At 52.2% G+C, this 70,928-nt stretch overlaps 1 pseudogene; it reads right to left on the bottom strand.

Annotated features, from left to right (window-relative positions):
- Positions 1-19,602: 19,602 nt before the first annotated feature.
- On the bottom strand, positions 19,603-56,880 carry LOC148590952 (scavenger receptor cysteine-rich domain-containing protein SCART1-like; annotated as a pseudogene).
- Positions 56,881-70,928: the final 14,048 nt, after the last annotated feature.

Here is a 70,928-nt window from a genome sequence, read left to right as displayed (position 1 = left end):
AGCCCGGCCGGACCCCGTCGGGGGGATATCCCTGCGACAGAGCCTGCGTGGGGCAGGGGCAGCCCCAGCGCCCCTCGCAGCCCCTGCCCGCTGCAGGGCCAGCCCTGGACAGGCCCTGGGGGCGAGGGGCCCGGTCCCCTCTGTGACACGGGCTGCGGTCACAGGGGACGTCCCGTGTCACAGCCACAGCTGCCCTGTCCCGCGCAGCCCGGCCTCTCCCCACACGTCGCGGCGGAGCTGGGAGAGCGCAGGCGCTGGGGCTGCTCTTGGCTCTGCTCTGCTCCAAAGAGCTGCTGGTTCTGAGCGGGAGCCGGCGAGGGGCAGCGTGGGCAGCCTAGTGCTGTGCGACGTGTGCGGAGGAAGAGGAGGAGAGGAGCTCTGTCCTCATCACCTCCCTCTGCAGGGTGACCCAGAGCGAGGAGGAGAAGGATGGCGCTCAGGAAGGGTGGCCACGGGAAACAACGTGGCAAGGCGGTGCCAAAAGTACCCCCAGAAGGTGAGGCCTTCAGGAGATCTTTTCCAGGAGCTGTCACAGAGATGATGAACTGTGAACATGGCTGTGGAAACCCTGGGCTGGGGGGATTGGAGGGGTTGGGGGCAGCAGGCAGAGCCCAGGCTGATGGTCCCCTCTAACTGTGGTGCCAGTGCGACCGCCAGGACTCCTGGGTCCAGCCCTGATGCTGCCCCTGCTGTCCCGGGGTCCCTGGGCAGACGTCCCTTTCCCGAGGGTCCCTGCTGGCCTCACAGTGGGAATCACCCACCCAAGCTCCTGGTGAGGGAAGGAGCTGGAGCAGCTCTGGTGGCCATGTGTGTGCAGGGATCCTATTTAGGGAAACTGGCCATGCAGTGGAGTCCCCACACTGCCACGGGCATCTTCATCCCCTCTCTGGGTGAAAATCCACCACCACCATCCCTAGGGAGAGGCTCACCCTGCGAGAGCTGTGTCTGCCAAGCAAGGAGAGCTGGGTGAGGAAGGCCGAGGGCTCCCGCAGCTCCTGCTGGGCTCTGCAGAGGCTGCCGGCCCCGCATGCGCTGCAGAAGAATCCTCGCGCTGCTCCGCAGCCCTGCAGGGATCTCTGTGCAGCACCCCGGGCGCTGCCTCTGCTCCTTCCCTCCGCGCTGCCCGTGCCTCCAGGCTGGCAGTGCAGGCTGTGAGCTGGACACAGCGTGGCTGTCCCGGGCAGCATCGCCGCGTCCTCACGCCTGTGCCAGGTGCCGAGCGCTGCCCCGCTCAGGGCACAGGTTCCAGCCTGACGGCAGTGCCCACCTCAGCGCTGCGGCCCCTCGCAGCAGGGGGGTCATTTTGGGGAGGGGGTGCTGTTTGTTGGTGCCTGCTCCTGACATCTCCTTGGTGAGGTGTGTGCTGGATGGCTGTGAGCTGCCCAACCTGGAGCATGACAGGCATCCCTTTCCCTTGCTTTTCCAGCGGCTGTGCTCATCTGGGAAGGTGCTGCTGAATATGTCGTAGAGAAGCTGGTGCAGAACACGGTGGGTCTGCCCTGCTGTCCCTCCCCTCCAGCCCTGATGGTTTTATAAGTCCTAGCATCTCTGTGCCATTGGATGCAATCGTTATGCCCCTCCTTGAAAACAAAAGGAAATCCCTTGGAGAAGGACGCTGCAAACAGCAGCAGTGCCATGGATAATGTATCCCTAAAGAGAGGCAAATCTCCAGTCCAGTTTCATTCTGGAGAGCGGTTGGAGGCTTTCTGCGCCTTCTCTACACACCACTGGCAAAGTGAAATAAGAATGAGATTATTAATTTTGTCATTATTAATGTCTTTTTTGAGGAGGAAGGGGATTGGGGGTGGGTTCAATTTTAGGAACCTTTTCTAAGGATCTCCTGGATGTGAGAGATCATTTACTTGTACTTCTGAGATCTGGGGGAGGATGGGGAGGAAACCTTAGAATCATAGAATCGTTAAGGTTGGAAAGGACCTCTAGAGACAATCTAGTCAAACCCCTCTGCACATGCGGGGTCACCTAGAGCACGTAAACCTTCTGGAATGTTTTTCCAAAGGACCTCTCCAAGGCTTTCCGGAGGGCTCCATCTTGTCCCTTTGTATGCCAGGAGTGAGCAGAGCCCATCACACCATGGACATGTTCTCACAAGACCTGGGTCTCTTTGTTCCCCTCACCTGCTTAGAATTCTTCTCTTCTGTTTGCAGGATGTGAAAATTTGTCCACTTGGAGTCTTCAGGGTTGCTAGAGAAAAAGTCCCTGTTACTGGAAAAGGTGGCAAGATTGCTCTGGTGACAGGCTACAGACCCGTGTTTTGCATCGCAGAGGAACTTGCAGAGCGTCATGGTCTCAACCAAGAGAAGGACGATGATGCTGGTAAGAAGACAGGTTGAAACTTTTGCTCTGCCTTGCAACATCAGTGGGATGTGGATAACTGCTGTTCTGCAGGAGCTGTTTGAAATCTGTAATTCCTTCATTGGGTGCTGAGAAGAGCTTCAGGTCTTATTTATTTATTTATTTATATAGCGTTATGACATCATAATGCAGAACTGAAGGGCCCTCTCTCTTTCCCTCCTGGACTTGCTTTTACAGCTGTCTCCAATCAAGTGTTTTGGAGCAGCTGCTTCTAATCCTATGTGGTTAAAACTCCTGCTCTTTACTGCTGCCTCAGTAGGCCTTGCAAGGGTGAAGGTCAGCACTGCTGCTGGCTCTTCCAAGCTGCTTCTGCTCCAAAGCGGGTTCAAGACAGCCATAGTGTCTCCTGGCAGCGCAAAATAGTGATGAGAACACTAGTGTGCAGGAAAACCCCTCTGAGGCCAGCTGTGTGGTGATTGCTGGGCAGTGCTGGCAGCAGTGCAGCTGCAGTGTGACGGGGGTGATGGCCGTGGGCAGCAGGAGCTCTGGGCTGTGTTCCCAGTGGGCCTTTCCTTCTCAATGACTCCATCTTGTTGGTGCTATGAACATCAGTCTGGCATTCCTTGGGGATGGGCCTTGGTCACCCAAAACAGGGCTGTATAGAATCCTTAAGGTTGGAAGGGACCTTGTATACTGAGCAGTTCTTAGGGCCTGGGTGTGTCCAGGAGGAGTAAGGTAAAAATGACAATTCCTTAATGTTCTTTACTAGGGAAGATGAATGAGATTCAGCCTCTAAGGTGAAGGGCTGTTGTGCAGCGCATGTGTTCTCCTTCTTCACTGCAGCCACTGTGATGTGGCATCACTAAGTCTCTTCTAATCTGTCATGTCCTGAGGGCACAATGACCATCAGCGGTACCTTCTTCTGGGAACTGGCTCCCTTCTCTCCTTGTGCTGCCGTCCTGCCTCATGGTCATGCGAGTTAGCCAGGAGCCTTTCTTTAGTTTCAGCAGGAAGGAAGCATTGCTGTACATCCTTGCCCATGATGCTGTGGAGTGCCAGGAATTTCTCCCACAGGAGGAATGCATCGACCTCCTTTATGGGTTTCCAGAGGGTTAAAGAAGACAGCCCTGTAGCACTGTCTTGCTGGAAGACCTTCCAACTGCAGACACTCTCTTTTGTTTTTGCCTGCTGAAGAGCTCTGCTAGTGACTGTGTTGCTCTTCTGTTGCTGCCTAGGTCTTAAGGGATATGTGCTCCTGCGGTACGATCGCATAGCATATTACACCAGCTTCCCTTCCAAAGTAGCGCTGAAGTGCGTACTAGAGACCATGAACCAGCTCTTCTGTTGTCTTCAGAGTGGGACTAACGTTGCCCTTGTTCTGAGGGACATTGGCATCCTAGTCATTGAAGACAAAGTTGTAAAAATGAAATTTTACCGAAGTCTTCTGGAAAGGATGAATGAGTCCGACGAGGTGATAACAGCTCTTCTTGGGGTAAGTTGTGCATTTCTGCAGTGCTACCCCTTGCTTTTTGGTATCCCTAACCAAGCCCACGTGAATGAATTTCTCCTGGGCTGCCACAGCGTGTCTGGGCATGGGGTCACTCCTGATCTAGAGGAATGGCAGGTTCCTGCACAGTGACCCCTCCTGCCCTTCCCTGCACTGCTGGGGGTATCAGACATCTCTGCCAGCTCTCTGGTGATCTCAGCCCTCTCTGTCTGAGGATAGAAGTTGTCAGTGTTTTTCATCCCTCCTGTGTGGCAGGGGGTCATGGTACCTTTGATTGCCCTTGGTGCTGTTGGAAGGAGTGGTTTGCTGTAATTCCTTGTCCTTCTGCTGTGACACCAGGCAACTGCAGCTTGTGGATGAGCTGCCAGCATTCCTGAGGTTGCCTGAGCACATCCTCTTCAGTGGTGCTAGGGCCAGAGGAGCTGGCAGGACTTATCCCACTGTAAGCAGCCTGTAGCCCAGACCAGCTCCTCACTTTGTCTTTTTTTTTTCCCACCCCTAGTCCTTGCACCCTATCAGGCCATTCTCTAGGCCAGCGACTTTTCTTCTGCCCTTTCTTTGTGGGTTTTTGTTTTTGTTTGTTTGTTTGCTATTTTGTTTTGTTTTGTTTTGCTTTTTATTTTGCAGCGAGTACCACTCCAGGACCCTCAGCTACGATTCTGCTGAATGCAGGGTCTGCTGTCACCAGTGGGAGCATTGGCTGCCCTTGTGAGCAGCAAGACCATTTTCTTAGCAGAATCTCATGTGCCCCTCTTCTTTGCAGATGCCGCAGATGAAGGGTACAGTCATCTCGGAGAACACAAGAGCTGTTTCACTGACCCATTCAGGATCAGTAATGGTCTTTCCAAAGTGAGTGATGCTCCGCAGAGAGTCCTGCGCTATCGTGCCTATTCTGCATATTCCACTCTCGGAAAGGATGGCCTTCAGAGGGGCTCTGACATGTGTCTTTCTTTGTTCCCATAGTCAGCATATGCTGCAAAGGAAATGTGGAGTCCTTCCATCAGAACACTGTCCTTTTGCTGTTTGCAGGCAGGAGCTGGAGACTTTTCCCAGCCAGCCACTGGTGAGACCTCCACCTGGGAGACCTCCCACTGGGAGAGGTCCAGCTCTTCCACATCGAAGGGTGAGAGCTCTCACCGTGGAAGAAGAAAAGCCTGCTTTGGAAGAGGAGAAGGAAAAGGCTGTTGAGAAAGGTAATGGAGCAATTGAATCCTGGTGGGAGGCTGTGCCTTCTCCTTCTCTCCTCCTTGGTGCTGGCTGTTGAAGCCAAGGTTCCAATGGGATGTGTGAGATGTCATGAGGCACTACATGTGCTGCCTGTCAGCCCTGATGGCAAATGTCAAGTGACTCCTGAGGAACGAAGAGCTCAGGCCAGCCCAGCACTCCTACACGCAGTTTCTCCCTCTGAGTTAAGCTTTTCCCACCGGACTCCATGCACCAGTCAAAGTGCTCTTCCATTTGAGGAGGTCAGGAGGAAGAAAGACAGAGTTCAGGATAATTTCTGGGAATCGTCCATTCTGCTCCAGGCAGAATGGTAATGGGAAGAGTGCCCCATCTCCTGACCTATCCCATGGAACCCAAGTAAGCTGCTCAGGATGGTCAGGAGGGTGGTAATGGGCACCAAGACTTCACTGGATTTCCGAAACAAGCTGCTCTGCCCTTTCCATATGAGTTTCTTCTACAGATTCCCTAAGCACTGCCTTTGGGTTGACTGTGTCACCAGAGGCAACACAGGCCTCTGAGACCTGTAGAGGGATCCCAAGATCTGTTCCTCTCTTGTGGAGAAGTTATTGCCCCAAAGAGACTCTCTTAGGACAGCAACACATCCCCACAAGTCAGCCTTTTCATAACATGGCCATGACAGAGCAGGACCAAAGTCCCATGTCAAGAAATGACGTTGCAGAGAGAAAAAGCAAAGAGTTGAATAGGAGTCAATGTGAAGGACAGGTCACAAATTACGTAGGAGGCCTGGATTTAAAGATCTCCTATTGAGGCCTCACACTTCCATCCCAGCAGGGAGCAGATCTCCATGTCACTCCTGTCCCAATGCTTACTGTGGTTCAGTTCTGAAGTGTTTTTTTTTTTTTCCCCTCCTGCTTGCAGAAAAGCTTCCAGCCAGGAGCTACCTCTTACAGGAGCCCCAAGCACCCCTCAAAACGGTGCCTCAAAATGGTGTGAATGTGGGAGAAGCAAAGGAGGAGAAAGAGGAGGAGAAGAAGCATCCTGGAAGGTGAGTGTCTTGGGGCAATGGACATGGAGAAGTGTCCATAGGGCTGACGGCCTAAGGCCCTTTTGTGAAGTTGAGGAAAATTCTGTGTTCTTGCAAGGCTTCTGAAGGTGGAGAGGTGTGTGTTGGGCTTAGCCCACCATGAGAGCTCTTCCCATGAGGCCAGTGAGTCTGTAGTGAGGCAGGATTAAACACAGAGGAGCTCTTTCTTTGCCTTAGCAGCAGCTAATGCACTTTGCAGGACAGGGTCTAATGGTGTGTCTTGGAGTGTTTCCTTGTAGGTGACCCTGATCTCTCACATGCTGCATGGAGAGGAAGCCTCAAAGTGGGCACTTGGAGCTTTCCTCTGGGCATGTGGTGTACCCCTGGGTGTTTTGGAGAGGGGGGATTGTTTTCTCCATTGATGTCACTGCATCCAGGCAAGCCTGGATCTTCTCCTGCAGAGCTGCCTTCTGCTGCAGAAGCAGGTGCCCAGCATGTGAGCAAGGGCTGGAGATCCAGTTCCCCCTGTGTTCCTGCAACTCCTTGTTTTGTGTATTTGCAGTGTGCTCCCACGTATACCAAGGGTCTGCACACAGGCTGCAGCACAACGTGGGATGAGAACTTCCTTTGCAACCCGACCACGAGCTGCAGGGCCATGGAATGAAGTCCCTCAGGAGGTAGAAGAGGTAGGTGCTCCTGATGTGAGGTGCTTCTTGTGCCAGCCTGAATTATGAAAAAGCATCAGCCGATGGGCAGTAGCTGTACAAGGCCCCTCCAGTGCGTTCATTTGAGCTCACACTGCCTTTGTCATGAGCTTGCTTTCAAAGACATGGCTTGTGGTCTGCTTTCACAATGCATCTGTAGCTTCTGCATGCTGAGAGCAGCTGTGTGGGGAAGTGGAGCACAGACCTGATGGATGTTTTCTTACAGGTCCAGAAGAAAGTACCAGTTCTTCCGGCAGTGTCTGTACACTACTTGGGAAGAGACAAGGGTGTGTCCGTGACGTACTCCTTGTCCGGCCTAAAGGAGGAGGCCTGAGCAAAAGGGGACTGAATGGAAAGGGTACGTATGTGCCAGCTCCAGGAAAAGCCTGGGACTGCTGAGTATCAGAGGTCCTACAGAAGGTCAGACCTGCCAATCCCAGAGGCACCGGGTTGGACAGAGCACTCTGAGGGTTCTCACAACATGGGATCAATCTGGGTTCCACTTGTACATTAAGCACCTCTCTCTAGCCCCAAACAAATGCCAAGCACTCTTTTGCACGGTGCAAATGGGACCAGGGAGGAGAAGCTGGAGGAGGACAGAAGCAGAGGGATCTCTGACAGAGTGAGAGATGCCAGTGCTGCTGCAGCCTCATTTTACCATGAAAAGTCACACTGGCCTTGGTTGAGACTTCCCTTCCGCTCAAGTGGTAGCTCTTGACTGCTCAGCACAGGCTGCAGCTTTGGGACCTACAAGTCCTGAAGAGCTGAGCACAAAGGGGCCCCTCGGGGTTTGCCTGCACCTTTTCCAACTGCTCCCTGAAGGTGGTGCCCAGAGCCAGGACCACCCCCAGCAGGCTCAGCCCCAGGCTGATGTGCTACAGGGGGGTCTTGTTTGGACACAGGGGCCTGTGTGAAATGATAGTGAGCAGGGAGATGCCATCAGAAGCACATCCAAGCATACATGTCCTAAGCTAGTGTGCAGTATTTCTCTGCCTTTGTCCCTGTGCATCACGTGGCCTCTTTCTTTCTCTGTCCTGAGCGCTGGCAAGATGAGCAAGAAGAACAAACAGTGACTGTCCATGATGCCTGGACACAGGAAGCTTTATTCTCTTGAATTAAAACATATACCCCAACTGGTGTGTACCCTTTCTCAGTGGGGTTGGAGGGGAATAACCCCACTGAGTTAGTTCAAAGGGCCAGAAGAGAAATCTCATAAGCTGGAGAGTTGGGGTCAGGAGGGTACATGGCAACAAATCCTAGCTAAGTGCGGATGCGTCACCTCTGTGGTGATAAAGGTGACCTGGCAGTCTGTCTGGACCCGCCAAGCCTCTTCCAGGGCACCAGTGACGGCAGCGCTGCTGCCAAAGAGCCCGCGCAGCCGCCAAAGAGCCTCTGCTCCACGGGAGCCCCTGAGCCGCTCCTCGGCCCTGCTCACGCCTCCTTTTCCCTTGCAGGCCAAGCTCCCCTTCACCCTGGCTGCTGCCGGGAAGCGCTGAGCCCGAGGACTCTGGCCCTACAAGACTTGATGGATTTTTCTCTATTCAATCTTACAGTAGTCTTTTGTTGTTGTTGATAGTGTTGATATTGTTGTTGATATTCTTGTTTTACTGTTATTGATATTCTTTTTGTTAGTGTTATTCTCGTTATTGTTATTCTTTTTTGTTGTTGTTTAAATATATATTCCTGTATCATTGCTTAAGTGTTGCGTCTTGTTTCCAAGCGAGCTCAGGCACAAAAATCATCCCCACTGCAGGTCTGTGTGTGTAGCCCCAAGATTTCAGACCCTAGGGACAAGAGAGGGCCAGCAAAAAGCCCATCTAGGACTTCCCTTCACACGTGGCCCTGGGAGTGCCACAGTCCCTTTCCTAACTTCTTCTTTCACTTCTTCTTTTTTTTTCTCTTTTTTATCCTTTTATTTTCCTTCTTTTTTATTCCCTTCTGTTCTTTATCTTCTTTTTCTTCTTTGTTTATTCTTTCTGCTTTTTTTCCTGTTTCTGTTTCATTTCTTTCTTTTTCTTTTTTGTTTCTATTTCCTTTTCTCTTTTTCTTTTCCTGTGTCTGTTTCTGTTTGTGCTTCATTGTTATCTCTGTTTCTCTTTTCTTTTCCTTTTTCCTTTTTTTTGTATTTTCCCCTTCATTTTCTTATTTTTCCTTTCACTGTTTAGTTTCCTTTTTTCCCCCATCCTTTTCCTTTCCTTTTCCTTTTATTTATTCTTATTCTTTTTTCTCCTTCTTTATTTTTCCTTTATTTCCTCCAAAGTGTATCTGTGGGAGAAAATTGTGGCAGAGAAAAAGAGTGTGGGACATCACTGAGCCAAAGAGCATTGCTACACGGGCAGCAGGGACTGCAGCTCTGCTCAACACCCAGGCGCTCCCCTTCTAAATGCCTGCACTCAAGCAGTGCCAGGAGAGGACCAGCTCATCCTCAGGAGAGCAGGCATTGCTCTCTGGAAATGAAGGGAGCCTCCAAGGCCAGGTCTACAAAGGGACAATGGTTCTTTTCCAGCAATGTGTATCCATTCCAATGCCAGGCTGTGGGATTTCTTGATCCCTTCCGCAGTTGGGAGTGAGTGTATGGTGCTGGGCAAAACGGGACAAGTGAGGAGGAAGACAAGGAGGTTGTTGGCAGATGAGCTGGAAGGCAGCACTGCCAGGCCCAGTGGGAGTCGCGCGGCACACGGGGAGCAGCTGAGTGCGCCCAACAGCCTGGCTCATTGCGGCCAATGACCACCTGCAGGAACCAGCTCTCACGCACATGCTCGCCCCAGTCCTGCTTCACTGCTTTAGCCCTCTCTTCAGCTTCCCCCAAAGTAGATCCCCTGCTTCTGTTGCATCTCTGCATGGCTCTTGCTCAGGCAGACAGGCCAAGAGGGCATCCTCAGTTCCTGAAGGAACCACAAGTGTCCCACAGTCCTGATGTGCAGGCACCGCATGGGGCAGGGTACACTCCAGGATGGGGAAAGGTCTCCCTAGCATGGACCCAGCAACAACCCCTGGTGTCTCAGCCCACCACAGCCCTCCTGCTTGGGCAGCCACCCCCAGCAACCTGCCCCTGCTGAGTCCTGTAAATGTCCGATGTTGGACGAGTGCTGGAAATGGCCAAAGTGAGAGACCAATCCGTGACAAATGCCCTGCGGCCCTTTCACAGTCAGCCCATGCAACCAAGGACACCCAGCTCCCCAAACGTCCTTTTCCTCTCCGGACCCTCTCCAGCCCAGCCCAGCCCCTCTCCAGCTCTCCCCACCTGCCCTGCCCTCTCCCAGCCCACCCAGCAGAGCAGACCAGGCTGGGGGTGGCCCCACAGCAGTGCCCCCCGCAGGGCACTCACCCCACAGCCCCAGCCCCACTGTGGGCACAGCAGCTCCAGGGGACCGGGCTGTGTGTGTCAGGTGCCCCATCAGGCTCCAAGCTGGAACTGGCCCCATACGGACACAGAGGACAGTGACACTCTGTGCCTCTTGTTCCTGTATCCCAGAGCTTCCCTACCCCAGGCTGCCTGCAGCCCTCATGCCAGCCCCTCTCTCCAGCACAGCACAAGGCCCCTGTCCTGGGGCTCTGCTGGCACCTCCTGCTGCCAGGGACACAGCAGCCAGCCCCTAGCTGACATGCACAGAAACATATTTCTTTTCCCCATTTATTCCTCCTTCTAAGAGCACAATTGCTCCTTTTCCCCTTCCCCAGGGATATCCTTGCTCCCTGGAAAACCCTTCCCCAGCTTAATTCCTTAGTTATGGTCTGCCTGGAAGCTCCTGGAGCCTCCCCGGTGCTCCCTGCAGGACCCCGAGATGCTGGTGCTGCTCTGCAGAGTGAGTGGGCTGTGGTGCTCTGGGGTCACAGGGTGACTCTGCAGTTGTTGTGCTCATGGTTGGACACAGACCCAGCTGGACAGGCATCATTGTACCTGAGAACACCATATCAAGAGACTTCTATCTTTGAATGATGCTCTGAGCAATCACAGGGCATATAAAATGGCTCAGGCTGTGTTCATGTGTCCCTAGACCCAGACCATGACCTCAGGTATAAGCTACCATGGCGGCTCTTGAAGCTCCTTTCCCTGTGCCTGCAAGGTCACCAATGTGGTCATAGGCCACCATACAGGGGACAGTCCCAGGCAGATACTACTTGGCCATTCATCACTATCAGGAGCACCGAGCACTCACAAGTGAGAACTGAATCCAGTCCTTATTCCCTAACATATCCCCCCAGGAGCTCATTGCCTTGGGCCCATGAAGAGCCACAGAAAAGCAACAAGCATCTCTCAGGCTGAAAATTCAGCAAATTCTCAGCAGATTCTTGGCACCAGCTTTTGAAGAAGAGCCCAATTCACAAGATGCACTGAAAACATACCCTTTAATTAGGGGAATGACAGCTCTGACACAATGATAGACACATTTAAAGAAGACCTCTGGGTCAGAAAGACATGGTTACCACCTCTGGAGAAGTGGGATGAATTCAGAAACTTGTGCACAAACCTCATTATTAAAGCAAGAATGCCAAAATCACAGGAGTTGTCTAAGAGAAATTAGATATCACTTGCGAAGAAGGATGGGATTTCAGTTTATTGCTGCTGAAATATTATCAATTGAATCATTTTTTTCAGTGCATCCCTGAGTTCCTTGTTCCTCATGCTGTAGATGAGAGGGTTCAGTGCTGGAGGCAGAACCGCGTACAGAACAGCTACAACCAGATCCAGAGCTGGGGTGGAAATGGAGGGGGGCTTCAGGTAGGCAAACATTGCTGTGCTGACAACCACACAGACCACGACCTGGTGCGGGAGGCACATGGAAAAGGCTTTGTGCCGGCCCTGCTCAGAGGGGATCCTCAGCACAGCTCTGAAGATCTGCACGTAGGACACCACGATGAAAGTGAAACACCCAAAAGCTAAACAAAAACTAACCCCAAGAAGACCAACTTCTCTGAGGTAGGAATCTGAGCAGGAGAGCTTGAGGATCTGGGGGATCTCACAGAAGAACTGCTCCACCACATTGCCTTGGCACAGTGGCAGGGAAAATGTGTTCCCAGTGTGCAGGAGAGCATTGAGGAAACCACTGGCCCAGGCAGCTGCTGCCATTCTGACACAAGCTCTGCTGCCCAGCAGGGTCCTGTAGTGCAGGGGTCTGCAGATGGCAACGTAGCGGTCATAGGCCATGACAGTGAGGAGATAAAACTCTGCTGAAATGAAAAAGGTAAAAGTTAAGAGCTGTGCAGCACATCCCCAGTAGGAAATGGCCCTGGTGTCCCAGAAGGAATTGGCCATGGATTTGGGGACAGTGGTGGAGATGCAGCCAAAGTCGAGGAGGGAGAGGTTGAGGAGGAAGAAGTACATGGGGGTGTGGAGGCGGTGGTCACAGGCTACGGCTGTGATGATGAGGCCGTTGGCGAGGAGGGCAGCCAGGTAGATGGCCAGGAAGAGCGAGAAGTGCAAGAGCTGCAGCTCCCGCGTGTCTGAGAATGGCAGGAGGAGGAACTCACTGAGGGACCTGCTGTTGGACATTTGTTCCTTTGCAGCATAGGGGAAATATCTGACGAAGAAAAGGCATGGACAAGTTAGAGAAAATTCCTATGAGCAATCCTTTGTCATAATAATGCCAAACACACACTCATTGCCTCCCCACCCCATTTTAGCATGAGCTCTCTGGCTTCAGCTCTCTGGCTTCAGCTCTTGGCCTTGATGCTGGGGGAGCAGTGCTGGCCTCTCCATCTGCCTTGGTCCCAATTGCCCTGTGCTCTCACCTTGGAGCTGTAGGACACTTGCACTTATGTTACCCCTCAATTAAATGGCACCATGAAGAGCAGAGGATTCCTTTACATCATGTCCACCAGCACTCTTTTGGAGGGGGTGTCAAGCAGGTTTCCGCCCTCCCCTTGGAGCCAGCAACACCTTGGGCACCTGCCAGCTGCCCACATCCACCTCCCTGCAGCGATTCTGTGACCTCAGATTCCAGGAGGCTTCTCCCTGGGGCACCCAGACAGCACCTGCTGTAACGGGGGAGCTGAGCTCTTCCGGAGGGCAGCTTGCAGCCCAGACGGGCACCCAGGGAGACGGCAGGATGTCCTAAGGATGGGGTGTCCTGATGAGAGAGGTGGCTCATTCCAAGCTCCTCCAACTGCACTGCCCTGAGCCCCACAGCATAGAGGGCACTTGGGCACCTCACAGTCCAGGACCCCTCTGCATGGCAGGACCCACAGGGCCAGTTTCTGACCTGCATCAGAAATCCCCTGTCCACAGAGTCCAAGGGAAGGAGAAGGGCAGCGTGGGCAGGTGGGATCATGGAGTAACATCATGATAGCTGTGCCAAGGGAGGCAGGGCCTGGCAGGGACAGAGGGGCACTCAGATGTGTCTCCTCTCCTGGACATCTGGCTGCTCTGGGACAACTCGTGCCCTGGCCCCCATGGCCTAGAGTGCAGAGGGCTGTGCTGGTGGGAAGGGGCGCTGCAGGAGGCACTTTCCTCTCACCCTCTCACCATGATTCCATTTCCTGGAGCCGTCCCTGCAGGAGCTGCTTCTCTGTCCCCACATCTCTGCCCTGTCCATGTTCCAGACCCCATCGCACCCGCTGGGTGCTCAGCTCTGCCCTGTAGACACCTGCCAGGGGCAGGACCCTGCCCAGGGCACCTCTGTGTTTGCAGGTGCAAAAGAGCAGGTGAGACAAACCTTGCTGAGGCCAGGGAGGGGATGCTGGCTGTGTCTGCAGGCTGAGGGGTGGGCGAAGGCAGCCGTGATCCCTCTGAGTGTGTGGCTGGGAGTCCCTGCTCTAAAGCACGACCAGCTCCAAACAGGAGAAGCTGGGAGAGCCACCCTGACAAATCCAATCAGCTGCTGAAGGCGCCAGGTTCAGAAGTTCCCTCCAGGAACCGCAGCAGTGTAGCCCTGCAGCCAGAGACTTACCGTGTCAAGGGCTGGGGAGGTTTCTGCCTGCAGTGAGCTCAGTCGTCCTCCCATTCCCAACTGTCTTTCACTTAGGAGCAACTCCTCCCAGCCTGGTGCCCGCGGGCAGTGCCCTGAGTCTTGGTGCTCCTTTATGAGGAGCTGCTCCTGGGCAGAGCTGTCTCTCTGCAGCGCCTGCCAGGTTGCCATGGGCTCCCGCAGTCCCAGGAGCCAGGCCCAGCTCAGGAGCAGGGACCCAGCTGCAGATGGGACATTTTCTGTCCCCTGTGCAGCCTCCAGGCATTTCTGGGGCTCCAGGGCTGACAGTTCCTGCAAGGCAGCAAGGTCATCCCTGGCAAAGGTCCACTGATGTAAAGAGAGAGAGTCCGTGGAACAAATCCAGCATGCAGCTGGCCTCATCATAGGATGGTTGTCTAGGAGAGTGGACATGTCCCGCTGTTGAAGCCTCTGCTTCCATCCCATAAGAACTCAGAACACTTGCACAGGGGCAAGAAGGGAGTTAACACCCTCATGCTTCAGGAGGTGATTTAGAGCAGTTCAGCAGTACAGCTGAGAGGCTCCAGGAACGCAGGAGGATTCAGTTTGCTCTTGTGCACTCCACAAACTCAGAGGAGGATTCCCTTTGTCCAGCTGCTGGGGTGCACAAAACGGCTGCCTATATGGGAGCTGGTTTTCTGAGCTCCCACTGCAGTCACTGGGAGAAGTGAATCAGCTGTGCACGCACACTCGCCCCTTTGGACTTTTTCCAAGGGGGAGGCAGTCCACGTTGGACAGAGCTGGTCCAAGACAGGTGCAAATGTCCACTTGTTCTGACAGAGCAATGAGGAGATCCATGCCCATTGCAAAGAGCTTGCATGATTCTGTGCAGACACTTGATTTCATGCAAGGAAAACAGGTCTACTTGGCCGTGTCAGATGCCTGAGGTGTCCAGCAAAACCGCCACATTCCTAGCATACTTACGAGGGAACCAACAGGAAAATCGGGCCCTTCAAATTAGTTGGCAACCACCCGGGACACCTGGATTTCATACATGCTCCCCCAAAGTTGAGTGCCACCACTGCCTTCAGGAAAAGTCCCCCTTGGAGACAGATAACAGCTCCCCTCCTCTGGTTAGCCATGCTACTACTAATGCAGCCCCACAGGCATCTGGCATTATTCACATGACCCTGCACCACTGCCTCATGTGGCATCCCTCGTAGCACCAAGGCCCTTCCCCTCAGCCCTCTCCTCAGTTCCTCAAGTTTCTATCTGTCCTGACAGACAAGGTTATATTCTTCCCCACACTGTGGTACTGCCAGGAGCTTTACTTGGTAGTGGGAGGCAGTATGAATAGCCAAAACAACCCAAAAAATCCCCAGTTTAGAGAATTTCAGACTGGACATAAGGATGAAGAAATGACACCTGAAGGCTGGTGGTGTGGTGCAACAGGACACCCAGGAGGAGTCAAGGATCATTCCATGGCTTTGGGAAGGAACAGCCAGTGGGGATGCAGAGACAACAGTGAAGGGAAGGAGATCCCGTGTGAGAGCAAAGTGGGGAAGCAGGGTGGGTGTCTACAGGCTGCATGGACACGGCTGCAGGCATGAGACAGCACAGGACAGGCTCTGCTGGAGACAGACAAAGGCTCTGTCAAGGCTCAAAGACACCAGAGCAGGTCAGCATCTTCTTGGCTATGGCTGTTGTCTCTGCCACCAAGGCCTGTCAGGAGACACTGGGCCTCAGTGTCCCTCTTGCTGACACCCCGAAAGGTGTCATATCATTGTCCTGCACTGAGCACTGTACACCCCCACCCACATACTGTCCCCAAGAGGACCTGGAAAACATGTGGGGGAAAGGATCTCCTTTCCCAGAAGCTCAGTGGCCGAGCTTGGACATTTTGCCTGATAAAACACCTCAAGGGTTAATGTGGCATCAGAGCCACCTGCACATTTCCTCTGCCTACCTGTTATCAGTGATGACAATTTTCTGCTCTAATCAGCCCCTGGAGACACTTTACTGCTAACAACTATCAGTGGGACCCATTAAAACTCAACAAAATGTTGGGGGTTGATCTTGACGTTGAATTCTCCTCTCAGTAACTGAGGTTCATGGATTCAGCACCAAATACACCATGGAGCTTATTAAAATGCAAAAAGCTCTCACAAACCATGTCCCTCCCTGCCATTTTCATCAAGTCTTTCATGACTAATTGGAGAGGTTTGGGGAGCATAGCTGAAAGGTGGAGACATTAATAACATACAAGTATTTCTGATTTTAAAGACTTTTATTCTTACTATTAATATTCAGCTTTCCAAGTAATTGAGAGCAATATTCTGGAATTGGAATCAATCCAGAATGTCTCCCATTGAAGTCTGGACATCTAGAAGGACCGGTGTCCCAGAGCTCAAGCACTGTATGGACACTCTTCCTTCCCTCCCCAACCTGCCATTTCTCACATCAGCCACCTGGGACTTCCATCACTCTTGTTAGAAGCTTCTCTGTTCTGCTGAAATCAGCAACTGAAAGTTAGAGCTCATTTGTTGCAACTCCCAACTGCTTTCCTTAGAGAGTTCCTTAGAGAACTAGCTGCAAATGAACACAGGATTTTTCTTAATTGCAAAGAAACAGAAATAAAGCATGAAATAATTTCATAAATAATAATTGTGCTCTTCGAGTTTAGGCTAAGCCCAGCACGTCAACAATGAGGTTCCATTGCTACAAGGGACAGCCTTCCTGAAAGACAGAGCAACCTTTAAACCCCTGAAGTGCAAACCAGCAGCTGGGTCCCAGAGTGAACAAAGAGTAACAGAGGGAGTCACAATACTGCGGTTTTACAACGGCCTTTAAAGATGGTGTTAGAAACTGTCAGTTTAAGCAGGACATGTGGGAATGTGAGAGCCAAACAGCTCCTGGGTGTCCTGGGTCATGATGTGGGCCATGCTGCTTTTGGATATCCCAGACCTGCCTCAGCTTCTCTACAAAAGCAGGGAAAAGGCCCTGATGCAAGACCCTAGAGAAGAAGGATTTTCCTGGCTGCTCAGAGCAACCCGAAGAAGGGCTTGGGGATGTCAAAGGAAACCCAACCCACCAACACCAAAAGCACTGGGCCCTCCTGGACCCTTAAGATGGGAGCAGGAGCGGGCAGGGGAAACAGCCACATCCCAGACTTCCTCCATCAGGCCTTCAGCTCTGCAGCTTCTCATGGCTTCAGGGGAGCTCCCTAAACCAATACTTCCCATGACCCTAGTGCATCGAGCAGACTGAGCAGACACAGAGGGGACAGGAGAGAGAATGGGTAGAGACCCCGGGGTCCAGAATGGGCCTTCCTGTGCCAAAGACAGGATGCTAGAGGCTGAATAGGCAACCCAAAGAAAGGAGGAAAGGCGTGCTTTGCTTTTCAGTGTCTGGAATGCCACATATCTGGAAGCTTCAAGAGGGATGCCATCCCCCTTCTGCAAGATTTGCTCCAGGACTGTGAAAAAACTACAGGAAGAGGAATGTTGGTTGTTGGAAGCTTCAGTAGTAGGAGAGTGGGGAGATGGTCATCTCACTGACTTGTGAACAAGCCAAAATGCAGCTCCTGAGGCACGGCAGTGCCTTACAGGCTCCATACGGGAGCCTGGACAGAGGGATGCAGTGTGTGGGCCTGTCCTGAGACACCCAGGGTCAAAGTGTGGGAGATGCAGGATGCCAGGGCTCTACAGTTCCCAAAGAGAGGCAGGTGCCAGGAACTATACCCAGGGGAGAAACACTACTTGGAGGTGTAATGGAAAACCCCAAAGCATAAGTAAGTAAGGTGCAAAAGAGAAATGGCTTTCCTCAGGGTCAGATGAAAGAAAGCTGGGCAAAATTCACAGGATTTGGAGAAACTTTCTCAGATTTTCTACCTGTCCTGACCCATGGTTTTGGAGCCTAGTAGGAACCAATGTCCCATTTCAAGCCCTCTGGAGGGAAGACGTATTAAGGACATGTATGCTCTTTTCTCACCACAGACCAAGAAACCTTCCTGAGGGCTTTTAAAAGCAAAGAGCCTGTAGAGCCTTTCTCAGAAGAGTAGATTCCTTGAGGTTGCAGCAGGGGATCCAGTGCCCTGCTGAAGGCAGGTCCCAGCAGGCAGATCCTTCGGGCCTTTTCCAGTGAACTTTGGGTTATCTCTGAGGATGGAGAGCTGAGAATCTCTCTGGATCCCGTGCCAGAGTTTGGCCATGCTCATAGACAAAAAGATTGGTTCTTAACATCTAAGAAGCATTTCCCATTCTTCATTTCTTTTTCTCTCACTATTGCCTCACATGCCATTTGTGTGACGCTCCAAGAAAATCCAACTGCTCTGTGCCCTCCACAAGGGAGATTTGCACAGCATGAAGATCCCCCTTGGACTTCTCTGATCTACGCTGAACAAACCCTGCTCTCCCAGCATCTCCTTTTCTGCCGCACACTCCAGCCCCTGACCATCTTCTTGTCCCTGTGCTGGTCTCCCTCTCACTTGTTACTGCCTGTGCAGAACTGGAGAGACCAAATGGGATCTGGTGTACAGGCATGGTCCCCACTGTGCCAAAAACAGAGACAGAATGTGTCAGTGGCCCTCCTGGTTGTGTTCTTGCAAATACAAATCCAGGATCGTGGGCAAAATATGGCAGGGGGACCCGGAGAGGTTCTCAGATATCCTCCTATCCTCAGAGATAATGTAAATTTCACTGGAAAAGGCCTAAAGACAACACCTCTACTGGGAAGTGTCTTCAGCAGGGTGTTGGATCCCTACCTCCAGATGGCTCCCTAAAAGCAGGCTCAAGGAATCCGCTATTCGGAGACTCTTTCCAAAGGGACCTGTGGATTTCAAACTGCCGCCTCCACCACTGACCAAGAACAGGTATCGCAGAGCATCCATCACCCTGAGAGGCCTGATTCTTGTGAGGGGACATCTCCCTGTCTGCAAGTGTCTGCATATCCACAAAGTGCAGAAATGGTTCTGACTGCTTTGTTTAACTACCAGTTTGTATGAGGGATCACAACGGATTAGGGTCTGCGATGGGAAGATGTAATGAGGGTCCAGCTTCAACAGAAAGCCTTAAAAGGACTGAGAAGATAACTTATTCCATTAGAGTGACTCAAATCCCAAAGACTCAGGTAATCATCAAGACGATCAGAAACTGCAAGCCTGAACATCAGCTGACAGAAACCATGAAACTGTGAGAACCCCTGGGTCACACCAGGATGCTCCAAGGAGAGAACAGGGAAACCAACAGTCCTCCCTCTGCTCTCCCAGCAGGACCCTGGGGTGGCAGGCTGGGCTCTGGAGTAGAGCACTGCAGCACGCCACTACCTGCACACCTAAACAGAGGGTCCTCAGCCTACGCCTGCCTCTGCATCAAGGACACACTGGGCTAAGCACCACACTTCTGGCACCATCCTTGTTTTTCCCAGCACACAAGGCCCAGGTCTGGCCTCAGGCAAGCAGTGGCCATGCTCTGGAACTGCCCGGTGGGGAGCACCAGCATCTCGCTTGGCTTTTTGAAGGGCAGGCAAATCAAGATACATGGACTCTTCCAGTCTCTTCCCGCACTCCAGAGACATCACAGCACCCCCAGCAGCCCCCAAGGGTTCCCTGGCAGCAGCTTCCCTGCAAGTTATTGCCACTGTCTCTAGTCCCTCCATCACCAGTCCACCAGTCTCCTGGCCAGATCTTCCGTATCGATGGCCTTGGTCCTGCACCTGGCAGAGGCTCTGGATAAGGCAGCTTCTTTTTCCCTGTAGACCCTGGTGTTTTACATGCAGAAGCCTCCAGGCCTCCATGTGCCTGGCTGGCTGCCCTGGCAGTGCGCGGTGGTTTGGGAGGCAGATGTGGCATCTCCGCTCTTAGCCCAGCTCTGCTGGGCAGGGTCTCCCTGAGCCTCACAGGAGTCATCTTGAGAAGGGCAGCTGTCAGGCAGGGCCTTTGCCGACCTCACTGCTCAGCTCTGTACCTTTGCGAGGACCTGATCGGCATCTTCAAAGGCCTGGGGGTCAGACAGCAAAGGCCACCTGTCCATTTGTGGGGACGAAGTCGGGGTCCGCCTGCGTCGCCTCGCTGCGTGCGGCTCCTGCTTGCCCACCTGCAGGGAGAAGGAGGCACATGATGGAGAGGGTTGTGTTGCTACAAGCAGCCCCTGAGACACAGGAAGCCCCAGCCCCCTGTCGAAGGGAAGCTCATGGTCGAGCACAGCCCAGCTACACATGATTCAAAGAGGCTCTCTTATCCTTCACACAGGGCTCCCAGGATCCATATGGGCCTTGGAGCATCCCAGTTGTGCTTTGTGTTTGAGAAAATCCCCACAGCCAGCAAGAAGCAGCCCCTGGCCAAAGGAGGTGAGGTCTGGCTGGCTTGGCCCACCATGCTTGTGCTCTCCATGCAGCTCCCATCCCTGCTGTCAGCCTCCCCCTCCAGCCCCAGCACTCACCTTCCTTGTGCTCTTGCGCCTGGGAGGACACCCATTGCTGGGCTGGGAGGAGGCGTTCGTCTGCCTCTCCTTCTCCATCTCCAGGGCACTCGCTGCACCCGGGGACTTGCTGCTCTGGGGACCAACACGAGCTGCTCCTTCTGCTGGAGCTGCTCTCCTCAGAGTGCGACCCTGAGGGTGGTGTTCTGGTCCAACACAGCCTTGGTTGCCATGGGCACTGCCCCATCACAATGGCCTTGGGGACATGATGCCACCCCCATCACAAAGCCCTGGCCGTTGCCATAGGGACTCCCACGGGGTATATCCTGGTGGTGGCCAAACGCACCTACATCTCATCTCAGTGCCTTAGTGGTCAGCAAGGGGAGGCCTTTTGGGTCCCTGTGCCATAGTTTGGCCACCCTCATGGATCTGTATTTTGGAGAGCACAGCCAGCAGGGCCACATGCGTGTTCTATCGCTCTTTTTGGCACAGTGGACACCATGCCTCTATACCAGATCCCACTTGGGCTCTCCAGTTCTGCATGGAAATGAACAAATGGGAGGGAGTTCAGCACAAGGACAAGTTGGTCAGGGGCTGGAGCATGGGGCAGGTAAGGAGAGGCTGGAAGAGGGGGTTTTGCTCAGCCTAGAGCAGAGAAGGCCAGGAGAGATCTTCATGCTGTGCACAAATACCTTGTGGAGAGCACAGAGCAGCAGGTTTTTCTTGGAAGGACACGCTAATTGCATGGGAGGCAGCAAGGAAAAGATGGAAAATCGGCAGCGTATGAAGGATTCACAGCCTTCAGTGATGTGAAACCAAAAACCTTTATTTAAATGCAACTTATAGAGCTCCTGACCCCAGAGACAGCCCCCGCCCTGCCCAGCAGGACACGAAGCTCCCCACAGGATTGAGAGGGGAAGTTCTGTGTGGGAAGATGATCCTCTACCAAGACAGGCTCCTTCTCCTGCTGGGAGGGTGCTACAAGGCTCAGGTCTGCTCACGGGTCTAACTGTGAGCACATTTCAGAGGGCACTTTTCTAAAGGAAAGGCAGGGCAGGCATTTCCTGAAAGAGTAGTTTGACACATTCATTTACACCTGCAGCACAGCAGAAAAAACTGCTTTGGAGCCATGGGCAGGGGGCCCTGGTGCACATGACACATTCAACCAGGGCAGAGCAGAGTCGCAGAAAAGGGAGGTGAAATAAGGGAGAGAGAGGAAATATGGGTGTTTCCTTGAGAAACTGAAAGGATTTCTCTCCCCAAATCCATGGCCAATTGTGTGTGAAACAGCAGAGCTATTTCCTACTCAAGATGTGCCGCCCAGGTTTTCCTGGTAGCATTTTTGTTTTCAGCAGAGTTTTCTCTCCTCACAGTTGTGGCCTATGACCACTACGTTGCCATCTGCAGACCCCTTCACTACAGGACCCTCCTGGGAAGCAGAGCTTGTGTCAAAATGGCAGCAGCTGCCTGGGCCAGTGGCTTTCTCAATTCCCTCCTGCACAGCGGGAACACATTTTCCCTACCCCTCTGCCAAGGCAATGAGGTAGAGCAGTTCTGTGAGATCCCTCAGATGCTCAAACCCTGCTGCTCAGTCTCCTACCTCAGGGAAATTGGGCTCATTGGGGTTACTGTCTCTTTGGGCTTTGGGTGTTTCATTTTCATTGTTGTGCCCTACGTGCAGATCTTCACTGCTGTGCTGAGGATCCCCTCTGAGCAGGGCTGGCAGAAAACCTTTTCCATGTGTCTCCCGCACCTGGTTTCCCTCTTGATCAGCACCACAGTTTTTGCCTACCTGAAGCCCCCCTCCATCTCCTCCCCAGCTCTGGATCTGGTGCTCTCTGTTCTGTACTCAGTGGTGCCTCCAATGATCAACCCCCTCATCTATAGCATGAGGTACAAGAGTCTCAAGAATGCATTGAAGCAATTAGTACAGTCGGTGCTAGAAATAAGCTCCCCATCCTTCCTAACAAGGGGTTTCTAATGCGTTTCAGAGTGTTCTGTGCTTTGGGAATTCTCTCTGTGTTTATATATATATATTTTTTAACATAAGGTTTTAAATTCATGCTACTTTGCCAGAGGGGTGAACCCACTCAGTCTAATTGCCATATCTGCTGTAAATATGTCTGTCCTTGTGTCTCTGTGTCAGTCGTGGCTTCACTCAAATAAAAATGGATTTCCTCAGGACGATGCTTATAGGTTGGCCTCTCCTTCCAAAGCTGGAGTCCATAATGTGCTCAAGGACTTTAAGCTTCACAGGGTCTGTTGCTCTTCTGGGACTCTCCAGGGCCACCTGGCAATGGTGTGTTAGGTAATATGGGTTGGATTCAGTTTCCAGCTGTGGGTGCTCAGAGCTCCTGCAGGTGGTGAATGGTCAAGCCGTATCTGTCATATGACAGGGCTGGAGATGGATATGGTGCTTCCAGGAGAGCACAGGGCATCCTCAAGGGCACTGTGTTCCTGGGAGTGAATGGAACTTCAGGAACTCAAGGGGAGCCACCCAAATGGAAAGGGCAAAAGCAATGAATGTCCAGGCTAGGGAGAGCTCTGCAGTCCCACAAGAGGCAGTGGGGACCCAGGAGGCCCAGGGAAGGGAGCCTGGAGAGTCACTGAGGTCACCTTCAGTGTCAGTGTTTGGCTGCCTGGGCAGCTCCTTCCTGCTGGCCTTGGTGCCTGTAGCCAGAGGACCAGCCGGCCCTGCCCAGCCTCCCTCCCAGCTCAGAGGCCAAGGACGGCTCTGCACCAACCCCAACGTGGTACAAGGCTGGGCCCAGCAGGGTTTGTGGGGGGACAGGGCAGTGCGGGCTGTCATGGGGACCATGTCAGAGGGACATTTCCCCAGGGCTGAGCACCCTGCCCTGGGTGCTGTCTGCACAGTGGAGCCAGGGAGCCGTGTGCGGGTGCAGGGATGGGCACACATGGAAGCCCACGTGTTCCGCTTGGGAGAAGGAACCTGCCAGGAGCTCTCCCACCCCTGCCCCACCAGCACCAGTGATGACCAGCCCTGCTGCTGCACTCACAGTTTCTCGGTGCTGAACCCGATCACGTCCCCAAGCTGCTCCCTACAGCTGACTGAAGGGGTATCCATGGGGCCTGAGAAATTCCTGCTCCTCATAAGCTGCTTGTTCAAGGCAATGCTGGAAGAAAAGGCCTGGCACAATCCTGGCATGTCCCTTTGGAGTGGTGGCTGGCAAGAGGCCTACAGTGACTCATGTTTCTTACCAGTGTCCAATCAACAGGATGCCACCATTGCCTAAGGCCAAGTCCTCCTTATCTCCAGCCAAGCATGCTTCATAAACGGGAGAGTCACATCACATCAAGGTCTCTACTCTAGTTGCCGCACCCTTATAGCTCTCCCTCGGTGGAAACTCTTCCCACACTTAGATGAGGGAAATGGGCTAATGATGACCTCAGAGTGGCAAATCACAGGCTGCTCAGATCCAGGTACTTCTTCAGTGGCACCTTGTCCTTCCGGAGAGGGGTTCACCTCTGTCACAGGCCCAAGGTGCCATTAATTACCCCTAGGAGGCAAATCCCTCTCCTGTTTCTCCCTGGCCTTGGGCAATACAGATTTTGCTCTCTTTGTGGGAACCTCCTTTCAGCATAACCCTGACAAGTGCTCTCTACACAAGCGTGTCCCTGCTGCCAAGTTGGGCAATTGCACACAGAGTGTCCTTGACTCTTGGTAACAGGTTGCACCATTGCAGATCTCTTCTCTGTGCCACAGCTGAGGCTTTCCAACCCCAATATCCCACACAAGGGCATGCAGCCTGGGTCACAGAGGGGAGCAGATGGAGAGGCACGAGCTGTCACTGCATTGAAAGACGGTTGGAATAATGGAGATGCTTTGAGACCACTCACATGACTGGAGGACTGTGATGGCAGAGGACAAGCTCCGCAGGCAGGAAAGTTAGGGGGGAAGAGCAGGATGGGGTGGATGTCCTTGATGGGATGGGACAGCTCAGATGGAAGGAGCTCTTGCATGGCGTGGATCAAGGTTTGGGTGAGAGCTTGTGTAGGCTCCCTCCGGGTGAGGGAATCTGACAATCTGAAGGGCAATGGAGCTTAGGAAAACTAGAAGGTATTTAAGGACCACAGCCAAGGTATTTAAGGACCACAGCCACCCAGCACAAGGATGGTCCATCCCGAAGCGCATTAAAACTAGAAGACACCTTGGGAAAGAAGGACAAAAACCAGGTCCTGTCTTAGGATAAATGAACCCTCCCAGTGATATGGGCTGGGGAATGTCTAGCTGGGCAGCAGCTCTTTGGAGGACCTTTGTGGGCAGTGAGCCAGCAACATGCTTTGGAGGCCACAGTGTCCTGGACTGCATGAACAGGAGTCCCCCTACTCTGTACTCATTAGAGTACCTCTAGATACTGCATCCAACTGGGGCTCTCTGCTCATCACATGAAGTGAGTTCAGTCTCAGGCCTCCAAAAAGGTTGGGGGCTGCAGCATCACTTTCCCAGCCTGTGAGGAGAGGATTCGGGTTTATTCAGTGCAAAGAAGTTAAGGGTTCTGCTGAAAAAATCTTTTTTTTTTTCTTTTAGCCTGTGGGTCAGCACCTGACATGGCCTCCCCAGAGCCAGGCCCTTCTATTGTTGTGAGGCTGCTTTTCAGGCCTGGTAAGCACATGGCCTGCATAGAGAAGATAAGGGCCATGAGCTGCTTTAGCCTGCTCAAGTGCCACAGCTAATTGGAACAGAGCAGGAGCCTGTGACTGGCTGCAGGGTGGTTTCGGGGATGATGGAAGTTGTTCTGGTAGTGGAAAAGAGTTTGAGAAGGGGAAAGAACCACCAACTGCAGCTTGAGGTACCGACTTGACTTGAATAAAAGAGAAATGTCACTTAAGAGCAGTACTGTGGTGCAACAGGTCGCCTGGTTTGGACCTGAGATCAAGCCATGCCTTCAAAGAACAGTCACCAAGGACAGAGAGACATGGGAAAAGATAAAGAGATGCTGGGGTGAGAACAAGGTGGGGAAGCAGCTTGGGTGTCTACAGGCCGCAGGGAAACAGGCACAGGCATGGGAAAGTGTAGGAGAGCCCAAGGGAGAGACAGCTGAGAGCAGTGCCAAAAATCTCCTCAAGAACTAGGTCTACGTCCTCTTGGCCATGGCTGGTGTGTCTGCCATTGAGGCCTAGGAGAAGACACTTCTTTTTTCTGGCAACAGGGCCTCTGTGCCTGCTTTCCCCCAGGCACACAAGGTGTCCTGGATCAGTGCCCTGCCCTAGGCCTTGAACACTCCCACCCACACACTGCTCCAACCAAAAGCCTTGGGCAAAGCATGGTGGAAAGGATGTCTGTACTCAGGGACTGGGCACCTCTATTTGGTCATTCTGCTTGTTAACACACATGAAGGGTTGACCTGGCATCAGAGGAACCTGCACATTGCCTTTTCCTATCTGCAATCATGACTTCCAACTCTCTGCTCTAATCAGCCCCTGGGGAGGCTTTGCTTGGTAATGAACCACAGTGGGACCCGTTAACTCTCCAAGAAACTTGGGGATGTGCCTCTGACTTGAACTTCTTGAGAAGTTTCTTCAGTCTCCTCTCAGCATCAGAGGTTCATGAGTTCAGCACCAACTACTCCCAAAGGGTCAGTCAAATGCAAAACCCCCCAGGAGCCATGATTCTTGCCATAATTTTCTTCAATTTTCAAATCTTCTCTAGCTAATTGGAAAGGAGTGTCTTAACATTAGACTGATTACAATGAGCACCTGAAAAAGAAAGTTGTTGTTTTTTTTTTTTTTTTGAGCTTTCTTAATTGTTTCCATGTTCTGAATCAGGCATGCACTTTCTCCACTTCCTAGAGTGTCTCCCAATGAAGTCTGGACATGTGTGAAAAGCAGTGTTTTTGAGAGGAGACCTGTATGAAGAACCTTCTTGTTCGGCTCCCCAGCCCTGCCACTTCTCTCATCAGCCACTGGGACCTTGGATCACTCTGGCTAAAATCAAACTGTTTTTCTCACTCCCGTAGCTGAATGTTACAGCTCATGTGCACCAATTCCCACCTGAACTAGCTGCAAATACGTAAAAGTATGAAGTATGATAAAACAAAATAACCTGGATCCTATGTCAATAGGAAAGAAAATCCAAACTTCAGCTGTAGGTTGAATCCTGAGTTGCCTCCAAGGAGCTTCACAGCCTACAAGGAATAACCTTCCTTGAACCTCTTTTCACAACCAGGTAGTAAAGGCTGGATAGACACACGGTGAAGGAGCTGGTTAAGAGACAACAAGAGTCTCCTGAAAGACTCCCTGAAGCTCAAAGCAGCAAGGGAATAGTCGAGAGGTGCCTGAATGATAAAGAGCAAGGGCAAGAGGAAGACTAAAACCATGGAAAGTGCAGATGTGCAGATCATCTTAATCAAAGTTGACTTTCAAAAAGTCCAAGTTAATCAGACATGTGGAGATATGTGAGGAATTGGTCAAAGTGTGTCTGTGAGCGGGCGGATTCCACCCCATGACAGACCCCATCCATGCAAATGTCTCTGTCAAATGCAGTTGTCTGCAGTTGTCTGCATTTCCCTTTCTAGTCAATGGAGGGAAAATAAGAGGTCTTAGCCTTTTTTTTTTTTTTTCCAGATATTTTTCCTAATGACAAGCTAAGGGCCTGCAGGAGCCACCTCCAAAAATTTCAGCACCACAAGGGAACTAGCCCAGGGCATCTCCAGCAGCACCAGCCTCTCTACGTGATCAAATTGAATCCATCCCCTAAAGCAGATTATAGTCATAAGTAGGAACATTCTGAAAGAATAACAAAGATGGCCTATTCCAAAACTTCAGGCAGTCTTTAACAATTTGAAATACATTTTCATTCTTCTAATTTGGCAGCACCATGTTCTTGCACTACTTTCACCATGGCCATGAAGCAAGGCAGGAAGCAGAGGCCTAGATAAAGTTCTCAGGAGGATCTGTGCTAAGGCCACCTCTGCTCTTTTCTGGACTTTCATCTCTATCTTAATCAGCACAGTGCATGAAACCCTGCTGAGGAAGTGAAGAACTGCGAGCCTGCTTTGGTGCCTCCAGGAGGAAGACTGTCTTCTGCCACAGACTGTCCTCCATCCCACTTCTACCCAAAGAGCAGCCCGCAGCAGTTATCATGGAGCTGAGGCTCCCCCTCATCTCAGCCTGTGCTCAGACTTTGTGCTCTTTCATCCCACAGGAAATCCCACCCCCAAACCAAGCCCCAACCCCAGGCAACCCTATAGCTCTGCCCAGGGCACACACTTGCCAGGGCAATGACGGAGAATTGACCTCTTCAGTTGCGCCATTTAGACATTTCTTGGGCTTCACCTTCTTGGTGAAGGTTGACTGAAGCCAAGCAGGGCTGCACTTGCTAGAATGCCAGTCCCATTCAGCCATGAGCCCACATTTTCCTGCTTTATTCTTTTCCTGTCACTGGAGCAGGAGCAGGGAGATTTGGCTTTCCCCAAACCGTCCTTAATTTACCGGACAATATTTGTGACTTCCTCCTTTGCAGCCTCTCCCTTCTTCCCCTTTCCACATGCTGCCTTTCTGACTTGAAGGCCACATGCCAGTTCCCTCTTTAGGCTAGCTGAGCTCCAGCGATGTTTCCTAATTTTACCAACTGTTTGTACGGAGCATTCTTCTCCTTGACAGATACTTAATTAATGGCTGCCTTTCCTGAGGTCCTCTACCCTTCAGAGCTACTTGCCTTGGTCCATCCTATGGAAGAGCTCCATGTATCTCTCCATTCTAGCATTTCCCCCTCCTCATCTTCCCTGGTGGTCTCTCCTCCAGAATTCCATGCTGCCATTGAAGGAATGTAGCCATTCAAATGATCTTACTACGTCTCCCTTATTCTAATTACAGGGTATACCTGTTGCACATCACTCTTCAAAAGTGATTTCATAGCTGTTTTAGGTAACAGCAGTGTTTGGGCTGTTCTGTGTTTGAGAAGCATATTTCTACACAAATATCTAAATTCATCTCTCTTCTCAAAAGACACAAACCCATTTTGTCTAACCCAGTGCCCTTCTGTCAATCTGCCTCACACTGGGTCAGAACTGGCCTCCCCAGTAGTAAAACAGGATTGTCTCCTGTGTGGCTGATGACTGGGCTCTTCTTCCAAAGCTGGACATAAGAATGGGATCAGGGAATAGTCCTCAAAAATACCCTCTGGACATGTCTGGGTTTTGCATGGGCCAAAGGCCAACAGCTCCTGGAGTGATGTGTTGGGGAAAGAGGACTGGATTCAGCTGCCACTTGTGGGTGCACAGTGCCCTGGAGAGGGTGAGTGCTCAGGAGGGATCTGCTGAGGACAGTCCCACTCATTACAGAGCTGGGACAGATGCCCATGCTGCTGGAAGGGGCTATGGAGCCACCATGGAGACCTCCAGGGGCAGAACATGCCTGGAGTGGGGGTGAGTGCTGTGCTGGGAGAGGGTCTGCCCAGAGGGGCTGTGGAAATGATTCATGTAATCAAGACATAGAAAATACGGGGGCGATCACAGAGATTTCCTCTACAGCCCAATGGAGAGAGCAGTGGACACTAAAAGGCAAGGGCAGATAAACAGTTCTTCACAGCAGATTCAGCAAGTTCCTGAAGATTTCCACTCTTTCATCACTGGAAGACATTGAAAACAGTTCTTCATCTCTGCAGGCAGAGCTCAAGTGTCCGAGCACCAGCAGCCAGAGGGACTTGGAGATGTCCCAGTGTCTCTGAGTGACCTGCATGGGCCTGAGAGCTCTCGCAGGGACCTGCGGGAGAGCAGAGCCCCTCAGAGCGGCAGAGGGAGGACAGGGGACCACGGCACCTGGAATGGCACCAGCTGTGCAGGACTCTGGGACTGCAGCCCACCCACTTCTGAAAATCACTTCCCTTTTCAAGAAAAAATGATGATGCCGAAGTCTAGTGTACTAAAACACAACAATGAATAATGGCGGGAAGTATAACAAATCATTTTTTTTTCTTTAATCCCATTAATTCTTTCTCTTAATTTCTGTCTAGATTTTTTTTTATCAAATTTTCTAAACTTTTCTGTTACTATCAGGCCTATACCTGTAAGGTTTCTTTGTCCCACTCAGAGCCCTGTGCTCAGAAAAGCCCCCTGCCCAGAGCTCTCCCTGCCACCCCTCACTCTCTGCACAGAGAACATCGCACTCGGAGGTGTCATCCTCTCTTGACTGGTGCAGGAAGTTGGGGACCAGCTTCAAGGAAATGCTCTGTTTTGGCAGGGCCAACTTTGCACAAACTAAATCTACCCCTATTACATCAACGCCCAGGTCCAGGAATAAATGACCCTTCCCCAGAAGAGCTCTCAACTCTCCCCTCATCCCGGCTCCCCTTCGACACCATCCTTGTGCTCCTTGTGTTGGTGCCATCCCCACTGCCTGCCTCTCCCTTCAGCCCCACTGCTCACCTCGCTCCCGCTCTCCTGCAAGCCTGAGAGCCCGTCTGTGGGCTGGGAACAGGCGTTTGCCTCCTGCTCCTTGTCCATGTTCAGGATCCTCTCATGGGGACCTGACAGCGGCACCAAGGGGAGCTGCTCCCTCCTGATGGAGCTGCTGTCCCCAGAGTGGGGAGCCTGGGGTCTTTGTCCCCAACAAGGGCATGGTCACCATGGGGCCCGTCCCCTCACAGCAGCCTTATGGACATGATGCCACTGCCATCACAAAGCCCTGGTGGTTTCCATGGGGACGTTATTCCGATGCCCTGGTGGAGACCATTGAGACCCTATCATGATGCCTTTGTGGGGACTATGGAGATCCCATCATGATGCCTTGGTGGAGAACATGGAGAAAGACACCATCACAATATCTTGGTGAAGACCATGGGGACCTCATCATTATTGCTTTTTTCGAGATCTATAGCAGAGATCCTCACAAGGCCATAGCTGTTGCTCTGCCCACTAATCCTCATACCAACAATCCTGACTGGCTCTCTTTCCATCCCTAAGCCTCGTTCCCTGCATCCCACTGCTCTCTCACCTGCACCTTTCCCTCTCATTTCAGCCCATCACCTTCTCTCTCTTGCTGGAGTCTTCTTCTCCTCTGACTCACTCCCAATTTAAGGCTCTCCTCACCAGCTTGGCCAGCTGGTTAATGACCATCATGTTGGCAGATGGGAGGAGTCTCCTTCCAAATGAAATGTGACACCCGGTAGCTTTGCTGCCTTGCTGTGGGCTCAGCTCCAGGTCCTCCTCCAAATTCTGCTAAAAAAAAGAAAAAGTAAAGTAAAAAAAAAATCTTTGCTCATTGTCCTCTCCATTTTCAGCTTGAAATAAGCTGGTATGAGTGTACAATAAAGCAATATGAATTATGATATCTGAAATGCAGAATTAAACCATGAATCCTTAGGACATGTTTCCCCTTGTTGCATGAATGCATGCCCAGATGTGCAGAGATGCTGCTGCTGGAGGCATGTTCTGTGCATCACTGTGCCCGAGCAAAGGCCGCCCCAAGGGAACTGGTTGAAGACTCCAAAGCCCATGGAGAGATCAGCAGGTTATGAGGAAGCTCCAAAAGTGCCTTTGCCCACTCTGCCTGTTGACAGCACCAGTAGCTCCTTTGCTGGGCCTACCTGGCCAATAAGCACAAGAAAGGAGATACTCGAGGGGAGCCAGGCACCCAAAGACCATGCGAGTGCCATAGGCACCATGGGTGTATGTATGCAGGTGCTGTAGGTGAGCACATGGAGCACTTGTGACTGTCACACCTGCCTAGCCTGAGGGACAGAGCAGGATGGCAGATTTCTTGAAGCAATCTCTAGAAAAGTGAAGGTGCTACTGAAGAAATCTCTGTTCATACAATCTAGCAGGGTGAGCAGGAATTCAGGGGAGGGGAGCAAGAAGGGTTTGAGAGTTGGGAGACCAAAGCACAGAGCTCGGAGTGATGTGCCTCCTCTTTTTGCAGCATTCTGCATGTAGGTGGGACAGTTCTGCATGTAGGTGGGACAATTTTCCCTACAGCCAGTGTTGGAATGTCTTTGTGTGGGTACAGGACAGATGTTTAGACATTTCTTGGGCTTCACCTTGTTGGTGAAGGTTGACTGAAGCCAAGCAGGGTTGCACTTGCTAGAATCCCAGTCCCATTCAGCCATGAGCCCACATTTTCCTGTTGAAAGTTCCCTCTTTAGTCAAGCTGAGCTCCAGAGATGTTTCCTAATTTTACCAACTGTTTGTATGGAGCATTCTTCTGCTTGACAGATGCTTAATTAATGGCTGCCTTTCCTGAGGTCCTCCACCCTTCAGAGCTACTTGCCTTGGTCCATCCTATGGAAGAGCTCCCTGTATCCAGGCTGTCCATTCTGCTTGGCATCCTCAGCAAGTTTGCTGATGACACGAAACTGGGAGGAGTAGCTGATACCCCAGAGGGCTGCGCTGCCATCCAGAGGGACCTGGACAGACTAGACATCTGGGCAGTGAAAAACCTCATGAAATTCAACAAGGCCAAGTGCAAGGTCCTGCACCTGGGGAGGAATAACCCCAGATACCAGTACAGGCTGGAGACTGACCTTCTGGAGAGCAGCTCTGCGGAGAGGGATCTGGGTGTCATGGTGGATGATAAGTTGACCATGAGGCAGCAGTGTGCCCTCGTGGCCAAGAAGGCCAATGGGATCCTGGGGTGCATTAAGAAGAGCGTCTCCAGCAGGAGACGATCCTGCCCCTCTACTCAGCCCTGGTGAGGCCACATCTGGAGAATTGTGTTCAGTTCTGGGCTCCACAGGACAAGAGGGATGTGGAGCTGCTGGAGAGAGTCCAGCGCAGGGCTACGAGGATGATCAGGGGCCTGGAACATCTGCCCTATGAGGAGAGGCTGAGGGAGCTGGGCCTGTTCAGCCTGGAGAAGAGAAGGTTGAGGGGGGATCTTATCAGCGTGTGCAAATACCTGAAGGGAGGATGCCAAGAGCAGAAGAGGATGGCCCAGACTCTTTTCAGTGGTGACTAGTGATGGCACAAGAGGCAACAGACACAAATTGAAGCACAGGAAGTTCTGCCTGAATTTAAGAAAAAGCATCTTGACTGTGAAGGTGATAGAGCACTGGCATGGATTGCCCAGAAAGGTTGTGGAGTCATCTTCCCTGCAGATATTCCAGACCTGCCTAGACAGGATCCTGTGCAAAGTGCTATAGGTGACACTGCTTGATCACGGGGATTGAACTAGATCATCTGCAAAGCTCCTTCCAACCGGAACCATTCTGTGATTCTATAAATGGTCTCCACTGGAATATATCAGCTTTATGAGCTGTAGGGATCTGCCTGACCCTCAGCTTTATTGTGAGTAGGATAGAAGGCATCCAGGGTCCTAAGAGATGACCAAGGAAATTCCTGCCCTGGCCTCCCACTGAAGCTCTATCTCCAGTGATTCCATTAGGACCTTTAGGCCAGGAGCTTGCAAGCAGACCATGTGAATGCTTAGCCTGGTAAGGGGGAATCCCACCTGCCATGTGTTTGTGGAGTTCATGAGTTAGCTGAATCCTTCTCCAAACCTGGCATTTCTGAATGGACATGTGGAACCCCAATAAGCCATCTGAATAAGTGATCTGAATCATATATGCACCATGTATCAACAAGCTCCCTTCTTATCCCTGTCTGGGTGTCCTGCCTAGTTAAGAGATGTGAATCAGGACTTCCCGTGGGACATTTCTAACTTTGGTAGATAATCATTATCCTATGAAATAAACTGCAATGTTGGAATCTGTATCCCTGTACTCTTTAGAGAAGGAAAACAGGTTACTCTACTTGATGGTACATATCCCAGAAGGAGGAATCCCAAGGGACAGAGTAATTCATGGATTCAGCTGGGCTGCAGCTCGTGGCAACCTGTCAGCACTGCCAGAGACAGCCGAGTGCGGGAGCATCTCCTGTGCCAAGATCAGCAGGGCTGCGGGCACTGCCTGCTGCTGCGGACAGGAGAAGAGAGAGGACAGAGAGGTGAAAGGCAGCGTGGAGTGGGAGAACAGAGCAGAGCTCATGGTGGGAGCAATCTGTGACATGGTAAGTCACCGGCTGCAGGGTAATGCTGCTGAGGTTTCTGGAGGGGGCTGCAGCATCCCTCCAGCTGATGACTTTTCTTTTTGAGGATTGTTCTCCCTGCTTCTACTTTGCATACGAGGAGATGCTTCAGAACAGAAATTCCCTGTCCCAGCATCACAAGGTCAGGGTATCATGGCTGCTTCTTCTGGAGCTGGTGCAAGACAGTGAAGGCAATGTGGGCACACAGGTTCTTCAGAGCACTGTTCTTCAGAGCAGTGTCCATGCGCCCCAGGGTGCTGTGTGCCCGGGGCAGTGATTCTGTGAGGATCAGCACTCAGCCTGCCAGGGCGCTGCAGGGAAAAGCTCTGGGTGGGAGGAGAGATCCCCCCCGGACAGGTTCATTCTCCTGCTGAGAGGCTGCTGTGTGGGGTCAGGGCTGCTCACAGCTCAGCCTCACCCACACCACATATCTGGAAGGGGCTTTTCAAGAGGACACTCTTGGAAAGCTTCTATGAAAGGGAAGGCAATATCCAGAGGCTAGGATTTTGTTTTGTATCTTTGACAAGGCAGCAAATGAATGGGACATTTTAGCTTTAGATGCCTCAAGGAGAGTTCTGCAGTGCTGCTCTGAGGGATCAATAGGTCTGCGAGGACCCCAGAATATTCCTTCAACTGCCTTTTCACCTGTGGGCAGCAGCAATATCCCCTTTGCAGCTCTCCTCATTCTCGTTGTGCTTAGTCTCACTCTGCTCTCAAGGGGAAGAGCTCCAGGGCATTTCTGACCTCCTCTGCAGTCAGATTTCCAGAACAGCAGAGCTGCCTCTCTCCTGCCATGTGCCCATGTCCCATTGCAAGGCACAGGGTCTGAGAACCACTGCCCTGGAAGTCCACACTGTCTGGGAGGTGCAACCTGGGGACGGTGCTGCTCTGTCTCTCTGTCCTCCCTTGGCAGCAGTCACAGTGTTTCTCCTCATTTCCCTGCCTCTCCTTTCTGCTCTTGTCCTGGCAGTCAGCTGGGTCTTCAGATACAAATTCAGATACTCACCCTGAGGTCCTGCCATGGAGGTGTGTGAAGAGGGGCAATGTGCCCAGGGTGCTGGGCAGCATCATTGGAGGGGCTGCAAAGGGGTTGACTCTCCCTTTAGGAGACCCTGTGACTGTCAGGATATGTGTCTGTCTCTGTTGTCCCGCTGGGGTTGTGAGCTGCCCTCCATAGGCGGACTCGGTGCACAGAGCCTTTGCCATGTCAGGAGCAGTGTCCTGTTCTCTCCATCACGTATCCACCTTGAACTTAGAGGGAGAGCAAAGTTAAATGAGTGATTTGAAACCAGCCTTCTATGATCTCAACAGAGTCCAGGGTTGTCCGCTGGGAACAAGGCAGATGGACTCAACAGCACTCCACACTGTTCCCTAAGCAGCAGAGAGCCCATTTCCATCTCCAGTCTGCTTAATTTTCACATTTTCAGAAATAGAGACATCTGTGTTTATTTGCATGCCAATAACGACATGCAAAGAACCTGACTAGATATGGTGGCAGAATCTAAAAACCTCAAAAATAAGAAATTCTAAAACAGAATGCTAAAACCCCCTGCTGCACCCCAAACTCCTTGGAAGTGTTTGTGGGAATATTAAAAGACCCTTTATCTTAAAGGTGGATGCCCTGTGACATCAACTCCAAAAAGGAGAGATATCAAGAACCAGTCCTTTATACACATTGGCGTAGAGTAACTCAGGCTTCATCTCCTCCCAGAACAGTCAGCTGGAGCATAGACTGAGGAGATGACTGAAGGTGACAGTGAGAAGAATAAATTACTGAGAGCTGGGACGGGGTCGAGAAGCATTTCTATGAAAAATGGAAAGTTTATTTCAGAGAAAATTCTTCTAAGCTATTATTGCCTTTTTTCCCTACATAGTTTTCCTGAGCCCAATAGAACAGATGTCCAACAGCAGTTCATGCAGCGAGTTCCTCCTCTTGGCATTCTCAGACACGCGGGAGCTGCAGCTCTTGCACTTCTCGCTCTTCCTGGCCATCTACCTGGCTGCCCTCCTGGCCAACGGCCTCATCATCACAGCCGTAGCCTGTGACCACCGCCTCCACACCCCCATGTACTTCTTCCTCCTCAACCTCTCCTTCCTTGACCTGGGCTCCATCTCCACCACTGTTCCCAAAGCCATGGCCAATTCCCTGTGGAACACCAGGACCATTTCCTATTTGGAATGTGCTGCCCAGATATTTTTCTTTGTCTTCTTGTATGGAGGAGAATTTTCTCTCCTCACAGTCATGGCCTACGACCGCTACGTGGCCATCTGCAGACCCCTGCACTACGGGACCCTCCTGGGCAGCAGAGCTTGTGTCAAAATGGCAGCAGCTGCCTGGGCCACTGGTTTCCTCAATGCTCTCCTGCAAACTGGGAACACATTTTCCCTGCCACTCTGCCAAGGCAATGTGGTGGAGCAGTTCTTCTGTGAGATCCCCCAGATCCTCAAGCTCTCCTGCTCCAATTCCTACCTCAGGGAAGTTGGGCTCATTGGGGTTACTTTCTCTTTGGGCTTTGGGTGTTTTGTTTTCATTGTGGTGTCCTATGTGCAGATCTTCAGAGCTGTGCTGAGGATCCCCTCTGAGCAGGGCCGGCACAAAGCCTTTTCCATGTGCCTCCCGCACCTGGCCGTGGTCTGTATGGTTGTCAGCACTGCAGTGTTTGCCTACCTGAAGCCCCCCTCCATCTCCTCCCCAACTCTGGATCTGGTGCTGGCTGTTCTGTACTCGGTGGTGATTCCAGCACTGAACCCCCTCATCTACAGCATGAGGAATAAGGAGCTCAAAGATGCCATTAGGAAAGTGATTTCATGGACCTTTTTAAGCAGTTGTAATTTTTCCACATCTCTCCACAAATGACTCTTTCTGTACCCTGAAACTGGATTTAGCATTGTTTCTTCATGTTATTTTTATTATGGCTTTTACTAGTGATAATAATTGTTATCGTTTTAATATACAACTACTTGTATTCATTCCCTTTTTTACGGTGTCTGCTTTGTCTGACCTGATACCCTAAATTGTGTTGAATGCTGGACAAGCATGGACAAGGACTGGCTCTCTAACAGTATCTCTGTAATAAAGTAATTTGTATCAGTACAGTGCGTGAAGGCTGGGCTTTTCCTCCAAAGCTGGTGTCAAGAATAGGCCCAAGGACTTGCACCCCTCAAGGGCCTGCTGCACAGGATTCTCCATGGGTTCAGCAACACAGAGCTCAGAATCATATAATGATCCTTCAGAGACCAAGGTCTGGTTTGGGAATTCCCCTATCAGAGTCCAAGCATAGTGGAGATGCTGAATGGTCATGGATTTACACATGCACAGCTCTCCTACGTATTAAGGCACAGTGTCAGACGGCTGTTCTCATGGAGGGGAAGCTGGCAGTGTCAGGAGAGCACAGAGATCCTCCTGGGACAGCATATGCCTGGGATGGACTGTGAGTAGAGCCTCATAAAGGGAGAGGTCCTCAAAGATGGAGTTTCGTAGAGGTAAAGCACTGGGTATTCGCAGGCAAAAGAGGACTCTGCAGTCTCAGGAGAGGCAGTGAGGACTCAACTGTCAGGAAGAAGGGAGAACGGAGAGCCCTCTGGGTCACCATCTATCAAATACCAGGGGCAGGATGTATAGGCACAACTGGACACAACGAGCACCCTTGGAAATGCTCTGCAGTCCAGGTGCCCTGCACTGTGCAGTCATCTGCAGTCCCTCGGAGGGATTAGAGGTCGTGATACCCATTTGGTTGGGTCTGACTCCTACCCCCGGTCACAGGGCCAGTAAAATGTCACCCTTAGCCACTTTATTCCCCGCTCCCCCCCTCCATATCCTTCTAGCTCTGGATCTCTCTGTACTGGCCATTCTGTACTCAGTGGTGGCTCCAGCACTGAACCCCCTTGTCTACAGCATGAGGAACAAGGAGCTCAAGGAGGCACTGAGGAAACTTCCTCAATGGGTACAATGTCAGTGCCAAAACCTGTCCTGTGTGCAGTCACTTGTCATTCCCATGTATTTGGGATGAAACCTGTGCTCTTCATTTATTTCTTTATGAATTTTTACTCTTACCTTCCTGATAAAATAATAATAAATAATTATTTAAAATACAATACAGCAATACAGCAGGAACAAAAGGCTGGCTAGGGAAAACACAGGCCTGCTGCTAAATGGGCCAAGAGCCCTGGTGAGAGAGGACACAGAAAAGGCCACCTTTGGCACAGGCTTTAGAGCTAAGAGTGACCCTCAGGAATCCTGGGCCCTGGAGACCATGGAGCAATGGAGAAAGGAAGACTTTCCCTTGCTGGAGCCGGATCTGAGTAGGGCTCACTTCAGCAAACTGGACACCCACAAAACCATGGGCTCTGAGGGGACTCTCTTGCACTGTTCAGTGCCCACGTCTGACAGAGCTCCATGAACTGGAGAAATCGAGTCCCTCCAGTTACACTGCTTGTAACTCTGGCCCTTGGCAAGCGACCTTCACACATCAGAGACTCTCTGAGCACCGCCTGATAGATGCAAAAAGGGGCTCACATTGGAGTGCTGCATTTATGGCACTGCATCTCGCACTGCTTTCATGCCTCCTGATGGTTAGCTTGCTTCCCTTTACCCCTTCTCTGTTTGTCACACTGCACCATTGCATGTGTCACAATCACATCCCAAAGTGCACAAGTGGCAATTTCTCCTCTGCTGTTATTCCTGTGTTTCACACCTCAGACAACTTCACCTGCCACCTGCATGGTCAAAGTGACAACTGGGAATAGAAGAAGCTGAGCGCAAGGAAGGACCTTGCTCTACCTTGCTTGGTCTTGTTACAGGCATTGCCTGGTTCAGACTGGGCTGCTTTTTCTTGGAGAGCAGCAAGAGAAGAGGCATCTTTCCCTTCTTTTAAAAGTCATCAGGCAATCATTTACATCCTGCTTGTAACACAAACTTGCTACTCAGGGCCATAAGGGCAGGGGGCTTGGGGCATGCAAAGGAGCACGATGAGAAAGAAGAGCAGCTGCACAGCTCTGGGGCATACGGGGCGATGGAAAGAAACAGACGCCACTGGAAAGAATGGTCTTATTTCACTATTAATATTAAGGCAGTACAGAATGATACATTTCACAAAATAAGCTTATTACACACTGGTTTTAGCAACAGACAAAATAGGCAAGGTAATGCACTTAACCATTACTATATGAGAAAGGGAATAGTGATTAAAAGATACATCACCAATTGTCTAAATATGCCATCATATGTCATCATCATCCAGATCCACAGTCGCTGGGGAGTCCCTGTTGTGGTGAGGATTTGGAGAACCTTCCTGGCAACTGGGAGGTCTTACATGGTGCATCCACCCATGAGGTCTCCAAAACTGGCAAGAGTGTCCATCTTTTATAGAGCCAAATCAGCAAATCATGATAACTTGCATTTTGTTTGTGAGCGGTAACATCTGATGTGGCATACTTTCCCTATCATGTGGGATGGGGACCTGGTCAGAGCCCAGGCCTCGGATGGTAGGGTTCCCTTCAAGGTCAAAAACAGCCGCACGAGAGCTTAAAAAAGCTACAGTTTAATGAGCCTCCGTGCAAGCTGGCATGAGCAATTCCACAGGCGAGTGTTGTGTACTGCAAAGGCAGCGCCGTATTCATCTCTAAGTCAACCCTGACTCAGGACTGTCGTTCAGGCCCTGGCACTTCAGTTCCTCACGTTCCACTCTGTCGTGACACACAAGGTTATATTCGTCCCCACATTGTGGGGCTGCCAAGAGATTTCCTTGGTAGTGGGAAGCAGCATGAAAAGAGGAAACAGGACCAAAATACAGCTTGGGAAGCTCAGATTGGGCAATAGGATAAAGAAATATCACTTGAAGGGTAGAGCAGTGGTGCTACAGAGCATCCAGAGCGAGTCTGTGACCACCAATGACTTTTTGTTTCAAGAAACAGACACTGGGGATGGAAAAGCTCTCAATGAAGGGAAGAAGAACCTCTTGTGAGAACTTGCTGGGGAAGCAGATGGGGTGTCCATAGTCTGCAGGGACACAGGAGCAGGTCTAGGATGACCTGTGGTAGAGATGGCCAAGGGCGCTGCCAAGGCCCCAACAGAATGGAGGTCTTTATCCTCTTGACTATGGCTGTTCCATCTGTCACCGAGGTCTGCCCCGAATCATCAGGCCTTCTGAGTTTTGGGGAGAGGAACCTCATGAAGTTCAACATGGGCAAGTGCAGGGTTTTGCAGCTAGGGCGGAATAACCAGGATAGGTTGGGGGTTGACCTGTTGGAGAACAGCTCCACAAAAAGGGACCTGGGAATCGTGGTTGGCAACAAATTGAGCATGAGCCATCAGTGTGCCCTTGTGGCCACTGATACTGGTGGCTGAGGTCTGACGGTACCCAGAGTGCCCCCACAATATTGCAATGGCAGGAGATGTCTTTGGGTGGCCACTAACTCCAGGCTGTGGTGTTTCACTGCGGGTGCAGGAATCGCCCTCCACTGCCCCTTCCCTGGGCCTCCTGGGTCCCCACTGCCTCCCTGGGGATTGCAGAGCCCTCCTTTCCCCATATGCACCTGGGTTTAGTGCTCTACCTTCTGGTCCCTGCACTGTGAGTCATCCCTGTTTCGTTAAAGCTGCACTCAGTGCCCACTCCCAGGCAAACCCTGTGCCTGGAGATCCCCTGGGGGTTCTCTCATCAGCACAGTCACGTGTGGGGCAGCCTGGCACAGGCAATGCAGAGACCATTGCCTGTCTGCAGTGGTCAGTGAGAGATGAACCCTAGATTGAGGCTAACAGATCACCCTGGAATGCTGAGGTCATCCCCTGGATCTCATGGAGTTCACAAGGAGAAGAGCAGGCCCATTTGTGATTGCACAGCCTTGGGCATATTTTTTGATTCCAGTTTCTGAAGGGAGGCCACATTCAGGACCATCATAGGGAAGATCCCCTTTTATTATGGAAATGATATTCTGGAATTGAGCTGTGGCTTAAGGGAGCCCAAGGACTGGTCCTGCCGGTTCTTCCAGGGTAAGAGAGAAAACAAACCTATCTCTACCAGGTTATGAGAATTCGTGCGCCATATCTGCAGAATAAAGCGTGGAAGGAGAGCACGGAAATGAGGAGGACAATTCTAAATAGAGAAAGTCCTGCTGCCCTCCTGGAATATGTCTTCAGGAAAGATGAACTGCCATGGGAAGGCTGCCTCTAGACTTTCCTTCAATTCACTCATGTTTAGTTTTGTGTGTTGGAGCTTTGCATGGAACCATGAAAACCTGTGGTGACACTTGCTTGCCATTTCTCTCATATTAGAGAGATTTGAGATCACACTCTAACCATAGCCACGAGAGCTGAGATCTCCTAAACAACACTGGAGCCCTGGTCTAAGCCCACCTGCCCTTGTCCTGCCGTGACTCTGTACCCCAGAGGTCCCTTGGTGTCAGTGCTGGAAAAGACGCTGCAGAGGGAACTCTCCTCCCTGCACTGGGCACATCCAAGGGAGCTCAAAGAAGCGGCTCAGAGAATCCCCGCTCTGTGCTAGTGAAGGGGGAAGCCTGGCTTCCTGCTTTATCACGGTCTGTGTTTAAGTGCTAAATGAGAGATTCCTGTGCAGATGTGACAAAAACTAAGTATCTTTATCGTTTATTATTTTAAGATGGGTGTAAAAGAGAGTAGTAAAAAAGAAAGAAATGGCTAAAATACAGCCTTGATGCCAGATATTCTGGTGAGTGAATGAAACAGGTGTTATCACTGACCTTGTACCCACTGGATGAGTTTCTTCAGTGCCTCCTTGAGCTCCTTGTTCCTCATGCTGTAGATGAGGGGATTCAGGGCTGGAGGCACCACCGAGTACAGAATGGACAAAACCATATCTAGAAGTGGGGAGGAGATGGAGGGGGGCTTCAAGTAGGCAAACAATACAGTAATGACAAACAAGGAGACCACGGCCAGGTGTGGGAGGCACATGGAAAAGGCTTTGTGCCGGCCCTGCTCAGAGGGGATCCTCAGCACAGCTCTGAAGATCTGCACGTAGGAAACCACAATGAAAACAAAACACCCAAAGCCCAAAGAGAAAGTAACCCCAATGAGCCCAACTTCCCTGAGGTAGGAATTGGAGCAGGAGAGCTTGAGGATCTGGGGGATCTCACAGAAGAACTGCTCCACCACATTGCCTTGGCAGAGGGGTATGGAAAATGTGTTCCCAGTGTGCAGGAGAGCATTGAGGAAACCACTGGCCCAGGCAGCTGCTGCCATTTTGACACAAGCTCTGCTGTCCATGAGAGTCCCGTAGTGCAGGGGTCTGCAGATGGCAATGTAGCGGTCATAGGCCATGACTGTGAGGAGAGAATACTCTGCTGAAATGAAAAAGGTAAAAGTTAAGACCTGTGCAGCACATCCCAAGTAGGAAATGGCCCTCATCTTCCACAGAGAATTGTGCATGGCTTTGGGAACAGTGGTGGAGATGCAGCCAAGGTCGAGGAGGGAGAGGTTGAGGAGGAAGAAGTACATGGGGGTGTGGAGGCGGTGGTCGCAGGCTACGGCTGTGATGATGAGGCCGTTGGCCAGGAGGGCAGCCAGGTAGATGGCCAGGAAGAGCGAGAAGTGCAAGAGCTGCAGCTCCCGTGTGTCGGCAAATGGCAAGTGGAGGAACTCATTGAAGAAGCTGCTGTTGGACATTAGCTCCCTGCAGTTATGTGGGCCTGTCTAAGGAACAGAAAACAATGAAAAGTTAGGAGGGACTTTATAAGAAATAAAATTTCAAAGTCATTTCTTTTATGACACTACCCACCACTGCCTCTCTTTAGTAAGAGTGTCTTCGTGCAGTTGCTTTGCTTGAGTTCCATTTTGCACTGGTTGAGTGTGCTATGAGGAGCAGAGACCTCAACTCAAGAGCTGTCTGTGCTGAACAGTAGTGGGAAGTGGGGAACGGAGGCCACACTTTTGGATGTTTTACCTTTTCTGGCAGAACAGAGGCCACATTTTTGGATGTTTTACCTTTTCTGGCAGGTGAGATCCATTCAAGTTGTAGATGAGCTTTTCAGCATCTTTACTCCCAAGTGAGCAAAGAGGTTTGAGGAACAGTAATTTTTAGTTTCTTTGAGATGTCCTTGTCACTCCTCGGGAGTGTTCCCCAAAGGACAAATCCTTCACATTTCAACTCTGAGTCCTTAGAGGAATGCATCCACAGTCACTTATGTGCAGAGTCGGGACATCTCATTTGTCTGTTATGTTTCGTTCCCAGATGTCCTGTGCAACGGTCTCCTTGAGCTAGAGTGTCATCATGCTCATATGGTGTCCTAAAAGGAGACAGGCCCTGCTGAGAGCAGAGCAGTGCAGTTTCTAAGTGCCCATCTCCACCTTTCTCACCCTGTCTCCATACAGCTAAGGGAGGGCTCCACACTCCTGGCCAAAGACACACAGGGCCCATTTCATCTGCTCCTGGACAGCCTCCCACCACCACCTCCATACCCTCAGCATCTCTGCAGCTTCCTCACGGGTCACCCAGGTATCACAGAACGGCCATGAGACAGCAGAGCCTTTCTGGAGGGAAGGGGGCAGCCTGGCGGGACACCACTGCTTTTCCTGCAGCTCTACAGGGTAGGCTTGGGAAGAACCTCATTCCCATTCAGATCCCTCTCTTCCACACCTTGCAGCATCAATGTCTGAAGTGCAGCTGAAAACACTCAACCACGGAAAGCTGAGAGCAAGAACAGGAGCAGCATGGACAGGAGAAGAATTAAGGAGCAACACCTTCAATGTGCTGGGTGGAGGAAGGGAGAGGGACAGGGAGGCATTCTGGAAAACCTTCACCTTACCAGATGGGTATGTCACCTCACAGAGGGGACACCTTAGTCCCTTGTTGGGGAGGCTGGAGATGGTCCCGTGGCAGGAGAGATCTCCCAGGTCTGGCTGCAGAGGAGGAGGCTCCTGCCCTGCACTTCCTGCCCCTTCCCTGCCCATCTCTGCTGCCTGCAGCTGTCCCTGCCCACAGCCCTTCCTCTGTCCCTGGGTTTGTCCCTGCTCACAGATCCCATATGACCCTATCTGTGCTCAGCTCTGCCCTGCACAAACTTCTGGGCAATGTCCAAGGGAAGCTCTGCAGTAGCAAGTCCTAAGAAGTAGATCACATAAAGTCCTAGGAGGTCACAACAATGATATTGATATTGCCTCTAGGCTAAGGTGGGCATGAAGCAGCTTGCTGATGTTTCTTACAGAACTATTAATCTTTCAGAGTGAAGGTTTAGGACTCCCACTTCCTTTTCAAAACAGAAAACTTGTTCCTTCATTGTCCCTGCCATCCTAAGGGGAATGGAAGAGCAGGGACACAAAGGAAAGCTCCTTCCCTTCCAAGCAGCCCTTCTCTTGATATTCTCCTGTAAAGGACCCTCGCACATGCCCTGTGTATGAGCTGGAGCTGTGAGCAGACTTCACCCATGCAGCAGCCTCTTAGCAGCAGAATGAACCTGCCCTCACGGGTGTCTGTCTCCCCACGCAGCGCTTCCCCGCAGTGCTGTGGGGAGCACCCTGGGCAGTGCTGCCCCTCGCAGGCTGCAGAGTCACTGTCCCGGGCACACAGCACCCTGGGTCTGGGGGATGCTGCTCTCAATCACAGCCCATGCAGAGCTGGGTGCAGACCGCAGCTTCACACCCCTGTGTCTTCCCTGCGAGAAGGGAGGAGGCTGCCCTGTCCCTGTGAGTGTGTGTCAGGGAATCCCTGCTCTGAAGCATCTCCTCCTCCTGCCATGTCCTGGATACTCCAGGAGAGAGACCTTTAAAATCTCGATCCATAATTACATGCATTGAGTTCAGAAGAGACCTCCAGGAACATCAGCAGATTTGCCTCGCTCACCGTGTCAAGGGCTGGAAAGGTTTCTCCCACAACAAGCTCTCCTCTCTCCTTCACACTGCCGTTCCCCTCTCGCTGCCTTCTCTCCTCCCCTGTCCGCAGCAGCAGGCAGTGCCCGCAGCCCTGCTGCTCTTGGCACAGGAGCTGCTCCTGCACTCGGCTGTCTCTGGGCAGTGCTGCCAGGCTGCCACGAGCTGCCTCCGTCCAAGGAGCCTGGCCCCGCTCAGGAGCAGAGGCCCAGCTGAACTCACCAATTTCTCTGTCCCTTGTGCTCCCTCCTTCTGGGAAATGTGCATGAAGTAACCTAAAAGAATCACACTTGTTGTCCTTTCCTAATGAATGGAGAAAAAAGGATTCCAAAATTGCCGTCTGTTTCATCAGAGAATGACTATCTATGAAAGTTGGAAGTGTCCCACTCTGGAAGGCCCTAGTTATGAAGCCCCTAATAGGCAGGACACCCGGAAAGGGGCAAGAAAGGGGCACCTATGTGAGCACCATAATACAGTGCAGTATAATGTAGAGACCCTGGCGGATCATTACAGTGCAAAAAGTTCACACAATTCAGTGCAGACATTTAATTCAGTGACACAGAAATAGGCTGCAGGGCCAAGATAGATGTCTGGCTTGTCCAGCATAACCAGATGTCTCCTCTAGGAGGCACAGCCTGGGATCTATGGCAAACCATGTCCAATCCCTCCTACAGCTGAGCGTGCTTCATCAGTGGGAGAGGCACCTCACAGCAAGGGGTCTGCACTGGTCTCTGCTCTCCTAAAAGCTTCTCGCTTTGTTCCCACACAACCTCTTTGCACCCTGGAAAACATGATGGGGCTAATGATGACCCCAGGATTGGTGGATCACAGTTGGCTCTAGCCCAAGGACATCTTCAGGGGCACCTTCTCCTGCCTGCACATGGGCTCACCTCTGTCCCAGGCCCCAAGGTGCTACAAATCAGCTTCGGCAACAAAACTCTCTCCTGTCGTTCCCTCACAGCCCAGCTCTGTTTCTCCCTGGTCTTGGGCACTGCAGCCTTGACTCTCTTAGTGGGAACCTCCTCTCACCATTGCATTGAACCCTGCTCTCCACGCCAGCATGGCTCTGCTCTCAAGTGGGGCCATTGCACACAGTGTCTTTGGCTCTTGGTAACAGGTTTCACCAGGACAAATCTGTCTTCTGTGCCACATCCTGATATTTTGCAGCCCAAATATATGCAAATGCCTGTAGCCTGGCATGGAGACAGAAGCACAAGCTGTCACAGGACCTCAACATCATTGCAATAACTGAGACACATTATCACCACTCACACAACTGGAGGCCTGCGCTGCTGGGGTAAAAGCTCTTCAGGGGAGGCTGTGAGGGAAGAGGAGGAGGGGGCAGGTCCTTTGTGTGGAGCGGCAGCTCGGATGTACAAAGTGCTTCCATGGCATGGACAAGGTTTGGGTATGTGCTTGTGGGTGAGCATCAGATGAAGGGTGACATCATGCTGGGAGCTACAGACTATGCAGTCAAGCTGATGGCATGGATGACATCTTTAAGCAACATGACAAAGTCTGTGGATCATAGGCCCTGGTTCATACTGGCAGAACAGGTTGGAAGGCTCTTGAATCCCCCTAACATTCACTGGAAAGGCAAAGACCAGAGTGTAAAAAGGCCATGAGGTTTCTGGAGTGTGGACACCCGATCCAACAGAGAAGTCTCAGTTAAGGTGGAAGATATGCAACAGTTTGGGTAGCAACAGGATATAAAATACTGCTACTGTTAATAAAAAAATGAAGTGAAAAAATATTAAAAGTATAATATAAATATTAGAAAAAATAGTGAAGAAACAATGTTCAGCATTGGTATGGGATGCTGAGGGAGTCATTTTTTTAGAGAGCAATGACAGTTTCCCAAGGCTGAAAAGTATCTGTGAAATTATTTTCCTCATCCTCCTTGAGCGCCTAGTTCCTCGTGCCGTAGATGAGGGGGGTTCCCTGTTGGAGGCACCACCGTGTACAGAACGGCCACTACCAGATACAGAGCAGGAGAGGAGACATAGGGGACCTCAGGTAGGCAAACATGCCAGTGCTAAGAGAAAAACAGACAATGGGCAGGGGCGGGAGGCACATGGAAAAGGCTTTGTGCTGGCCCTGCTCTCACACAACAGCAAAGATCTGCTCGTAGGATAAGACTGTGACAATGAAACAATCAAACATCAAACTGGCACTAATAATAAGATGCCTAAGTTGGCTGAGGTAGGAGTGTGAGCAGGAGAGCTTGAGGGTCTGAAGGATTTCACACAAGAACTGTCCACAGAGTTCTCTCTACAGAAAGAAAACAGGAAAGCTTTAGCAGTGGGGACAGGAGCAGATACAGTAGGGCACCTGTAGGAAAATCATGTCCCACTGCAGTGCTTGCTGGGCAAGTGCCCCAGGTTGTGCTGGGTTTCCTGCCTCTACGCTAAGGCCCCAGGTTCCCCACTCTGAGGAGAGCAGCTCCAAGCAGCTCTGAAGGGTGGAGGACCTCAGGAAAGGCAGCCATTAAGTAAGCATCTGTCAAGAAGAAGAATGCTCCATACAAACAGTTGTTAAAATTAGGAAACATCGCTGGAGCCCAGCTTGACTAAACAGGGAACTGGCATGTGGTCTTCAAGTCAGTAAGGCAGCATGTGGAAAGGGGAAGAAGGGAGAGGCTGCAAAGGAGGAAGTCAGAAATATTGTCTGGTAAAGTAAGGATGGTTTGAGGAAAGCCAAATCTCCCTGCTCCTGCTTCAGTGACAGGAAAATAATGAAGAAGGAAAATGTGGGCTCATGGCTGAATGAGACTGGCATTCTAGCAAGTGCAGCCCTGCTTGGCTTCAGTCAACCTTCACCAACAAGGTGAAGCCCGAGAAATGTCTAAACAGTGCAAGTGGAGAGGTCACTTCTCTGTCCTTGCCCTGGCAAGTGTGTGCCCTGGGCAGACCTGTGGGATTGCCTGGGGTTGGGGCTTGGTTTGAGGGTTTGGCGTTTGGTAAGACAGGATCAAAGGCCTGTGGGATGAAAGAGCACAAAGTCTGAGCACAGGCTGAGATGAGGGTGAGCCTCAGCTCCATGATAACTGCTGTGGGCTGCTCTTTGGGTAGAAGTGGGATGGAGGACAGTCTGTGACAGAAGACAGTCTTCCTCCTGGAGGCACCAAAGCAGGCTCACTGTTCTTCACTTCCTCAGCAGGGTTTCGTGCACTGTGCTACTTAAGAGAGAGATGATAGTCCAGAAAAGAGCAAAGGAGCCCTTAGCACAAATCCTCCTGAGAACTTTATCTAGGAATCTGCTTCCTGCCTTACTTCATTGCCATGGTCAGTGTTGTTCACCAACATGGTGCTGCCAAAAAAGAAGAATGAAAATGTATTTCATAATGTTAAAAATGGCGCAAAGTTTTGGAAGGGATAATTTTTGTTATTCTATGAGAATGTTCTGACTTATGACTAAAATCTGCTTTAGGGGTTGGATTCAATTTGACCACATAGAGAGGCTGCTGCTGTTGGAGATTCCCTGGGGCGGTTGTGTTCCCCTGTGGTTCTGAAGTCAAGTGTTTGTTTAGACCACTTATTCCTCTCCATCTACTACAAAGGGAATTCCAGACAACCGCATTTGACAGAGGCAACTGCATGGATGGGGTCTGACACTTATCACTTTGAAAGTGCACATCTGCACTTTTCATGGTTTGAGTATTCCTTCTCCCCTTGCTCTTTATTGTTCAGACACCTCTCAACTCTTCCCTTGCTGCTTTGAGCTTCAGGGAGTCTTTCAGGAGACTCTTGTTGTCTCTTAACCAACTCCTTCACTGTGTGTCTATCCAGCCTTTACTAACTGTTTGTGAAAAGAGGTTCAAGGAAGGTTATTCCTTGAAGGCTGTGGAGCTCCTTAGAGGCGACTCGGGATTCAACCTACAGTTGAGGTTTGGATTTTGTTTCCTATTGACATAGGATCCAGGTTATTTTGTTTTATCATACTTCATACTTTTACATGTTTGCAGCTAGTTCAGGTGGGAATTGGTGCACATGAGCTGTAACATTCAGCTACTGGAGTGAGAAAAACAGTTTGATTTTAGCCAGAGTGATCCAAGTCCCCAGTGGCTGATGAGGGAAGTGGCAGGGCTGGGGAGCTGAACAAGAAGGTTCTTCATACAGGTCTCCTCTCAAAAACACTGCTTTTCACACATGTCCAGACTTCATTGGGAGACACTCTAGGAAGTGGAGAAAGTGCATGCCTCATTCAGAAAATGGAAAAAAATAAGAAAGCTCAAAAAAAAAAAACCCACTTTCTTTTCCAGGTGCTCATTGTAATCAGTCTAATGTTAAGACACCCCTTTCCAATTAGCTATAGAAGATTTGAAAATTGAAGAAAATTACGGCAAGAATCATGGCTCCTGAGGGGTTTTGCATTTGACTGACCCTTTGGGAGTAGTTGGTGCTGAGTCTATGAAGCACCAATGCTGAGAGGAGACTGAAGAAACTTCTCAAGAAGTTCAAGTCAGAAGCACATTCCCAAGTTTCTTGGAGGGTTAATGGGTCCCACTGTGGTTCATTACCAAGCAAAGCGTCCCCAGGGGCTGATTAGAGCACAGAGTTGGAAGTCATGATTAAACATAGGAAAATGCAAAGTGCAGGTTCCTCTGATGCCAAGTCAACCCTACACGTGTGTTATCAAGCAGATTGACCAAACAGAGGCCCAGTCCCTGAGTAGGGACATCCTTTCCATCAGGCTTTGCTCAAGGCTTTTGGTTGGAGCAGTGTATAGGTGGGGGTGTTCAAGGTCTAGGGCAGGACACTGATCCAGGACCTCTTGTGTCCCTGGGGGAAAGCAGGCAAGGAGGCCCTGTTGCCAGAAGGAAGAAGTTTCTTCTCCTAGACCTCAATGGCAGAGACACCAGCCATGGCCAAGAGGACATAGATCTACTTCTTGAGGAGGTTTTTGGTTGTGGCCCTGCCCCCGGCTGTCTCCCCTTTGGGCTGTCCCACATTTTCCCATTCCTGTGCCTGTTTCCCTGCAGCTTGTAGACACCCAGACTGCTTCCCCACTTTGTTCTCACCCCAGCATCTCTCCAGCTTTTCCCATGTCTCTCTGTCCTTGGTGACTGTTCTTTGAAGGCATGGCTTGATCTCAGGTCCAATCCAGGTGACCTGTTGCACCACAGTACTGCTCTTAAGTGACATTTCTCTTTTACTCAAAACAAGTCAGTACCTCAAGCTGCAGTTGGTGGTTCTTTCCCCTTCTCAAACTCTTTCCCACTACCAGAACATCTTCCATCATCCCTGAAACCACCCTGCAGCCAGTCACAGGCTCCTGCCCTGTTCCCATTAGCTGTGGCACTTGAGCAGGCTAAAGCAGCTCATGGTCCTCAGCTTCTCTATGCAGGCCATGTGCTTACCAGGCCTGAAAAGCAGCCTCACAACAATAGAAGGGCCTGGCTCTGGGGAGGCCATGTCAGGTGCTGACCCACAGGCTAAAAGAAAAAAAAAAAAAAAAAAAAGAAGATTTTTTCAGCAGAACCCTTAACTTCTTTGCACTGAATAAACTCAAATCCTCTCCTCACAGGTTGGGCAAGTGATGCTCCAGCCCCCAACCTTCTTGGAGGCCTGAGACTGAACTCACGTCACGTGATGAGCAGAGAGCCCCAGTTGGATGCAGTAACTAGAGGCACTCTAACAAGTACAGAGAAGCGGGACTCCTCTTCATGCAGTCCAGGACACTGTGGCCTCCAAAGCATGTTTCTGGCTCACTGCCCACAAAGGTCCTCCAAAGAGCTGCTGCCCAGCTAGACATTCCCCAGCCCACATCACTGGGAGGGTTCATCTGTCCTAGGACAGGACCTGGTTTTTGTCCTCATTGTAACACCATCCCTTCAAAGTAGACAATACTATCCTGTGTAGCCAAGCTGATTTCCCAAGGTGTCTTCTAGTTTTAATGAGCATTGGGATGGACCATCCTTGTGCTGGGTGACTGTGGTCCTTAAATACCTTCAAGTTTTCGTGAGCTCCATTGCCCTTCAGATTGTCAGATTCCCTCATCCGGAGGGAGCCTACACAAGCTCTCACCCAGACCCTAGAATCATAGAATCATAGAATGCTTAGGGTTGGAAGGGACCTCTAGAGATCATCTAGTCCAACCCCCCTGGATACGCAGGGTCACCTAAAGCATGTGGCACAGGACTGCATCCAAGCGGGTTTTGAAGATCTCCAGAGAAGGAGACTCCACAACCTCTCTGGGCAGCCTGTTCCAGTGCTCTGTCACCCTCACTGTTAAGAATTTTTTCCTTAAGTTCCTATGGAATTTTTGGTGCTTCAGTTTCTGGCCATTTCCTCTAGTCCTATCAGTGGCCACCACTGAAAAGAGACTAGCACCGTCCTCTGCACTCCCTCCCTTGAGGTATTTATATACACTGATTAGATCCCCTCTCAGCCTTCTCTTCTCCAGCTGAACAGGCCCAGCTCCCTCAGCCTCTCCTCATAGGGCAGATGTTCCAGGCCCCTGATCATCCTCGTAGCCCTGCGCTGGACTCTCTCCAGCAGCTCCACATCCCTCTTATACTGTGGAGCCCAGAACTGGACACAATACTCCAGATGCAGCCTCACCAGGGCTGAGTAGAGGGGCAGGATCACCTCCCTCGACCTGCTGGAGACGCTCTTCTTAATGCAGCCCAGGATTCCATTGGCCTCCTTGGCCACAAGAGCACACTGCTGCCTCATGGTCAACTTATCATCCACCATGACACCCAGGTCTTTCTCCGCAGAGCTGCTCTCCAGAAGGTCAGTCCCCAGCCTGTACTGGTGTCTGGGGTTATTCCTCCCCAGGTGCAGGACCTTGCACTTGGCCTTGTTGAATTGCATGAGGTTTTTCACCGCCCAGTTGTCCAGTCTGTCCAGGTCACTCTGGATGGCAGCGCAGCCCTCTGGGGTATCGGCTACTCCTCCCAGTTTCGTGTCATCAGCAAACTTGCTGAGGGAGCACTCTGTGCCTTCATCCAGGTCATTGATGAATAAATTGAACAGGACTGGACCAAGGACTGACCCCTGGGGGACCCTGCTAGCTACAGGCCTCCAACCAGACTGCATCGCTGATCACCACTCTCTGGGCTCCAGCCAGATACCTATGCTAAGCCTACATGCCTTGAGCCTACCTGGCCCAGCCTAAGCCCTGCCCTAAGCTTACCTACCCGAACATAACCTGCCCTAACGTAGCCCTGGCCTGATGCTGTCCTGCTCCTGCCCTCACCAAGGCCTGCCCGGAGCTTCCTCCCCCAGCCCGGCCCTCCACCCGCTGCTCTGCTCTGCCCTCTATACCAGCGTGCCAGCCCGTGCTGGGCTCCCCTCTGGCCTCCTCTCCGCCGGCCCCTCAGCCCAGCCCCAGCCTCTAGCCTAGCACGTAGACAGCCCAGTCCACTGTGTCATTCCCATTGGCGACCACCTTGCCATGGAAATTCCATTGTGACCCCCCCCCCCGACATGTCATTCCAATGGCAACCCCTGCGACCACCCTGCCATGTAATTCCCATTGTGATCCGCCCCCGACATGTCATTCCCATTGTGATCCCCCTGTCATGTCATTCCCATTGTGACCCCTGCGCCGTGTCATTCCCATGGCGGCCCCTGCACCGTGTCACTCCCATGGCGACCACCCTTCTGTGTCATTCCCACTGGCGACCCGCAAAGTCGTGTCATTCTCATTTCATTCGCAAGACTATTTCTTGCAGAAGACTTATAACTTAAAAATGCTGAAGTAGAAATATGTCAGAATAACAATGTGGCAATCCCTCTGTCATCAACTTGGTGCATGAATGCACACTGTGCGTGTGCATGGCAGTGTTTGGCCGTGCCTTTTATTGCAGAATCTGACTTCTGCTGTTTCATAGAATCATAGAATCATAGAATGCTTAAGGTTGGAAGGGACCTATAGAGGTCATCTAGTCCAACCCCCCTGCACACGCAGGGTCACCTAGAGCATGTGGCACAGGACTGCGTCCAAACGGGTTTTGAAGATCTCCAGAGAAGGAGACTCCACAACCTCTCTGGGCAGCCTGTTCCAGTGCTCTGTCACCCTCACTGTTAAGAAATTTTTCCTTAAGTTCCTATGGAATTTTTGGTGCTTCAGTTTCTGGCCATTTCCTCTAGTCCTATCAGTGGCCACCACTGAAAAGAGACCAGCACCGTCCTCTGCACTCCCTCCCTTGAGGTATTTATATACACTGATTAGATCCCCTCTCAGCCTTCTCTTCTCCAGGCTGAACAGGCCCAGCTCCCTCAGCCTCTCCTCATAGGGCAGATGTTCCAGGCCCCTGATCATCCTTGTAGCCCTGTGCTGGACTCTCTCCAGAAGCTCCACATCCCTCTTGTACTGTGGAGCCCAGAACTGGACACAATACTCCAGATGTGGCCTCACCAGGGCTGAGTAGAGGGGCAGGATCACCTCCCTCGACCTGCTGGAGACGCTCTTCTTAATGCACCCCAGGATCCCATTGGCCTTCTTGGCCACGAGGACACACTGCTGCCTCATGGTCAACTTATCATCCACCATGACACCCAGGTCTTTCTCTGCAGAGCTGCTCTCCAGAAGGTCGGTCCCCAGCCTGTACTGGTGTCTAGGGTTATTCCTCCCGAGGTGCAGACCCTTGCACTTGGCCTTGTTGAATTGCATGAGGTTTTTCACTGCCCAGTTGTCCAGTCTGTCTAGGTCCCTCTGGATGGCAGCACAGCCCTCTGGGGTATCGGCTACTCCTCCCAGTTTGGTATCATCAGCAAACTTGCTGAGGGAGCACTCTGTGCCTTCATCCAGGTCATTGATGAATAAATTGAACAGGACTGGACCAAGGACTGACCCCTGGGGGACCCCGCTAGCTACAGGCCTCCAACCAGACTCTGCACTGCTGATCACCACCCTCTGAGCTCTGCCATCCAGCCAGTTCCTAATCCACCTCACTGTCCACTCATCTATCCCACACTTCTGGAGCTTGTCTAGGAGAGTGTTGTGAGGGATGGTGTCAAAACCCTTGGTGAAGTCAAGATAGATGGCATCCACTGCTCTCCCCTCATCTATCCAGCCGGTCATTCCATCATAGAAGGCTATCAGGTTAGTCAAGCATGATTTCCCCTTGGTAAATCTATCCTGACTACTCTTGAGCACCTTCTTGCCCTCCACGTGGTCCTCGTGCCTTCACCAAGAAGCAGGGAGTCTTCTAGACATGCAAGGGCTCAGATAGTCAGAGGGCACTGCCAGCAAGGCACTGTTTTACTAAGGGAGCAGAGAGAAGCACCCAATGTGCAGCACTACCCTCCCCCCTGATCTGTGGGGACACCTGTGCTCTCCCCATAGTCCTGAGCAGGTCCAGTGGGGACTGTGCATGGGTGTCCCCAGGACCGGGCAGGAAGGGGGCTCAGGGCAGTCGGGGCAGTTCCACCATGTCCAGCTTCTCCCTCGTCCCCTCCTCATGAAGCACCAGGCTCCCACCACGGCTGCCCACACAGACCTGAGCAGACGACTCCTGCATCCTCTTTGTGCCTGCAGTTGTGCTGCCCCCAGGGCCTGGCCGGGCAGTCCCAGAGAGCAGCTTCATCCCCGGAGCAGTTCACGTCATCCAGCCAGATCTGCCCAGAGCCTTCCCCGTAATGAGCAGAGCCGGTGAAATTCACAGCCACCCCGCAGCCCAGCTGGCGGCAAACAACGGTGGCGTCCAGCAGGTCCCAGGAGTCGTCACAGACGGTCCCCCAGGTGCCGTTGTAGTAGATCTCCACTCTCCCAGCGCAGCGCCCTGCCCTGTGCACCAGCCGGACCCGCCGGCTCCCTGCACCCAGGAGAAACCCGGCTGTCAGGGGCTTGCAGCCCTGGGGAGCACAGCACATTGGGGACCGTCAGAGCAACTCACCCGAGCAAACCACCCCCACGTCCTCGGCAATTCCTGCAGGCGCTGCCGCAGGCAGGGAGGTGTTGCAGAGGGTCAGGTGAGTCTCCTTCCCTGCACACTGGACCCTTTTCAGCCCCACGGGGCCCGTTCCTCGCTCAGACTTCAGTGGGTTGTAGGCTTGCTCTGCCTCTCCACACTGGAGCTGCTGGCACACCACGCTGGCATCGTTCAGGTCCCACTGGTCATCCAGGACTCGGACCCATGTCCCATTCAGGGGCATCTCCACTCACCCGTCACAGCGGCTCCCTCCACCAACCAGACGCAGGGATCCAGAGAGTCCTGCTGGGAGAGAGGGGAAATGTCCTGCATGCTGCCTTGATTCCCTTTCTCATGCCCTTGGACATCCTGGAGCTCACCTATCCATATCCAGCTCACAGTGAGGAGCTCAAGGATGGGAGTGCTCCAAGGGATTTTGTTTTCCAGGCCCTAAAACTTGCTGAGCTCTAATATCATCTCAGTGATGGAAATGGGAAAGCATTGGAGGTCAAGCCAAATCCCTGAGCCACCAGATATGTCCTTATGGATGAATCTGGAGCCATTTCAGCAGCAGGAAGTGGTGGCCTGTACGAGGCCTGGGTGACAGGGTGAGCAGTAGCCTTGCTCCATCCTCAAGCTGGGACTGGCTCCTGCTGGGACAGCTCTGCCCTTCTACATCCCTAGGGATCTGGGATGTGGAGCTTGTGTCCTTAGCAAGAAGCAGAGGGATGAGGGCCTTCTTTACAAAACAGGACAAGTTTGAGGTTCATATTGACAAGGAGCAAGGGCAAACCCCAGCCCCAAGGTCCTGCTCAGCCTCAGGAATTGCTCCTGATGGGTGCACTCATGGCAGTCCCTGCAGGCTGTTGGATCAGGGTCTGGTCTGAGATGGGGGTATGGGCTGCAGGAGGGAGCAGAGGATCTTTCACAGCTGCAGGGAGTGGAGCTGTGTCCCACAGTCCCCTCCTTGGCCTGTGCCCCAGGAGAGAACAGAGGAGCCCAGGCCTGGTGGTGGCCCCAAGGCCTGAACCAGATGCCCTGGAGCAGCAGAGACGCCGGCTCCCTGCTCAGCTCTCATCTCCCCCAAGAAAACGCGCTCTGCAGGAGCAGGCAAAGCTCTCTGAATCCCTCCATGGGAACCCATAGTTTCTCCAGCAGGAAATTCAGTTTGTCACTGCCAGGAGCTCCCCTGCTTTGTGTTTCCAAGTCACACAAAAGGGGCAAAATGAGTTAATCCATTTTCCCAGAACTCACCTGAGCAAAAAACACCAGCATTGTTGTCAGGCAAGCATGGGGACACCCCAAGAGCAGTCACAGGGCACTGTCCCAAATGGGATTCAGTCCCATTACAGTGGAAAGTGTCTCTCCAGACAGGGCCTGTTCCTCTCCCAAAGTGCCCTCCTGCAGGAATGGACTCAGCAAATCCACAGTTGAGTTGATGACAGAGAACATGAGCGTCGGAGATGTCCCAGCCAGAGCCACAGAGGGTTCCCCAGGTTCCCTCCACCTCGAGCTCCACTCGCCCTGAACATGCTGTGCTGCCATTCGCCAGCCTGAATCCTGGATATATTACAAAAGGAAGTGAGGGTCTTTAGAGAGGATCACTTTGTGCTCTAGCTCATCATCCCAAGATAGAAATGCCACAGAGATACAATTTCCTTTGCTTTCAGCACTGCAGGACTGCAGACAACCACTCCATCTCTCCTGAACTCACACCATGCTCAGCATGGTCAATTTCCTGCTCCCCTATCTCTTAGCATATAGCTTGTGAGTGGCATTTCACACCTCCTCCCCGAATGCTCACGTGTGCAGGTGACACCAGCGTCGTTGGCATGGCTGCAGGTCTGGTTGCTGAGGGACCTCCTGGGGCAGGAGGAGAGGAAGGGCTCATTCCCCACACACTGCAGCTCTCCATCCCAAATGGGACCGACCCCCTCTCCAAAGTGAGTTTCCCCATGGACAGACAGGGCAGCGCCACACTGCAACTCCCTGCAGATCACGCCAGCAGCTTTCACATCAAAGTGTGAGTCACAGACTGTTTTCCACTGGTCTGCATCTCTGATCTCCACACGTCCTGAACAGGGGCTGTTTCCTCCAACGAGACGAACAAGTCCTGGGGGAAAAAAAAAATTAAAAACCCCACAATGACAGGGAGTTGCCACAAGCTTGTGGCAGTTACATACCATGGCAGCCACATCCAAAGGATCCCATTAACGTCAAACAGCAGCTCTCAATAGGTTCTGATGACAAAAACCCTTCAAGATCCTCTGCACTTCCTCTCACACCCACACAGTGCTCTGGAGCTTGTCTCAATCACATACCCACAGCCACAGGCCCTGCTCAGGGAAATGCTGCTGCCCCACAGCCTGCCCCACTACCCGGCACGGATCCCCAGCACCGCAGCCCTAACGATTGCTGCAGCCTGTTCAGTCATGCAGAGCTCAGAGACAGCCTGGGGAATTGCCTCAGAACAGCCCAAAATGCTCCCTGTTCCCAGGGTGTCCTGCGCTGTTGGAGGGGTCAGTGACAGGGACCCAGCAGGACCAGCCTGGGCCAGTGGTGACATGGGAGGGAGCAGACAGCAGCCCCACAGACACCAACCCAGAGCTCGTGGTGGGCTGGTCCTTGCGGGGTGGCCCTGGACAAGGGGTGCCCTCCTCATCCCCCTGCTTCTCCACCCCAGGCCCTGCTCTTGTCCCCTCTGAAAATCCCCTTTGGGTCAGCCAAGGCACTCCTGTCTGTGAGGAAAATGATTGCAGGACCTTCAGACATCTTGTACCATTTCCCCAGCCATGGGGTGCTGAGCAAGTCGTCCTGAAGTCTGGGGCACAGGGACACCCAGCACTGCCAGAATATCCTGGCAGAACCTGAGGAGATTGATGGAGACCTAGAACCTTTAGGACAGAGTGAGGGATTCATTTCTCAACCTGAGGCACCATCCGAGGGTGGACTGAGCCCCCAGCATCCTGATGGGGTCTGTGCACCCCGTGGTGGGCTCACCTGGGACTTTCCCCAGGGATAGCAGCAGCTGCAGTACAGTGAAAGTGCCAATGTCAGGGTCTGAGCTGGTACCCACGTACTGCTCCTTCAAGGCACAGCCTGGTTAGTCCCCTGATCCCAGGCCCCACTCCAGAGGTGAGGAACTGGATGACTCCTTACCTGAACAAACAACTCCGGCGTCCCAAGCATGATTGCAGTTGCGGTTACCCCAACCACGTCTGCACTCAGACAAGGCAGTCTCGGTGCCTTGACAGCTTACAGAGTACAGCCAAATCCGGCCAGATCCTGGCCTAAAATATCTGTATTTAGGGGCACGGAGAGCAAATCCACAGCCAAGCTGCTTACAAACTACAGCAGCATCTTCCATGTCCCAGAAAACACCACACACGGTCCCCCATTGGCCCTGGTGTTTCACCTCCACTCTCCCAGCACAGCGGCTGTCTCCATCCTCCAGTCTCACCTCCGTAGCACCTTCAAACACAGACACGGGGCCGGTTAGGAGGGCACTGACCCCAGCACAGTGACTGTGTAGGGTCCCAGGGCTGAGTCCCAGCTCCTGGGGTGTGAGACGTCTCCCCTCTGCACTCTTGGGATGCCCAGGGACCCATTTCCTTTACCATGATCCACCATGGGTACCACTCAAATGCACCCACCACCTGCAGGGCTTTATGGGTGCCCAGGGAGCATTGAGATGATCCTCATCTTCCGTCCCAACCCTCATTCCCTCCTCAATTACAGGAAAGAGCTCACTCTTACCCCACACTTACCCAGCACTTACCCCAGCACAGCTGCACCCAGACGAGCAGCCACAGCACCCAAGAGATGCGGAGTCCTTTTGCCTCCATCTGCAGCCTTCTGCCCTGATGGCACTGCCCTGATGCACCCTCTCCCTGCCACAGATCCTGGGGACCTGTGCAGGACAACAAGGTGGGAGGCCAATATATATCTGCAGGTGCCGGCCCAGCTCCCGGACGAGCCAATCGAAGCAGCAGGCACCATTTTAGACGTTATCGGGGGTTATCTCCCTTCTGTCACAGCCCAGCCCTCCAATGAACTTCTCGAGCGCCGTTCATGACCATATATGCAGCACAGCTCCACTGCGGATGTCCTGGTCACTGCTCTGAGGCATCATCATGGGGCCCATCCCAGTGGAACAGGGCAGACCATGGAGGGAAATGGCTCTGTCACACTTTGTATTACAGTTGGGTGACTGGGAACTTTGGGGATCTCACATGCTGTGTTTGCCCGAGTGCCCAAGGTGCAAGTGTCCAGCTTTCCCCACGCCATGAGAACTGTGGAGCTGGGATTGTCCCTGGGATGGGCTGTGTCAGGAAGGGAAGGAAAGAGGAACAGCCCCTGATCCTGCTACAGCCCCGCTGTGCTGGGAGCAGCAGCAGTGAAAGGTCTCTTAGCCGCAGCCAGAGACACATCCCGTGAGTGCGGTCTCGTCCACCCCTTCTCGGACAGCCTGGTGCTGGTGCCTTGGCCAGGAGCAGGGAGCTGGGACATTTCACTCCTCTGGCAGCAGACAGGGCAGCCCAGGCACTCAGAGCCCCCCAGCTCTCAGGGTGTTCACCCAGGAGCCCGTTATTCCCTTGCCGGGGCTGATCGGCAGATCAAAGCCTCGCCTGCAGGTGCACAAACCACAGCCCACGTGGCCTCGGCAGCCTGCGCCGCGCTCTCCCTGCAGCAGCGACCGAACCAGGAAGATGGTGGTTTCTCTCTGGCCTTGGTTCCCCGAGCAGTGTCACTGCGTGCAGCCACTGTGGCAGCTCCAGGACCTGCTCCCAGGGATGGGGCTGCAGGGGCTGTTCCTGGTGCGTTTGCACTCACGGGTACCGGGTGCAGGTCCTAGAAGTGCAGTGCAGTTTCTCATCAGTGATGCTGCATCTCTCCCCAGCTGTTGCTGTGGCACAACTTCATACACTTCCATGCCTCTAGGCTTTAAGGCTCTAACCTTATGGTTGGGTATTTTACTTTTTTTTTTTTTTTTTTTTTTGTAACAAAATGAGTGCTTTTTTATTGAGATATGTTTGGACATTTTATGAGCTGCTTCAAATATGATTGTGTATTTTTTTCCACATTATTTTGTTATGCTACCCTTCCAGGGGATGCTGTCCTTATCCTCTCCACTGCACTCTGCATTTAACTCCTTCACCTTCCCTTCCCTTGGATATTGATTGTGAGGTCATTGCTGCCTGAGTGCCTGATTGGCCAGCAACAGGGGCATGGGTGGGACATGTGCTTTTCATGTCATTCCTCATAGGATAGCTCATAGGCCAGAAGCTGGCACATTTGATGAAATCTTGATCTTGAATCTGTTTTGTTATCAAAAAGAGGCCTCTGTGGACATTTTCTCACGCCTTTCCTTGGGAGTGAGATTACCTCTATCTCGTCCAACAGCCATTGCTCCCAATTTCCAGTCAGAACATACTTGGAAACTCCTGACATGCTACAGACCCAAAGGTGGTATTAAAACAGGTGTACATATGAAGAAGAGAAACCCGGTACAGACCACACAGGCAACTCAAGCAAGCTCCCTGCTGCCGGACAGGTGTCATTCCTACAGCACACAAACCCTGGAAATCAGGGATTCCTAACACTGCAGGCCTATACACAGGCCTGCTAGGACAGGAGTGAACTCTCCAAGTTAATTCTTCACCAGATACAAGCTGCTGGTCTATCAGGGACTCAAAATGAGATGTCATCACAGTCACCTTCATAGCCATATCCTTTCTCCTGGCCTGTAAACCTCTGAGAAATAAATTAACCTCACTGTAACTTTTCCCTTGCAGGCCAAGCTCCCCTTCACCCTGGCTGCTGCCAGGAAGCACTGGGCCCAGGGACGCCAGCAATTACTTCTTATTTGGATTTTTCTCTATACACTTTTTTATTAGCATTTATTGTTGTTAACATTGTTGTTGCTTTTATTGTTGTTATTGTTGATTATATTGTTGTAATTTTTCTTGTTATTGTTTATTATACTGTTATTTTTGTTGTTGTTTAAATATATATTCCTGTATCATTGATTAAGTGTTGTGTGTTGTTTCCAAGCGATCTCCAGCACTAAAATCATCCCCACCCAAGATGTACGTTTGTGGCACTCAGATTTCAGACCCTAGGGGCAAGCGAGGGCCAGGAAATGGTCCCTCTAGGACTTTCCCTCACATGTGGCCCTGGCCATGCCACAGTCCCTTTGCCATCTATTTTCTTTTTCTTCTTTTTTGACTTATTCTACTTTTTCTCTTTTCCTTTTCCTTTCCTTGTTTAATTATTTTTCTCCTTCTCTTCTTCCTCTTCTTCACCTGTTTCTTTTTCTTCCCTTTTTTCCTTTTTCTTTCTTTTTTCTTTTCCTTTCTCTTTTTTCTTTTTTCATTTTCTTTCTTTTTCTTTTTTCTTTCCTTTTTTCTCTCTCTCTTTCTCTTTTTCTTTCCTTTTCTCTCTCACTCTCATTCTTTCTCCTTCCTTTCTCTCTCTTTCTCTCCCCCTTTCTTTCTCTCTTTCTCTGTCTCTCACTTTCTTTCCTTCTTTCCTTCTTTCTTTCTTCCTTTCTGCTTTGGTTTTTTCCATTTTACTTTCCTTCTTTCTTTGTCCCTCGGCACCTTGGGGCCCAGAGACCAGACACCATGGCACATCCTTGTGCTCTTGTGACTTTCCTGATCATCACTGCAGGCATCATCTGCTTCCCCAGCATTGCAGAAGACCTTATGCCTAGTCAGCAAAGCAGAGGACACAGAGGGTCAACCACAACCTGTTTTCAGGCATGGGCTGGGGACGCTCCTTTCCAGAGCTCATCAGGGAAGGAGAGGGCACTTGCAGCGCTCCCCCTCTCCTCTGTGTTACTGAGCACGGCGCGTGTCTGCAGGGCATCTGTGGAGTAGATCCCCTGGACACTGCACACGAACATGTGCTTGATTGTAGAACAGAACAATATTCCCGGCCTCTGCTAAGTGCCAGAGTGTCCTCTCTCACCACTCCCTCCCATCACTGCACTGCTGCCTTATCGCTGAGCCGATGCTGTTCACCGTCCTGACTTCCAGGAGACACAGAGTTTGCTCAGGTTAAGTGCTTGGTTGTTTCCCTTCCCCCTGATGTGGTTAGAGGAATAGTGAGGACACCTGCAGAACATCTCCCAAGGAGTCAGTGACCAGCAGAACACATGGTGGCAAGCGTGGCATGTGCACCCACCCGTTCAGGCAGGTTCTATCCAGGACACATAGGCATGTCTTGTTCTGTCAGGAATATCAAGCTGCTTCCTGGGCACTGGCTACTCAAGGGCTGCACAGCAGACGTAAGGACACAATTTGGGTAGATTTGAGAGCTCCTCAGGAGACAGTGTGGGTCATCCTGCCTTGGCCTCCTAAAGGAAAGAGTCAAAACACTTCAGGCTTTCTTGGTCAGTGCAAGGAGGGGAAAAAAAAACCCCACTGTAGAACTTGTCATGTTACAGAGAACCCCTAGAAATTAATGTTTGCATTTTCAAGGACTATAAGGACTTTTCTAAGGGGTAGAGCAGACAACATAGCCAGATGTGGCCAAGAAAAATAAATAAATAAAAGAACAAGACAATTGCAAACTCCAAGGTCATAAGATAGATTGCAATAACCACCTTACACTGGACAAATACCAACACAGGAGCTCACGTATTGGTTTCACTCTGAAAGACTGAAGCTCCACGTTGCCTGCATGAGGGATATTTTCTAGCTTTAGACATTCCAGGATGGCTCAGACTGGAAAGGACTTTCAGAGACTTTCATCATCCTCCCACTCCAGCAGGGTCAGCCAGCCAGGTGGTGTCCAGGAGATGGGAGAGCAGATCCCAGCACAGCTCTGTGCCCGGGCAGGAGCTTGCAGAGCCAAGGGCAGCCTGGCGTGCGGCCCTGGAGAAGTGCGCAGCGGGGCCCTGCGTGCAGCAGGCAGCAAGGCGGCCAGGGGACGGGGTCCTTCCAGCAGGGCCAGCGAAGTTCTACTGGGAGTCAAGACCCCCGGCGCTGGGCAGGGCCGCGCGCGCAGGGGAGCGCTCCTCCTGGCAAGGCAGCCTGCGCGGGAGCGCCACGAGCACCGCCTCCTTGCTGCCCTCATCTCACCATGGGGCGTCTGCAACCTGCGCCACTGCAGCCAGCACAGGCAGCACCTGGCCACGCTCAGGAGAGAGCGCGACAAGACACGTGGGCCACAACAAGGAGCTAAAACTCAGGTTCACAGGGACGCTTGGTGCTGCAGAGGGCTGGGGCTTCCCTTGTTTTCTCCCAGCAAGGCAGGAGCCGGAGGATTAGGAAAGGCTGTGCTGGCCAGACAGCCCTTGTGGCCTGGAAACGAGTGTTTGGGTCCATGCTGAGCTGATGCAGGGGGCGGGATTTGGGGGTGGATGGGAAAGTTGTTCTAAAGAGCCCTGTGGCAGCTCTGAGGAAAGCCCTTCTCTCCTGGTATCCCCCTTCCCCATCCTGGACAACAGGCTCCCAGAAAGCCTGATAACACAGGGAGCTCCAGGAACAAAGACTTTTTGTTCCTCCTCTCCAAATGAGCATTCTGCTGCATGCCAGCAAGCAACCTTGGCCAGCAGCAAGATGCTCCTCTCGGGTCCATTTCTTCGGTGGGAGAAGTTGCGCCGCTTCCTTTTGGAGGGTTTTCCTCAATGTGAGGGCTACACCTGACGGCACCGGGGAGATCTCCTACTCCTTCCGTCCTTGGCTTTCCTGTCCTTACACAAGGGCTGAGAATTCACCTCCGTTAGCAAGTGAGCAGCTTACAACTTTGTTCTTTCTGTATGATATAAAAGAAAGTGTGTTCTCAATCCAGTACTGCAAAAGAGAGGCTCTACATGATCACTGTGGTTAAGTGTATAAGGCTTAGGTATGACTGGATATACAGCAACAACTCTTTGAATGAGAGCCCTTAGACTTCATTCTCTGATTAGCCTTGTGGTAAATACTTTGTTCCTGCCTTTAATACCATTCTTACTGGTGGAATACCACTGGCCACAAGCTTTCAACTGCACTTGGCATTGCAGATAAAAACCTTCAGACCTCTGCCATCAGCCAGTGTTTCAGTCATCTAAACCTCATTTCCTGAGCTCCCCAGCTTCCCATTAAGGATGTTATGGGACATGAGGGGAATGAGGAGCTGACTTCAAAGCCATGCTTGTAGAAATCCGTATTCCTGGCTGCTTTTCTGACTTTGAGCTCATCTTGCTGCAGTCAACAGCAGCTTCTCCAACACAGGGGAGGTGTCCTGCTCAGTCTGCTCTAGACGTTCCCTAAAAGGAGGCCAGGGAGCACGCAAGACTCCTGCTCCATGAGTCCACAGGATTCCAAGAAGCACATCCCTCCAGCACCTCCAAAACCCACTTCCTAGAGAGGGGCCCTGCAGAGATCCCCGCATGTAAAGCAGGTGACAGACAAGGCAGAGCAATGTGAGTGCTGAGTGAGGGCAATGCCTGATCAGAGAATAAAGATGTTGCTCGCAAGGCTCCTTGTGCCCAGGTCACGAGGCAGACGAGCCGCACCTTCTCTGCAAGCAGCCTGCGTGGGGCAAGGGCTTCCCAGCGCCTTTCCTGCCGCCGGGGGCACTGCGCACGCCTGGGCTCTGCAGGCGTCATGCGCGCAGGCAAGGGGGCTCCCAGCACTTGTCCTCACAGCCACGGGGCTGAGCTCGCTGCCCAGCCCTCTGCTCGCGCCTCCCTGCAGGGAACACTGCTCTGCTTCACACTTCCCCTCCAGAATTCCCAGGGCAGCAGCCAAATGCCTGCCGACAATTCCCCGTGCTACCAGCCCTTGGCTTTAATGTACTACCCTGAAGGTCGGAAATTCGTTCCGTTAGCAAGTGAGCATTGCAGCCCAGTGCTGGGCAGAGCTGCAGCAGCTGCAGGTCCCTGCTGCTGCTGCTGAGGGCACATTTGTGCCTGCTCTGCCCTCTGCAGCCCTAGGAAGCCGTGGCAGGGGCAGCAGTGCAGGAGCCGCACCAAGGCTGCTCTCAGCCACAGCACATGGCGCCTGCAAGGTGCGCGGCAGGACAAGAGAAGGAGCCCAGCAGCACCAGGGGCTCCCAGGCCTCCACCAACTCACAAGGGCTCTGCTGAGGACATGCACACCTGGCCCCAGGGCACGACTGCCCTTGGCTCTCATTGCGCTTCCGAGGAACACGTCTCCACCATGGAAAACAAAACTTTCTTTAGTCCATCAGGCTGTAAGGACAGGAGGAGAGCAGGGAAGAAAGATCCAGGCATTCAAGGCTGCTTGCAGGGGTGGAAGCAGAGCCCCAAGTGAAGCTCGGCCTCTGGGCAGGCAGCCGCCAGCAGCGCCATGGGGCTGCGTGAGGAGCCCTCCTTGGCACCCAGCAAGCCCAAGGCCACGCACTGCTCTCTGCCGCCAGGCTCAGCAGTGCCAGGGGGAGTCCAGCACACGCAGACCCTTCCTCACGGCGGCCCCCCTGGCCCCTGCCGCTGCCCTCCTCCCCCCACGGAGCAGTGGAACATCCCAGAGGGGCAGTTATCGCCACGGGAACACGGATGCTTCCCAGGGCTGCGCCTCACAGTGGCCCCAGTGCTGGCCACACAGCAGCAAGGCCAGGTGAGCAGCAGGGCCGTGCAGCACCAGGGGCCACCCGTGGTGCCCATGAGATGCAGGGGAGCTGCGGGGCTGCAGGGCAGCCTGCGCGATGCCTCCCAGGGGAGGCCCCAAAGCCACCGCATGACACTTGCTGCTCACACCTCTCACATTTCCCTTTTCTCCCCTCCAACCTCCTAGAGGGGCTGCTGGGGGCAAGGAGCCTGCTGCAGGCAGGCCCAGCACTGCCTGCTCCGTGTCTCACTGCTCCCATGCACGGAGACGCCAAGAGGCTCCTGGGACATAGATCCCTGCTCTCAGGGCTGCCAATAACAATGACTCCTTTTCTCTTGCTGTTGCTCGAGACTAAAGAAAAATGGATAATTTGGTGGAAGAGATGGAATGGGAGAGCTCAGTGCAGGTATTGTGCATGCAGGCAGAGGCTGCGCGGGGACGGCTGGCGCTTGGCTCTGCGAGAGCAGCCGCAGGGCTGGTGGCAGAGGTGGCAGGGAGCTCTGGCAGGCCTGGGTGCTGGGGCAGAGCTGCGCCAGGGCCAGGAGCGGCCAAGGCCTCGGGGGCTGCTGCCTGAGCCTGGTGCCCTGGCTCTGTGCACCGCCTGCCCCGCGCACGCAGGGGACACGAGGCCCCGTGCACAGAGCCAGCGCTGCCACCATGACCGTCCCCTCAAGCTCTCCTGCTCTCTTGCAGATTCCTGACATCCAAGGCCTGGACGGCTGCAACAATGAGGAGCCCATGGAGTGGGAAAGCTCCTTCTGTGGCCTTCAGGTATTGCCCTTGCAGCTGTCTGCACATGCAGAACTGGGGCTGGTCCCAGCCCCTTCTCACTTTCCCAGTTCCTGCTACAGGAAGAGGGGCGCTGGGGCCTGGGACCTCCCTCTCTGTGACCTGCCCTCTCTCTCTATTGTAGGCTCCATGCATGAATGGGGGGCCTTCAGGGGACCATCCTGAGCCCATGGAGTGGCTCAGTTATGGCAGCAGCCAGGTACAGTCCCTCCAGCCCCTGCACACGCTTGTCCTTCATCTTCTCCACGCACCATCCCCACCAAGGTCTCCTGCTCTCTTCCAGACAGTGGGGAACAACGGCCTGGTCGGCTGCAGCACGGAGGAGCCCATGGACTGGGAGAGCTCCGGCTGCAGCCCCCAGGTATGGTCCCTGCTGCCGGCTGCACGGGCAGAGCTGGGGCTGTGCCCGGCCCCTTGGCGCTGCTCCGCGCTGCCTTTGGGGAGCAGACGCGCGGGAGCCTGGCCCAGGTGTGCGGGCGCTCTGGCGGGCCGCGGCGCCGGGGCAGAGCTGCACAGGGCGCAGGAGCGCCCAAGGCCTGGACACCTGCTGCCTCAGCCCCTCTGCCGGCCTCTGGGCTGCGCTGGCCACGCCAAGCCTCTGCCAGGGCACCAATGACGGCAGCGCTGCTGCCAAAGAGCCCGCGCAGCCGCCAAAGAGCCTCTGCTCCACGGGAGCCCCCGAGCCGCTCCTCGGCCCTGCTCACACCTCCTTTTCCCTTGCAGGACAAGCTCCCCTTCACTCTGGCTGCTGCTGGGAAGCGCTGGGCCCGAGGACTCCAGCCATAACATCTTATGTAGACTTTTCTTTGGAGACTTTTATAGTAATATTTGTTCTTGTTGATATTGTTGATATTATTGTTGTTAGTGTTATTGATATTGTTTTTATTGTTGTTGTTGTTAGTGTTTATTATATCTTTTTAATTGTTATTGTTTAAATATATATTCCTGTATCATTGCTTAAGTTTTGTGTCGTGTTTCCAAGTGAGCTCAAGCACAAAAATCATCCTCATTACAGATATGTGTGTGTAGCCCAAAGATTCCGGACCCTAGGGACAAGGGAAGGCCAGCAAATTGTCCCTCTACGACTTCCCTTCACACGTGGCCCTGGGAATGCCACAGTCCCTTTCCTATCTTTTTGCTTTTTCTTTTTCGTATTCTTTTTTCTTCTTTTTCTCTTTTTTTTTTTCTTCTTCACCATTTTTATTCCTTTTTGGTCTTTTTCTTCTCCCTCTTCTTCGCTTACTTTTTCTATTTCTTTTTCTTTTTCCTTTTCTTTTCCTGTGTGTTTCTGTTTCTTTTTTAATCTCTTTGTTTCTCTTCTCCTTTCTACTTCTTTTTATCTTATTTTCCTTTTCTTTTATTCCTTTTCCTCTCACTGTTTTTTTTTTTCTTTTTCCTTTCTTTTCCTTTCCTTTTCCTTTTATTTACTCTCATATCTTGTTTTCCCTTCTTTATTTTATATTTACTTCGTTCAAGCTGTATCTGTGGGAGAAAACTGTGGCAGAGAAAAAGCAGGTAGGACATCATGGAGCCAAAGAGCATTCCCACAGGCAGCAGGGACCGCAGCTCTGCTCCACACTCAGGTGCTCCCCTTCTAAATGCCTGCACTCGAGCAGTGCCCGGAGAGGACAAGCTCATCCTCAGGAGAGCAGGCATTGCTCTCTGGAAAGGAAGGGAGCCTCCAAGGCCAGGCCTGCAAAGGAACAATGGTTCTTTTCCAGCAATGTGTATCCATTCCAGTGCCAGGCTGTGGGATTTCTTACTCCCTTACAGAGTTGGGAATGAGTGGATGGTGCCTGGCAAAACGGGACAAGCAAGGAAGAAGAAAAGGAGGTGGTTGGCAGATGAGCTGGAAGGCAGCACTGCCAGGCCCAGCGGGAGTCGCGCGGCACACGGGGAGCAGCTGAGTGCACCCAAAAGCCTGGCTCATTGCGGCCAATGACCACCTGCAGGGACCAGCCCTCACGCACACGCTCGCCCCAGTCCTGCTTCGCTGCTTTAGCCTTCTCTTCTGCTTCTCCCAAAGAAGACGCCCTGCTTCTGCTGCATGTCAGCATGGCTCTTGCTTCAGGAAACAGACCAAAAGGGCAGTCTCAGATCCTGAAGGAACCCAATGTCCCACGGTCCTGCTGTGCAGGCACTTCATGGGGCAGGGTGCACTCCAGGATGGGGAAAGGTCTCCCCAGTATGGACCCAGCAACAACCCTTGGTGTCTCAGCCCACCACAGCCCTCCTGCTTGGGCAGCCACCCTCAGCAACCTGCCCCTGCTGAGTCCTGCAAATGTCCAATGTTGGACTAGTGCTGGAAATGGCCAAAGTGAGAGACCAATCCGTGACAAATGCCCTGCGGCCTCTTCACAGTCAGGCCATGCAACCAAGGACACCCAGCTCAGCAAACATCCTTTTCCTCTCCGGACCCTCTCCAGCCCAGCCCAGCTCCTCTCCAGCTCTCCCCACCTGCCCTGCCCTCTCCCAGGCCACCCAGCAGAGCAGACCAGGCTGGGGGTGGCCCCACAGCAGTGCCCCCCGCAGGGCACTCACCCCACAGCCCCAGCCACACTGTGGGCACAGCAGCTCCAGGGGACAGGGCTGTGTGTGTCAGGTGCCCCATCAGGCTCCAAGCTGGAACTGGCCCCCATACGGACACAGAGGACAGTGACACTCTGTGCCTCTTGTTCCTGTATCCTAGAGCTTCCCTACCCCAGGCTGCCTGCAGCCCCCATGTCAGCCCCTCTCTCCAGCACAACACAAGGCTCCCTGTCCTGGGGCTCTGCTGGCACCTCCTGCTGCCAGGGACACAGCAGCCAGCCCCTAGCAGACATGCACAGAAACATATTTCTTTTCCCCATTTATTCCTCCTTCTAAGAGCACAATTGCTCCTTTCCCCCTTCCCCAGGGATATCCCTGCTCCCTGGAAAACCCTTCCCCGGGTTAATTCCTTGGTTATGGTCTGCCTGGAAGGTCCTGGAGCTTCCCCGGTGCTCCCTGCAGGACCCCGAGATGCTGGTGCTGCTCTGCAGAGTGAGTGGGCTGTGGTGCTCTGGGGTCACAGGGTGACTCTGCAGTTTTTGTGCTCATGGTTGGACACAGACCCAGCTGGACAGGCATCATTGTACCTGAAAACACCATATCAAGGGGCTTCTACCTGTCAATGATGCTCTGAGCAACCACAGGCCATATAAAATGGCTCAGGCTGTGTTCATGTGTCCCTAGATCCAGACCATGACTTCAGGTATAAGCTGTCATGGGCGGCTCTTGAAGCTCCTTTGCCTGTGCCTGCAAGGTCCCTAATGTAGTCATAGGCCACCATATGGGGGACAGTCCCACGCAGATACTACTTGGCCATTCATCACTATCAGGAGCACCCAGCACTCACAAGTGAGAATTGAATCCAGTCCTTATTTCCTAACATATTCCCCGAGGAGATCATTGCCTTGGGCCCATGAAGAGCCCCAGAAAAGCAACAAGCATCTTTCAGGCTGAAAGTCATGGAGAAAATTCTTGGCACCAGCTTTGGAAGAAGAGCCCAATCCACAAGATGCACTGAAAACACACCCTTTAATTAGGGGAAGGACAGCTCTGACACAGTGATAGACACATTTAAAGAAGACCTCTGGGTCAGAAACACATGGTTAACACCTCTGGAGAAGTGGGATGAATTCAGAAACTTGTGCACAAACCTCATTATTAAAGCAAGAATGCTGAAATCACAGGAGTCGTCTGAGAGAAATTAGATATCACTTGCGAAGATGGATGGACAACTTATTGTTGCTGAAATATTACCAATTGAAACACTTTTTTCAATGCATCCCTGAGTTCCTTGTTCCTCATGCTGTAGATGAGAGGGTTCAGTGCTGGAGGCAGAACTGAGTACAGAACAGCTACAACCAGATTCAGAGCTGGGGTGGAAATGGAGGGGGGCTTCAGGTAGGCAAACACTGCTGTGCTGACAACCATACAGACCACGGCCAGGTGCGGGAGGCACATGGAAAAGGCTTTGTGCCGGCCCTGCTCAGAGGGGATCCTCAGCACAGCTCTGAAGATCTGCACATAGGACACCACAATGAAAATGAAACACCCAAAGCCTAAAGAGACGCTAACCACAAGAAGCCCAGCTTCCCTGAGGTAGGAATCTGAGCAGGAGAGCTTGAGGATCTGGGGTATCTCACAGAAGAAGTGCTCCACCACATTGCATTGGCACAGTGGTATGGAAAATGTGTTCCCAGTGTGCAGCAGAGCATTGAGGAAATCAGATGCCCAAGTAGCTGCTGCCATTTTGACACAAGCTCTGCTGTCCATGAGCATGCCATAGTGCAAGGGTCTGCAGATGGCAACGTAGCGATCATAGGCCATGACTGTGAGGAGAGAAAACTCTGCTGACATGAAAAAGGCAAACATAAAGACCTGAGCAGCACATCCCCAGTAGGAAATGGCCCTGGTGTCCCACAGAGAATTGGCCATGGATTTTGGGACAGTGGTGGAGATGCAGCCAAGGTCGAGGAGGGAGAGGTTGATGAGGAAGAAGTACATGGGGGTGTGGAGGCGGTGGTCGCAGGCTACAGCTGTGATGATGAGGCTGTTACCCACAACGGCAGCCAGGTAGATGCCCAGGAAGAGTGAGAAGTGCAAGAGCTGCAGCTCCCGTGTGCCTGCGAATGTCAGGAGGAGGAACTCGTTGAAGGAGCTGCTGTTGTTTTGGAGCACTGCCCAATGAGGAAAAAGCATCAACACATTAGAATAGGCTTCTCTGAACAAAAGTCCTTCTCTGAGCAAAACTCCTTCTACTCCTCTTCATAATCCCACATTGCCTCTCTCCTTTGCCTTGTTCAGCTCCCTTATCTGACCTCTGGTTTGTGCTGGCTTAGTGTGCTCTTCATCTGTGCTTGGGCTCCAGAGCAGTCAGGCCTGCTCTTGTGGGTGGTGCACATGGAGTGTCCAACTGCCTCATGTATTTGGTGAGACCAGGGGATGGGCACCATGAACTGAGTGAAGGGGATTTGATCCAGGGACTCAACAGCAATATTCTCTAATTGCTCTTGTGCAAATGGCATGAATCATAATAGCTCTTTTTGAAAGAAAAAATTGTTGGGAAGGATTCACCTCCAGTTTACCCTTTTGAACAGAAGTGTCTGAAATGGACCCTGTCCTCCAAGCATCTTAATATCTTCACTCTTGCTTGACACAATGTAGTGGGAGAGGGAAGTTTCTGCCTTAACTGCAGCTGACTCCCTGTCCTTAGCTCGAGGGAGCAAGGACCAGACCAGAACGAGAGGTGAAGAAACGTAGAGCAACACTATGAACCTTTTGCCAAGGGACAGTAAGGAGTAACAGACAGAGGAGCACTGGGGAAAGTCTTCACCTCCCCAAGCTGTGCACGCCACCGCCCAGACAGCAACATCTCCACACAGTCCCTCTCAGTCCCCTTGTCCTGCAGTGGGAAAGGACCAGGCTGCAGTAGAGACACAGCCCCTCTTCTACCAAGGAGGGGACTCATGGCTGGGACCCCATGGCCTTGAGGGCTGGGAGAGGAGACACGGGGCTTTGCTTAGAGGAAGACATCCACGTTGCAGGGACTGACTGGGGGGGAATGATCCAAATCCCCCCTCCCACAGTGACTATGTTTCTAGTTCCCTCCCATTTGCTGATTTTATCTCCACTGCTGGAGCTTTTCCTGATGGCAGCAGTTCCTCTTGCCCATGTCTTCTCCCTGCCAGTGCCACACAACCCATCCCACCCCCTGGACACTTACTCTGCCCTACAGCAGTATCTCAGCAGCAGGACGCTGTCCAGGGACATCTCTCTGCAGGTAGTAAGGAGAAGGTCAGACAAACCCTGGCGAGGCCAGAGAAGGTGATGCTGGTGCTGTCTGCAGTCAGGGGAGGGGGGCAG

The sequence above is a fragment of the Tinamus guttatus genome, unplaced genomic scaffold (genome assembly GCF_059628265.1).
Source record: "Tinamus guttatus ecotype Peru unplaced genomic scaffold, ASM5962826v1 Tinamus_guttatus_pri_ptg000975l, whole genome shotgun sequence".
NCBI lineage: Eukaryota > Metazoa > Chordata > Aves > Tinamiformes > Tinamidae > Tinamus > Tinamus guttatus.
Note: the sequence above shows the minus strand (reverse complement) of the source record. Positions and strands in the feature narration are given on the sequence as shown.